The 50,651-nt window shown below is 40.1% G+C and overlaps 3 protein-coding genes across 5 annotated transcripts; 1 reads left to right on the forward strand and 2 right to left on the reverse strand.

Annotated features, from left to right (window-relative positions):
• Nucleotides 1–2,631: 2,631 nt before the first annotated feature.
• Nucleotides 2,632–6,737, reverse strand: bola3 (BolA-like protein 3). The gene is given in 4 exon segments (NM_001160638.2): nt 2,632–3,418; nt 3,697–3,785; nt 6,249–6,375; nt 6,590–6,737. Coding segments are annotated over 4 exon segments (318 nt in total). The 5' UTR covers nt 6,626–6,737; the 3' UTR covers nt 2,632–3,352.
• Nucleotides 6,738–6,815: 78 nt separating this feature from the next.
• LOC110506506 (beta,beta-carotene 15,15'-dioxygenase) lies at nt 6,816–18,684 on the reverse strand. 3 transcript variants are annotated; one of them, XM_090222303.1, is made up of 11 exons: nt 18,423–18,684; nt 14,917–15,045; nt 14,696–14,825; nt 14,406–14,553; nt 14,157–14,304; nt 13,822–14,042; nt 13,435–13,704; nt 12,993–13,098; nt 12,688–12,782; nt 12,475–12,586; nt 6,816–7,415 (listed from the first exon to the last, which is right to left on the reverse strand). In XM_090222303.1, exons 1-11 carry the CDS (start codon nt 18,487–18,489, stop codon nt 7,261–7,263), a joined length of 1,581 nt encoding a protein of 526 aa, XP_090078429.1. In that variant the 5' UTR covers nt 18,490–18,684; the 3' UTR covers nt 6,816–7,260. The 3 variants fall into 3 exon arrangements, with proteins under 3 accessions (XP_090078429.1, XP_021441837.3, XP_090078430.1); XM_021586162.3 differs by lacking the exon at nt 6,816–7,415 and adding an exon at nt 10,649–12,373; XM_090222304.1 differs by lacking the exon at nt 6,816–7,415 and adding an exon at nt 10,649–12,373 and having other exon boundaries at nt 14,483–14,553; nt 18,423–18,560.
• A 5,701-nt stretch (nt 18,685–24,385) lies between these two features.
• Nucleotides 24,386–40,706, forward strand: LOC110506096 (polycystin-1-like protein 2). Its single transcript, XM_090223399.1, is given in 36 exon segments — nt 24,386–24,671; nt 25,334–25,492; nt 26,548–26,688; nt 26,783–27,190; nt 27,328–27,449; nt 27,584–27,679; nt 29,813–29,960; nt 30,224–30,511; nt 30,669–30,817; nt 30,947–31,123; nt 31,347–31,484; nt 31,581–31,724; nt 31,800–31,924; nt 32,093–32,213; nt 32,393–32,524; nt 32,733–32,958; nt 33,067–33,284; nt 33,287–33,604; nt 33,688–33,789; nt 33,884–34,062; nt 34,156–34,302; nt 34,400–34,599; nt 34,690–34,922; nt 35,110–35,332; nt 35,436–35,962; nt 35,965–36,094; nt 36,202–36,342; nt 36,433–36,618; nt 36,733–37,063; nt 37,220–37,353; nt 37,450–37,577; nt 37,696–37,856; nt 38,058–38,268; nt 38,470–38,571; nt 38,650–38,781; nt 39,894–40,706. Coding segments are annotated over 36 exon segments (6,834 nt in total). The 3' UTR covers nt 40,065–40,706.
• The last annotated feature ends 9,945 nt before the right edge of the window (nt 40,707–50,651 follow it).

Consider the following 50,651-nt stretch of genomic DNA (forward strand, 5'->3'; position numbering starts at 1 on the left):
CACAACAGCACCTCCTGCAGTTAGGAGAGAAGTAGGTATCTAGATAGTGGCACAATATCAGGCCAGGCTGACAACTAAAGTGCATTTATTGTAGTGATTTTCACCAAACATGTGGCCTACAACTACGGCATAAGGTCAACATTTTTGTAAACATTTATAAAAAAAATACTTTAAAAAATATATGTATTGTGCACCAATGAAATATGGATTGTGCACCTATGGATTGTGCACCAATGAAACGGGATAAGGCTGTACAGTGAATATACAGTACCAGTCAAAAGTTACACCTACTCATTCAAGGGTTTTCTTTATTTGTACTATTTTCTACATTGTAGAATAATCATGAAGACATCAAAACTATGAAATAACACATATGAATCATGTAGTAACCAAAAAAGTGTTAAACAAATCAAAATACATTTGCACACTCTTGGCATTCTCTCAACCAGCTTAATAAGGAATGCTTTTCCAACAGGTTTGAAGGAGTTCCCACATATGCTGAGCACTTGTTGGCTGCTTTTCCTTCACTCTACAGTCCAACTCATCCCAAACCATCTCAATTGGGTTGAGGTCGGGTGATTGTGGAGGCCAGGTCATCTGATGCAGCACCATCACTCTCCTTCTTGGTCAATTAGCCCTTACACAGCCTGGAGCTGTGTTTTGGGTCATTGTCCTGTTGAAAAACAAATGATAGTCCCACTAAGCGCAAACCAGATGGGATGGCATATCACTGTGGAATGCTGTGGGAGCCATGCTGGTTAAGTGTGCCTTGAATTCTAAATAAATCACTGACTGTGTCACCAGCAAAGCACCGCCACACCATCACACTTCCTCCTCCATGCTTCACGGTGGGAACCACACATGCGGAGATCATCCGTTCACCTACTCTGCGTCTCACAAAGACACGGCGGTTGGAACCAAAAATCTCAAATTTGGACTCATCAGACCAAACAGATTTCACCGGTCTAATGTTCATTGCTTGTGTTTCTTGGCCCAATCAAGTCTCTTCTTATTATTGGTGTCCTTTAGTAGTTGTTTCTTTGCAGCAATTCAACCATGAAGGCCTGATTCACGCAGTCTCCTCGGAACAGATGATGTCTGTTACTGGAACTCTGTGAAGCATTTATATGGGTTGCAATCTGAGGTGCAGCTAACTCTACTGAACTTAACCTCAGCAGCAGAGGTAACTCTGGGTCTTCCTTTCCTGTGGTGGTCCTCAAGAGCCAGTTTCATCATAGCGCTTAATGGCTTTTGTAACTGCACTTGAAAAAACGTTAAAAGTTTTTGACATTTTCCCGGATTGACTACCCTTCATGTCTTAAAGTAATGGACTGTCGCTTCTCATTGCTTATTTGAGCTGTTCTTGTCATAATATGGACTTGGTCTTTTACCAAATAGGGCTATTTTATGTATACCACCCATACCTTGTCACAACACAACTGATTGGCTCAAAAACATTAAAAAGGAAAGAAATCCCACAAATGAACTTTCAACAATGCGCACCTATTAATTGAAATGCATTCCAGGTGACTACCTCATGAAGCTGGTTGAGAGAACGGCAAGAGTTTGCAAAGCTGTCATCAAGGCAAAGCGTGGCTACTTTGAAGAATCTCATATATAAAATATATTTTCATTTGTTTAACACTTTTTTGGTTGCTACAACAATGTCGAAAATAGTAAAAATAAAGAAAAATCCTTGAATGAGGTGTGTCCAAACTTTTGACTTGTACTGTATGAATGTCCCCCAATGCAATTATGCAGTCTAATACATCCACAGTGGGATCATTGTCTTATGTCAGATGGCATCACTCCTATGCAAAGCGCATCTCTCAACCGATCAGTGCAGGCGGAATTTACGCATTATCTGAAGTAACACAATGCAGTTGGATTTCAACAGATTTTTCTGTTTATTGTCAAATTAATTAATTATTGTATGTCATTTTAAATTATGTAACATCCAACTTTGTTTAGGATTATTCTGTCCAAATATGACACGATTCCACTATTTTTATCCCTTAACATCACTTTCAAACAGGGGACTTTTATTTTGAAGACAAACTGCAAATTCCACCTTTTTTTTTTTTTTTGCAAATTCCACTATTGTGGCTACAAATGAGCACGTGATCAGACAAGGTTATTCGCAAATTTCTTCTTCCAGGCACATAAATTCAAATATTTGTGAGTATCAAAACACAGACCGAACATTAATTGACTATCACAACATATAGGCTACATGACACTCTATATCAGTATTTGGGAAATATCAAAATGATGAATGCCCATTTACTGGCAATAGTTTTCATGTCTATAATCCAACAAAGTGAGCAACAAAGTTACATCTCAAGTAGACTACCATGTAGTAAAATGTATTCTCACTTTAAGAAAAGATTGGCCAGGGAAATAGCTAGTGGGTCCCACCTGATAGTGAATTTCCCGGTAGAAAAAACTGCTGTACATTTACCAAGTATGGGTCACATTGGGGCCACACAGTAGAAGTAGGTCAACACAGTGATTATTACAATCTAATGAGGTTGTTAGACACCTGCAAATTATAAGTTCTGCAGTAGTGTAGGCAAAATCCTGAAGTATCCCTTTAATAAAGACATATGGGTCCTGTGTTTTTGTCCTTTTAATCACATACTATTTATTTAAAGCCATCTACTTCATCAGCAACTTGTATTTCTACGTTAATGGTTACAAGGAGGAATACAGAACATAAATACTGGAAACGGAATGAAAACTTGTCTCATGACAAACAAACTACTACTACTACACTAAACAAAAACACAAATATAGGAAGGATTTTCAATTACAGATTAAATGTACAAGAATAGTTGAATAACTAGTTGTCTTATGAGGTTTTCCGTCTGTTCACTACAATGTATTTGCATCCTATCTTTACAATGATTAAAAACACTATAGGCCAACTCAATTGGATAGGGGCCTAATTGACTTGGCAATTTACTAATGAATCCTGACAGCGTTATTTTGTGCGCATCATAGCTTTTTAGGTCAATGTCTTCTGTAAAGGCATCATTCGAATAATATCATCAATCTCATCAATAATTTGTGTTTATGGTAAATAAATAAAAATATATGATGTTTTAGTGTTACATGTATTACACAATTGACATTGTAAAATATGTCCCTACCATAAATTCTTCAGATTATTTCTGACAATACTGTCAGGAAGTAACAGGACAAACCATTTCCTTTGTTACTGTCACAGACACATTAGCAATTAATCTGAGATTTTGGGGTATTTATCCTTAGATGAAAATGTAATCAGCATATGACATTCCGTTGGAGGGGTGTACGTTCATAGACCTACAATTTGTGAAAGGGCTTGGTCCTACTCTCGAGGAACATCTGTGAATATTCGTAGTCCATGCATTCCTTGGATCTCCTCCTTGAGAGCCTGTGGATGAGAACATAGCACTTTTCAGCTGTGCTGTTTTTACAACAATTTTGCATATGGAATAAAATGCAATACAGGATAATAACTTCACCTGAAAGGTTTGATATAAGACTTGACATACTTTACTACTTGTTGTTGCCTTCTCTCCCCCCACATCCGATCGGTACAAACAGTATCAACCAAAGCAAATATACAATTTTGACAACTATATAGCCTATACCCTTCCATACAATGGTGCAAACTAATTGATCTCTCCAGAATGTATAGCCATAGGTTACCTGGTTGACTAGTTGGTGTTGTTGAATAGTTCTTTTCCCTTTAAATTCATTGGATTCTATATGGACTTCATACATGGCACCACAGCCACCTGAGAACACAAAACATAATGATACACAATTGTTATGAGTGCACCAAAGGAATCAGAGGCGTCATGCCCATAGGGGGAACAAGGGCACGTGCCCACTAAGATTTGTCCGGTTTTTGATTTTAGCTGCTGGTGATGGCCAGAACTCGCAGGAGGTAAGATTATACATTCATTTGATTAAGCTATGTAGCCTATTGATTATTTCTTGATGAATACATAAAACAAAAATATTTTGTTGTTTCTCTGTAATACTTTTCTCAAAAGTACCTAGCCATTTTCTCTAAAATACCTTGCCATTTTATGAAGTTTGCTTTAGCTAGCCTGCTAGATAGGTTCCCAATCTTCCAACCTCATAACAAGCATAGCTTGTCCAACTATCTTAGCTGGCATGTCTGCTGGCAATTTTGCTAGACTTTAGAAATGCAAGTAATTACTAAACGTACTGAATAAAACTCACATTCCTTTCAATCTTTTACCCAGATTTTAGCAGAGATGCAGAGAAGCGTAACAAAAATAAGCACCAGGCATGATGATACAGACAGCTCAAGAGGTATGCTTAGATATGCAGAAACATACTTGGTTTAAATGTAATATGGCACCTTATGATATGATAGTTGTGAATGAATAATGATGCCATGATATGTGCCTGTATTGATATGTATTATGATCCCATGTACTGTGTTGTAATTTATATGTAATATCCTAGGCATATTAGTGCAGTATATTGATATGTGTGATTTACAATAGTCAGAATGACACCCTCATTAAAATTGAACAGGTAAAGAGGTATGCTTAGATAACCTATCCAGAAAAATCATAGAATTAGGCATAATGATTATGGCTCTAGATTGCAAGAAAACATTTTTTTAATCCAACTTCCCCCTCCGGATCATCCCCCCTCAATACTCTCGTACTTCGTAACACTTCTAAAATAATGTGTGCATGACGCCTCTGCCTAGGCCGAGCACTAGCCGAGCGTAGACTTAACTAGCCCTCGTGCAAATAAATTAAGAGATGAAGCTGAAAACCTTTTTTCCTCCAGTTAATAGTGATCATGGAGGGAGTGAGATGGAGTGAGGGAAGTGAAGAGAGTTAAGATGAGATAGGTAAAAATGGAAGAGAGCAGTCAGAAGAAAGATGACGGACTGCTGTGCCTTTAAAGAATGGAAAGGAAGCAGATATGGGGAATGGAAATAAGAGGATTGTCTATGAGGATTCTATGGTGATTGGGGTTTGGTTCTTAGAAAAAGTCAATCTAGGGTTTTGGCATACCCATTTGAGGTCTCAAGGTGGATGGAGAGTAGGATAGGGAAGTATGTATGCAGTATGCTAAGATAGAGATGAGTTTATTCGCTAGGATAGGATTCCTATCCACCTCCCAAAGGGACTGAGCAGTGTGCATGGTCTGACTGGGAGAACGAGAAATAATGTGCTTTAGTTTACAGAGCAGGGCTCCACTCAAGGGTGTGATAGCAGTGCCTCTAAGTGTAGAGGTTGAGCAGCTAAGAGGAAGGTTTCTGGTGTGTGTGAGGCCTTGCGGTGTAGCTGTAAGGAGGAGCCTGTCGGTTTTGCTATGCTTTGATTTGGAGGTACTTTTGATCTGGTAATGTTGAGATATATTGAGCTATCCAGTTAGAGCATTCGTGCCAGCTGTTCTGCAGTGTTTCCGCTGCCAGAAATGTGGCCATGTAGCATCCGTGTGTAGGATGGGGTAACCTAGATGTGCAAGGTGTGGAGGTTTCCCCTTAGTGGAGGAATATTTGGAGGATGAGCCCAGAAAGTGTAGTAATTGTGGAGGTAGTCGTGAGGCCAGGGCTACAGAGTGCCTGCTAAAGGTGAAACAGATACAGGTGGGAGGGGGTGTTACATAAGCACTGAGAAGGGTGAATCAGGAGGTAGGATCTCAAGGCTCTCTCCATTGCCTGCTCAGAGGGAGGAGGACAAATAGTGAATGTTCCCAGTGAAATGTATGGATCCAAGCAACTGTGTTTGGACAAATCCAGGTTTCTGACCTTCATCGCTATGGTTGTGAATTGTGCTGCACAAGTAGAAAGCTGGTCAGATAAAATTGGAATGGTTGTGTAGAGCAGCTGAACATTTTCTGGATAATCTAGATATTTCTGAAAAGGATCTACAGAAGTTGTTGGAAGAGGAGGTAATGCCCACTCAGGCCTGTGGTTAGGGATAATGCTTGGTATGATAGTATATGCAGTTTGGCCTGGGTTTTTGGTTGTTTTTCCATAAGTATTTTATTGAACCTATGAGTGCATCTGGTACCCCAATGCACTATTATTATTGGATGCCAACCGCCAATAATCCACAATTCTAGGAAGCCCAGGTTTCTCCTATTTCATTCCAGTAGTCGCGTAAACGAGACCTAATATGAAAGGATGACCACGCGAGAATGAGTCCACTGAACACCAGCAAGACACCAACAAAGACACTCATGTTTCCATGTCTATTTACCTGATATGTCCACGACTTTTAGAGACGTGGCCGATGGAAACTTCTCTTTGAGAAGTTGTGCAATTCGGGTCTCTCCATCTGTCTGAGAAGACAGAGTCCTCTGCAACTGTCTAGAAACCAAAACAGCCTAAAACAAATGTTTTCAAAGACAGTTAGCGAACGTTTGCTAACTCACAATAAATATTGAATTACAAGATGTAACGTTAGATAGCTCACTTAACTAGCTAACGTTAAATGGCCAGTGTCACTTGCTGTCTGATTTGAGTGAGCAGAACATCGCACTCAACCTTCAAAGTTGGCTAGTCTAAAGTTATGCATAAGCATGAATGAAATTGATTTACTTGATTTTTTTGAAGAAATCTGGAAATAGAGAGCATGGTGACCAAGTCCTTTACTGAAGATAAAACTAACAATAATGAACAGTAATCAACACAGGTTTTTAAAAAGTCATGCCCCTCGATGTCAGTTTTCGTCTCCACAATATGACGTAGGTATACAGTCGTGTCACGCAAACAGCAACGTACACTTTGTTGTAACTGGCGCCCTCTCGTGGACTGGAGACAACCATCACCCTTTTCACACATTGTTTATTTGCCTAATTAAAACAATAATAAATGGTACAATAATTTGTATTATAATGGTTTTCCTTGACAATCCTATACAGGACAAAAAATACATAACTATATAACACACCAATCACATAATTAAATAGGTAGCAAAACAATTTTTCATAAAAATATTTAATGGTATATTGATTGGTAGATGATTTTGAGGATAGTCATTATGGTTTCCCTTGAGATAAGACTACAGACTACACTGGCATTAGTCCACAGATAACTGCTCACATCATGTTTTGTGCAAAATGTAGCAATACTAGCACATTGTTTAGACAATATTTACAAGGCACTTTGGTATTTAGAGTTTCTAATACTATCCATAATGTTTCCCATAGTGTCTATTTCTTTGTAGAGGGTAGTAGACTACTCTCTGAGTAAATAATTGCTTTGTCAGACTAATTTTCCTTTGGGATGAAGTATCCATGCATGTCCATGTGAAGCTCTGCATTCACATATGCTCGAGCTACCTCCTTGAAAGACTTTGCATCCAGCACTAAGATGAAGCCAGATTCCCCTGGATTGGAGTTGATGACTGTTGTCAAGACCACACCTGGACATAAGAGACATTTTGTTAGAATATTGTAGGTGTAATATGATGGACAGACTTTCATTGAAATTATAACTTTATTCAGCATACAGTGTGAATGTCTGGCCATTCTAATCAAAACATAATAATTTTGCACGCCCAATTTTTCAGTTTTTGATTTGTTAAAAAAGTTTGAAATATCCAATAAATGTCGTTCCACTTCATGATTGTGTCCCACTTGTTGTTGATTCTTCACAAAAAAATACAGTTTTATATCTTTATGTTTGAAGCCTGAAATGTGGCAAAAGGTCGCAAAGTTCAAGGGGGCCGAATACTTTCGCAAGGCACTGTATATCCTACAGTATAGTGGAGCATTTAAATACAACCACAAACTATGATTGTAGTATCAACTGAGATAATCAACCAGTGTCATAAGTATGTCTTTCATGAAATATTGTCATGATGCATATATACAAACAAGATTATATTTTCGGGGTGTAATTGGGTACGACAGTTAAACTAGGCTCAGGAGGAATTTGTAAGTCATATTCTTCAAGATCAATAGGAATATATATTTATTTTAAAAGTACAAAAATGGACATACAAATTGAAGATTGTCCCCTCACCATGTTGCCAATTTATGTTCAGTTGAAGTAGGAAGTTGACATACACCTTAGCCAAATACATTTCAACTCAGTATTTCACAATTCCTGACATTTAATCCTAGTAAAAATTCCCTGTCTTAGGTCAGTTAGGATCACCACTTTATTTTAAGAATGTGAAATGTCAGAATAATAGTAAAGATAATTATTTATTTCAGCTTTAATTTCTTTCATCACATTCCCAGTGGGTCAGAAGTTTACATACACTCAATTAGTGTTTGGTAGCATTGCCTTTAAATTGTTTAACTTGGGTCAAACGTTTTGGGTAGCCTTCCACAACATTCCCACAATACATTGGGTGAATTTTGGCCCATTCCTCTTGACAGAGGTGGTGTAACTGAGTCAGGTTTGTAGGCCTCCTTGCTTGCACACGCTTTTTCAGTTCTGCCCACACATTTTCTATAGGATTGAGGGGCTTTGTGATGGCCAATCCAATACCTTGACTTTGTTGTCCTTAAGCCATTTTGCCACAACTTTGGAAGTTTGCTTGGGGTCATTGTCAATTTGGAAGACCCATTTGCGACCAAGCTTTAACTTCCTGACTGATGTCTTGAGATGTTGCCTCAATATAGCCACATAATTTTCACATCTTCATGATGCCATCTATTTTGTGAGGTGCACCAGTCCCTCCTGCAGCTAAGCACCCCCACAACATGATGCTGCCACCCCCGTGCTTCACGGTTGGGATGGTGTTCTTCGGCTTGCAAGCGTCCCCCTTTTTCCTCCAAACATAACGATGGTCATTATGGCCAAACAGTTCTATTTTTGTTTCATCAGACCAGAGGACAGTTCTCCAAAAAGTACGATATTTGTCCCCATGTGCAGTTGCAAACCGTAGTCTGGCTTTTCTTTTTTATGGTGGTTTTGGAGCAGTGTCTTCTTCCTTGCTGAGCGGCCTTTCAGGTTATGTTGATATAGGACTCGTTTTACTGTGGATATAGATACTTTTGTACCTGTTTCCTCCAGCATCTTCACAAGGTCCTTTGCAGTTGTTCTGGGATTGATTTGCACTTTTCGCACAAAAGTATGTTCATCTCTAGGAGACTGAGCGGTATGATGGCTGCGTGGTCCCATGGTGTTTATACTTGCGTACTATTGTTTGTACAGATGAACGTGGTACCTTCAGGCATTTAGAAATTGCTCCCAAGGATTTACCAGACTTGTGGAGGTCTACAATTTTGATTCTGAGGTCTTGGCTAATTTATTTAGATTTTCCCATGATGTCAAGCAAAGAGGGACTGAGTTTGAAGGTAGGCCTTGAAATACATCTACAGGTACACCTCCAATTGACTCAAATAATGTCAATTAGCCTATCAGAAGCTTCTAAAGCTATGACATCATTTTCTGGAATTTTCCAAGCTGTTTAAAGGCACAGTCAATTTAGTGTATGTAAACTTCTGACCCACTGGAATTGTGATACAGTGAATTAATTATAAGTGACATAATCTGTCTGTAAACAACTGTTGGAAAAATTACTTGTGTCATGCACAAAGTAGATGTCCTAACCGACTTGCCAAAACTATAGTTTGTTAACAAGAAATGTGTGGAGTGTTTATGACAACCTAAGTGTATGTAAACTTCTGACTTCAACTGTAACTGTCGTCTGATGTACTTGGCTATACACTCTGTATCAGATAGTAGGCCTCATCTTTGTTCTCACTTTGTTAGATCTCTTGAACATTCTAGGAATTACAGTTATGGTCGCATATTTATGTAATTCAACACTTTTATTACAGTTTGTTAAGACAGGCCTGTGAAATTGATTTCGGTGAACTCCGTGACACTGCCTGTAAGATTGAAAAGCCTCTCTTCTCCATTCATTCTGCTGTCTGAAAGGTAAGGATAAGACTAAGGTAAGACTTCTACTTACTGTAATTGCCATGTTGTGACAGGTTTTTGGGGGAGAAAATAGCATAAGGATAGTAGTCACAAGACTATTATTACTGTAAGTACTCATCAGTTACAATAAATAACTTGTCTGTCTTGGGTGATTTCATTATTGCTGTGTGAAGCTGTCAAAATGGCTTCTCATGCACAGTAAATGTAAATAGCAAAATGTGACATAAAACATGAAAATGTTGCAGTGATCATCTGAAAAGTCGAATTATTTTAAAAGATAACTATGTCTAAATAATGGCATCTCTGTATTGTGTCTATGCTGTGAGGTAAGGTCGGGGGTAAGAAATCATGATGGCAGTTCTTGGCACTGAGTTACCCAAATCTTATACATGTATACCATGATTAGTCTAATCCCATCCTAGAGATTGCACCAGGTCACCTAATATATTATATTTTTAAGCCATTGGTACCTATGCCAATTTCTTGTTAATTGTGCATGCCTGGCGCTGAAGAATATCCAGTGTCTGTCTCTTATTAGTGAGGGTGAAGTCCCCGAGTCAAACCACATTTCCCATGGGGGAAAGAGGGGCTACATTAACAATCATATCAACCAACTGAACAAATGGTCTTAACATTTGTCTGTTTTTTTCTGTAATATTCTTTGTAGATTTTTGTAGATTTTTTTTCTGGCAGGGAAAGATTGGTTCCTCTACAAACATCAAGAGATATGGATAAAGCAACAACAAGGTTTGAATATGTTTTTTCCCTGAAGTTTTTATTTCTTAGCAAGCAAACATGTACTTTACTGGCATAGCCATGTTGTTGTTGGACTATATTACACATAAATAAATAGCCACTTGTATTACTGTAGTTGTAAACAATATGTTCCTTTTAGAATGTATTCATTAAAACGGTGATGACATGGTCAGACTTAAAGACAAATAGTTCAATTGCACATTTACACAGACATCAGGGGGTCCGTTTTAGGCAAAGTCACAGAATCAAACTCAGACTAACACACTATTAAAACAAAACAAAACATAACATTAACAACAACAATAACTGGCATTTAATGCACAGCAAATTGTCAAACTGTTAAACTAACTTTAGAGCATTAATGTCTTGTTTCAGTCTTCCTCTAGAATGTACTAAATCAAAGTATACATGTTTTTTTTGTGTGAATTAAATAAAAGTATTTCATAAACACACTATTCTAATGGATATTCAAATATATATTTACAAACCTAATGTAAGTACATTGTAGTGACCCATGGTAATAATCATCATAATGTTGTTGAATGAGGTAATTATGTGCGCAGAAAGTGCTGTAAGTTCTCACTTTTGAGAGAAGTAATGGTGATAGCAATGCCACAGAAATAATAACAATGCCATAACTGCTTTGCCATACACTGTTGTTTTCCTTAATAACCTGGTGTACAGAAACACAATATAATGTACAATTGGGTGACCAGGATAGACTGGAATTAATACATTATTATTAATAATACATTATTATAAACCCTTTTTACATACAAAACTATATTGTATACATCCTGATTAGAAAAATAGAGGTTATGTCGTTCTCTGTCTAAAAATAGGATTTAAAAAGACACTTTGTGGTAGATGTTCTGTAAACATAAATTATACAACATTTGAGCAAATACTATTGGAGAGGTAGCCTAGTAATCGAATGGCCCGGGGCTGGTTTTCTACTAAGCTATATGGAATTGTTTCAAGATGGTCATACCAAGGATAATTTAGCTATTTGATTTTGAATTTTAAGACCCCTGTAGGTATACAATTTTGTATTAAAAAATTATTTGATAAAACATTGAATTTGGTCTTACTGATATTAGCCCATAGAAACACATTGAGTAACAGATTAATTCATGAAATAACAGATTTACATTTCGTATCAGGTTTAGAACTTACACAGCAGGTTACGATAATTAAAGTAGCAGGTTAGGAGAATTAGGTTAAGGTTAGGAAAGGGGTTAGTGTTAGCTAAAATAATCACCTTTTGAGGCCAATTTGACAATCTGTATCCCATCTAGACATGATCTTGTAGCTCTGCCACCTTCTACCACAGATGTGGAAGGCCGTCATTGTCGGATGCGGTGGACTGAGACGCAGCCCACACAAAACAGATATCTCTACTTTAAACTGAAGGATTTTGATGGGGATTTTTGTTTATTATGCTAATTATGCTAATTATGCTAATTTAATTTCCACAGGGGCACGGACATCAACTTTATATGGTTGGGAGTAATACTTTGCCCTCTACATTGTTAAGGTACAATCCTGCCCTTAGCTGGCTATGTCAGTTGGTGCTCTGTGTGGGAATGAAGTGTCCATGCAGATCCATGTGAATGCTGGCGTCAATTGAGGCACGAGCAATTTCCTCAAAGGTTTTGGCATTAAGGACAAGCATGAAGGGGGATTTCTTTGGATTGAGTGAGACGACTGAGGACAAAATGACTCCTGAAAACAGAAAATAAATAAATGTACCGTTTTATAGTGACATGGACATCAGAGCTGATTAAATGCTTTTGTAGTGCTGAAGAAGACCTACTGCCTCTTACCATCATCCTCCTCCACAGCTCCTGGTGTGGCAACAAACACAGGCTCAGAGGGGTAGCAGTCCTCTTCTGTCCACTCAATGTACTTTCTGGTCACAATGTCCCCCTTCCCAATCTGTGTAAGTATTATTAACACAAACAGAAGCATGTTTTCAGTGAGTAATGAGGAGGAACAACTTCTCTATCTTTAAGGAGAATACATTGGTAAGAGACTACCTTATTTGGGTGTGGAGTCCACTCCACTCTTGAGCCATAGAAATAACGGTACTTCTTGCCATTGAATTTGTAGTTCATCCCTGGCAACTCCAAACCTGTTTGTGTACAAATGGAGATAAATACAATTGTATTGTAACATTTATTTAGAAAATTACATTTTTTTATGGGTACGATGTTCCATAAAAAATGCTGCAACTTATAACCCTCAATATTTCATTAAAAATAACAACTGTTTTACTAATGTAGCATTTGATATATAATGGTATACCGATCACTGTGATGTTCAGTTAACATCAAAGTCTCACCTTCAAATATTGTGTCCGGCAGGCAATACAGCGAGCCATCTCTCTGCATCACTGTTTTGGCTGTTGTGTCTTTGAGCCTCACAAGATTTGTTCCTTTTGGAGTATCCTATAACATACATGTATCCAGTCTTTATTTGTTGTATAAACATGTAATGGTAACATTTAATTTGAAGCGGCTTTGCATGAAGCTTAGATCGCCTTGAAAACATAATATGAATTAATAGCTAGTTCATCATGAAAATGTCTAATTAAGCAAAATATCACAGGCCCTGATCAGTTCTAGATGTGATATATTCACAATATATCACGACCTCTCATGCTTTAATGCCTATTATGCTCTATAGCTCCCTCTTTAAGGTGCTCAATGTTTTAACTGTTCATAAGGAGCTAAATATGAATGTATTTACAGGATAGATGTGGGGTCTTATCTACCTATATATACCTTGTCAACAGTGAGAGGCAAGACGAATCTCTGGCAGACTGGTGGGGAGAAGTTGACGTTGTTGCTCTCAATGAATTCATGGGTTTCCTTTCTCAGGTTCGCTAAGTAGAACATTTCATACAGATTGCTGTCTTTGTAGGTGACCATGTCAAACACTACATGGCCGTCGTCCTCGTAGGCGTTGATGTGGTGGAAAACCACCAGGGCATCGGTGTAGAACTTGGTGGACACAGCCTTCCCAGTCTTCTTGTCAACCAGGTGGATCAGCGTCTAAAGAATGACCAAGGGGATCACCAGAGAGAATGTAAGAAGTTTGATTGTTGGCAAAGTGAGTTGAAGATAAAAATGAACATCCCATGAGGCTGTGATCAGACAAGTGTAGCTTACAATGTCCTCTTTGTCGTATCTGAGGCAGCTGGCCCAGTTGACGCTTCTAAATATAGCTGTGGCCAGTCTGACGATGTCCAGTTTGAATGGCTGCTCGACAAAGATTATGTAATTCTCTGTCATGCCGAAGCTGTGGAAGTAGCTGGGAAAGAGGGTAGAGCGAAACGGTATATTGCAGACCTGCTTCACCTTCCGCAGGGCAGGCTTCTTATGCTCCTTATCTGGAGAGGGAAAGAACATTGTCCTGTGAACACTTAAATGTGTAATCATTCATGGAGGTTTTTCCCCTAACATGTATATGGCCAAGAACCCCCAAAATTAAAATGTTCCGATACCTGATGCATTTACTGGAACCTTGAAGATGACATAGTTGGGCATGCCAAACCTCATGAGGGCAGTTCCCATGTTATAGGTGTTTCCCTCATCGTCGTAGTGAGGGTGTGAAGTCGCCATGTTCAGAGCAATGTGATTCCTGTAGTTCATCTGAGGTTGAGTTTACAGGACAGGCAAAGGGAGAATATATTAAAGCCAGTGATAATAGATTACATGGACAACAGTGATCATTTCAACAGATTTGAATTTACCTTTCCAATTACATCCAGGGTCATTGGGTCAATTTGATTAATGTAGTTGACTTCTGATGAGGCATAGTAGTCCTCACCATATCTAATGATGTTTATCAGGTTGTTATCTGTGAAGTCTGGGATGGCAGCGAGAAGGTAGGAGAAGGCTCTGAAAAAAGGACAAGACACTATGTGATATTATGTGTTTTTGGTCATGTTTGTTGAGATTTTTTGTGTGGACATCCATGAAAGGGACATGTAAAATCAGGAACAAATAAACTATAAATCATGTTTAAAAATGCATTATTTACTTTGAAAATATGTTTTTGCAGGGATCGGGATAGATCATGGTCCCAAATTCTGACACAACAATCTTGTTTGCCTGAGTGTTTTTCTTGAAGGTGTCACTCCTCAGGAATTTACTCCTGTAGTACACATCACCTGTAAAACACAAAGATTCTCAGCCCGATTCAGCCAGCTGGGAAAGTGTTCACCATTTGTGGAAATGTACAATGTGTTGTTCCTGTCTCACCATCTTTGAAGGTGAAACTATGAATTAAGGCCATGCCATCAAACCAGTGGTTGTATTCAGTGTCTCCCACTTTAAAGAGACCAGGCCCATTGCGCAGCAATGTCCCTTGTAGCCACTCAGGGACACATCCTGCAAGCACAGAAGACATAATAAATGCTTTCGTTTTTACCATATTTCCATGTGATAAACCAAACAATGTACAAATGGAGCTGATCCCTGATAAAGTTTGACCTTCAGCCTATATATATTTTTGAATGGCAAATTTGATAACTTTTGAAAGTTTACAATAGAGGTTTATTATACCTCATATACTGTATATAGGTGTTTGTGTCAGTGAAGGCTCTTCGGAGGAGGAAGGGGAGGCCCATCGTCCTCAGTGATTTTCAGAAAAATCTCAATTGTAAAACATTAAAAAAGTTATCCTTTTTAGATAAAATTATACTAAATATAATCATGTCACCAAATAATTGATTAAAACATTGTTTTGCAATGGTCTACAGTAAAGAAAATAGTCCTTCAACTTGTAAGCATTGCAATTTAGGCTATCATTTTGGGTACTGATGTCTCGCAGGATAATTGTTTAACTCTATTTGTGTTTTATAACTCTTTTTACTATAAGGCTACACTTAAAATGAGACCCTATCTCACAGGCCTCTAAATATAGCCTTAAAAAAAAAAACGAAATATTTGAAGAAGCACTTGCAGTGGCTGATAGAGGAAACAGATCTGGCAATAAGAATAGGCTATAGAGAGTCTTGACAATTTGGGACCCCTTGGCTATACCACAGTAGCCCTACACGGGCTATAAAAAGGACCTTGGCATTTCAGGTAAAATAACAACTCAATGTTTATATCCCAGGACAAGTTAGCTAGCAACAGCAAGCTAGCTAAATAGGACAAATTAGTTAGCAAGTGCAAGCTAGCTAGCTAAATAGGACAAATTAGTTAGCAAGTGCAAGCTAGCTAGCTAAATTGCCAAACATGTTTAATGCTTTTCGACGTGTTCCCAAATGAATGTCATTGGTTCAGAGTTTGTTTCGGTATTTTAACCTGCGTGTCGTGATCGCGTTTGGTGTAGGGGGACAAAATAAATGTATGCGCGATAGCGCACGCGCGCAGCCGGTTTGGGTTCCGTGTCGTCACAGAAACTGCGAACACACAGGCAGAGAAGCACAAAGGACACTTTTTCTGAAAGACGCTAACCAAATTCCCATATCGATCAATGTGATACAATCCTTTTCCAAAGCGTCTGGTCTATATCTTAACATTAAGAAATGTGAACTCATAGCTGTCAAAAGATTGTGTGACACCTTCATATTATGGTATTCCAGTAAAATAAGAACTTACATATTTAGGCATAACCATTACAAAGGATCAGAAGTCTAGAGGCTTACTAAATTTTAACCCTCTTATTAAAAAAAACCAGAAGAAACTAAATAAATGGCTACAGAGGGACTTATCTTTAAAAGGTAGAGTCCTAATAACCAAGGCTGAAGGTATCTCTAGACTAACATATGGTGCGTTATCTTTATATCTTGACCGTAAAATAAGCAAGGAGATAGACCAGATGCTTTTCAACTTTCTTTGGAGAAACCGTACCCATTACATTAGGAAAACTGTTGTAATGAACACTTATGAGAATGGAGGACTGAATTTTCTGGATTTTACTACTTTAAATAATACTTTTAAGATCAATTGGATAAAACAATTCCTAAGAAGACCCACTTCTATCTGGAATTGTATTCCTCATCATGTCTTCTCTACTTTTGGTGGCCTTAACTTCATGTTGTTTTGCAATTATAATATTGACAAAGTTCCAGTGAAACTTTCTGCTTTTCATCGGCAGGTTTTCTTGTCACGATCTTTAATTTATAAACACAATTTTTCTCCACACAGATATTATATATGGAATAATCGGGATATATTGTATAAAAATACCTCTCTGTTTTTAGAATATTGGTTCCGAAATAATATCCTATTGGTGAGCCAACTGGTAAATGCAGAGGGTCTTTTACTCAGTTATAAAGAATTCTTATCACTTTACAAGGTCCCTGTAACACCTAAAGATTTTGCAATTGTTTTAGATGCCATCCCCTCAGGTGTTGCTATGTTATTCAGGAACATGTCAAGACCCTCAGAGCCTACCCTCAGAGCCTACTGACCCTGTTGACTCATCAGTAGGAAAGATTTGTTTCTCTTATGGTCCATTCAACAACAGAGCGATACGAACCTTGTTTCAGCAGGATGTTGTGTAACAGTACAAATTTAAACCGTCCCCTCGCCTATACCCGGGCGCGAACCTTCTGCACACATCAACAGTCACCCTCGAAGCATCGTTACCCATCGCTCCACAAAAGCCGCGGCCCTTGCAGAGCAAGGGGAACTACTACTTCAAGGTCTCAGAGCAAGTGACGTCACTGATTGAAACGCTATTTAGCGCCCACGCTAACTAAGCTAGCCGTTTCACATCCGTTACATCATGCCTTATTGGAATGGATTTATTGATAATATCTGTTGGAAAAAAGTTTGGGTGTTGCCACACACATACCTACTTGTTAACAAACTTAAGGAAGTTTCCTTTAAAATTATTCATAAATATTATCCTGCCAACCACTATATGAAGAAGTTTAAGGAAAACATCAATTGCTCCTTTTGTAATGACCACCCAGAAACAGTTGTGCATCTTTTTTGGCATTGTATGCATGTAAGAAAACTGTGGTAAGACATCAGTAGGTTTATAATTGAACACATTTATGAAGATTTAACACTATTGTGGAGAGATGTACTGTTTGGATTCTTTACATACAATAGAAATAAGCGGAATCATTTTTATGTAATTTTTATGTAATTAATTTCATTATTCTTTTGGCCAAATTTCATATACACAAATGTAAATTTACAAACAGAAAACCACATTTTCGTACCCTACAAAAATAAATTGAACTGTATTTTAAGACAGTTAAATGCTCTACTAACAAAAAAGCTGTTAGAATTGTAAGTATATGCATGTCCCTTAAAGTCCTTGTATAATTGTATTGTGATATTGTACCCCCTAGCTCGATTGTCTATTGTTTGTAATCTATGTATGCTTGTGTTCCCTCATGTGCTTTATGTATTGATTTGAAATTAATAATAAAAAAATTAAAAAAAAGAGAAGCACAAAAGGATGGAGGTGCGGCGAGAGAGCAGACGAAAACGCTTCTTCGGGGACCGCAGCTGTGCCGCAGCAATACAAATTGGTGCTGTGACGTCATCGCAGCAACAGCAAAACGTAATCCACCGTTTTCTAGCGGAGCCAATAGCGGAGCTCACTGAAAAATAGTTGGAAACACTGCACAAGATATTAATCAGAACGTGCCAACGTTAAAAAAGTAAAGTTGCTCAGAAGGAAATAATAGTTTTATTATGCAAGTCACTAGCAAATAGGAAACTAACTTACTAACATAGCAATAACACTGAACTACCTTGAAAGATCGGCTAGCTAGTACATAAAGGGATACGCCTACCTGTTACTTCTGCTTTGACAGGTTCGGGTGATTCAGTCCCGTTCTTGCCGATGATGGATTGAAACATGGCATCAACTATGTTTCAATCTATAGGCTGTTATGTGGTACAGTGGTCCCTTATCAACCACAATAGGTTATATCAAGCTAGACTATGGACGGGTCCGTCTATATCTTTGTGGTATGGACAGTAGTCTAGGGGTAAAATTCCAAATGTATTACATAACTGTATCACGTATGACCACGTAGGCTACTAGGCCCCGTCTATTGGCTGGTTTAGGTAAAGCGATCACAAAAAGTGATAACTCACTAAAACAATACTATCGCCATCTACTGGCCTGTTTATGTATAATCAAACTGTAACAATGGTGGTTATATAACGTCACGAAGAAACAGAGGTCAGACTCTTTTAATGCATTTTATTACAACTTTGAATTGAAACTCCACTTCTTCTCTTTTACTCCTTCTTCTTCATCTCTTATCAAATTGACATCTTGAACTTTACTAAAAGATGGAAAAGAAAAAAAAGAAATGGATAGATTAGAAATAAAATGTGCTTTTGGGCCTTGGGTCTTCACGATATTGGGAGTTTATTGATTTTATACATGTAATGGGCTGCCCTATAGTAAGTTTATTAATGAAAACTAAAAAGCAAACACCTGGTAAACAGCTGAGGGATGGGCTGGAGAAATGTAACCACTCTCAAATTCATAGACAGAGCTATGGATGCAAGGACTGCTCATCCATGAGATAAAAATGTAAGTTTTAACCATGTTTTGGAGCTATACAGTGTTTATTTACAATTTTTGTTTACAAAGTAATGGAGTAAAACAGTTATATTTAGACAGTTGAATAAGCTCAACAGGCATTACAAATTACATTATTCAAGAATCAATTGCTATATACAGTGTCATTATTTTACAAGTGAAAACATGTACAGTGCATTTGGAGAGTATTCAGACCCCTTGACTTTTTCCACATTTTGTTACGTTACAGCCTTATTCTAAAATCGATTAAATTGTTTTTCCCCCCTCAATGTTTGCTAATTTATAAAAAAAAATAATAATAATAACAGATACCACATTTACATAAGTATTCAAACCCTTTACTTAGTACATTGTTGAAGCACCTTTGGCAACAATTACAGCCTCGAGTCTTCTTGGGTAAGACGCTACAAGCTTGTATTTGGGGAGTTTCCCCAATTCTTCTCTCCAAATCCTCTCAAGCTCTGTCAGATTGGATGGGGAGCGTCGCTGCAGAGCTATTTTCAGGTCTCTCCAGAGATGTTCGATCAGGTTTAACTCAGGGCTCTGGCTGGGCCACTCAAGGACATTCCGAGACTTGTCCTGAAGTCACTCCTGCGTTCTCTTGGCTGTGTGCTTAGGGTTGTTGTCCTGTTAGAAGGCGAACCTTTGCCCCAGCCTGAGGTCCTGAGCTCTCTGGAGCAGATTTTCATCAAGGATCTCTCTGTACTTTGCTCCATTCATCTTTCACTCAATCCTGACTAGTCTCCAAGTCCCTGCCACTGAAAAACAGCCCCACAGAATGATACTGCCACCACCATGCTTCACCGTAGGGATGTTGTCAGGTTTCCTCCAGACGTGACACTTGGCATTTAGATCAAATAGTTAAATTTGGTTTCATCAGACCAGAGATGCTTGTTTCTCATGGTCTGAGAGTCCTAACGTGCCCTCTTACTGAGGAGTGGCTTCTGTCTGGCCTCTCTACCATACAGGCCTGATTGGTGAAGTGCTGCAGAGAATGTTGTCCTTCTGGAAGATTCTCCCAACTCCACAGAGGAACTCTGGAGCTTTGTCAGAGTGACCATCGGGTTCTTGGTCACTGCCAAGTCCAAGGCCCTTCTCCCCTGATTGCTCAATTTGGCCGGGCAGCCAGCTCCAAATTTATTCCATTTAAGAATCACGACGACCACTGTGTTCTTGGGGACATTCAATGCTACAGACATTTTTTGTTACCCTTCTCCAGATCTGTGCCTCGACACAATCCTGTCTCAGAGCTCCTTCGACCTCACTGCTTGGTTTTTGTTGTATAGATAGATGTGTGCCTTTCCAAATCATGTCCAATCAATTCAATTTACCACAGGTGGACTCCAATCAAGTTCAACTTGGACTCCAACCAATCAATGCCGCACGGCAATCGCTCATCCATATATTTATATGTACTGTACATATTCTTATTCATTCCTTTACACTTGTGTGTATAAGGTAATTTTTGTGAAATTGTTAGATTACTTGTTAGATATTACTGTATGGTCGGAACTAGAAGCACAAGCATTTCGCTACACTTGCATTAACATCTGCTAACCGTGTGTATGTGACCAATAACATTTTATTTGAAATTGTAGAAACCTCTCAAGGATGATCAGTGGAAACAGGATGCACCTGAGCTCAATTTCAAGCCTCATAGAAAAGGGTAAATCATTTTTTTTTTTTTTAAATGGTTTTTTAAAATTATATATACATTTGAAAAATGTCCAAAAAATCTGTTTTTGCTTTGTCATTATGGGGTATTGTGTATAGATTGATGAGGAAAGTGTTTTATTGAATCCATTTTAGAATAAGGCTGTAACGTAACAAAATGTAGAAAAAGTGAGGGGTCTGAGTACTTTCCGAATGTACTTGTATGTACCAATCCCAGATTGACCCTTTAAGACCTTTTTACCTTTCATAATAAATTGGTCCCCTCTCAAACTTCCTCTTCGCCTCCCCAACAGAGATTTTGTCTCTGGCTGACATGGCCTGGATAGTGGCCTGGGACAGTATTAAAAAACAATAATTTACCATTGTAACTTAATGAATGGATAAAGGGAAGTTTAAAGGAGTAAACAAGCATACATATGTTAAAATCCAGGAAAGTGTCAGTAGATGGTAAGAGTTCACTGCCCATTATTTTGGCTGCCATGGCTGGATGAAGAGATGTCAGTGACTTTGAAAGAGGGGCCTCAAAGGAGCATAGGGGGTTAACGGTGTGTGTTTGTCTCAGTCACCAGATCGCAACCCAATTGCAGACTTATTGGAGATTCTGGAGTGGCGCCTGAGACAGCGTTTTCCACCAGCATCAACAAAACATTAAATTATGGAATTTCTAGAGGAAGATTGGTGTCACCTCCCTCCAATAGAGATCCAGTGTCACTGTAAATTATTTGCAATCAGTGTATCAATAAATCAATCAATTAATGTTCTTGCACTGGTAATTGCGTCCTTCTGAGCCGAGGAGTAGACATGAAAATAGAAGGAAATTACGTAGGAGTGGCCCAGTTTTACTGAGGGGCCAATTTAGCCAGAGGCTCTTTTAATGAGAGGCCAGATTCTCAGTCTCCAGCAGGACTCTACGACGGTGGCTACATTATACATTACATTAAGTCCATAAGCCAGACCCCCAAATTTGGTCTATCAGGCTCACTGGAGGCGACAATGTGTCCTAGTGAATTTAGAAAATGTGTGATAGCAGTGCAGCAATTGGAGCTTTCTCCAGTAATAACTATTTCTTTCATTCCTCAATCCCGTACAATTTTCCCATAGGGGTTTTACCCTATGACAGATAATGCTAATATACAAGTCATTGCTCACGTATAAGCTTTAATTATACTGTATATCATTGGAAAGATTCACAGCTGTCCATCAGACACATTTTTGGAATGTTCAGGTCAACAGAAGTTTAACCTTTGACCTAGAGGGTACATATCATAATTACCTGTATAAATTGCTTTTAAAAGGAAACCCTGACACATTTTTAACTTTGTTTGACAAGTGGTTCTGAAAGGTAATATATATATATTATATATAATATAACTAACTTTGAAAGCACTCGCTACAACTATTGTTTAATAATCACCCATATTATGCTATTGACATTAGAATTTTGGAAGCTTAGCCATATACTTTCATGTAGTGGGGCAACTATGTTTTTGAATTGTAACTTTGGTGATAGAGGCACCAGATTTCACACACATAGCTAGAATAGGGTTTTAAACAGATGTGTAGATACAGGGCCATCAGAGGATTCAGGCATTATCCCCACAGGGTTTTTTTCTCTCAATATGGCCGCCACATAACTCATTGGGGATAAATTTCACAAATCTACAAGATCTACAAATCTTTTCTAGCTGTGTACAGTATGTGCAATTTGGTGCCTCTATCACCAAAGTTACAATCCAAAAACATAGTTGGTCGAAGCTCTGAACATACCGAAAATGTGTCTGATGGATAACTGTAAATTCAAGCTTTCCAATGATATATGATTAAATGGTATACGTGACCAATAACTTGTTCTATACTGGCATGGTTTGTCAAAGGCTAAAATCCCTATGGGAAAATGTATGGAATGGAGGGATGAAAGAAAGCCTGATAACCGGAGAAAGCTCAAATTGCTGCATTGCTATCACACATTTTCCAACTCTAGGGACATAGACCTTTAAAGAAATCACTATGAGACATCACCCCAAGTGAGCCCGACCGATCCCCCGCCCTGGCTCATGGACTAGTATGCACACTCCACACAGAAGTGCATGCACACTCCACACAGAAGTGCATGCACGCACACACATGCCTTTTCAACTAACTGTTGTGAAACTTACTGTTATCTAAATGCCAATTCTGTGCAAAATGATTACGCAATTCTTTCAAAACACAGATCATGTCCATTATCTTTAAACACACGATAAGGCCACACACATTCAGGCATCTGGGAATAACACATTTAATATGTTCTGTTATTATCTCAGTGCAATTATTGTAGCCTATCATGTTGACATGATGTAAGGCAACTTGAGTTTAATCCCACAAACTCCTTGGAGTTTATAAAATGTATCCAAATGGAAAATGCATTATTCCACCATGGCCTGGATTCTCTTTAGTCAATTGGAAAATGTAGAGCAGGCCTATACTTTGGACCTAAGTTTATTTGCCTTTATCTGTGCACATACTTAGCTATATGTGTTTATGGTTTTACAGAGGTCAATTCTACTGTCACTGATTACCACATAGTACAGCTGGTCTAGAGCAATGCTTCCCAAACTCGGTCCTGGGGCCCCCATGGGGGCACGTTTTGGTTTTTGCCCTACCACTACACAGCTGAATCAAATAACCGACTCATCATCAAGCTTTGATTATTTGAATCAGCTGAGTATTGTTAGGGAAAAATCCAAAACTTACACCCAGGGGGGCCCCAGGACCGAGTTTGGGAAGCGCTGGTCTAGAGTCCCATAAACGCCAACATTCTATCATTAGATTACATTTTCATACACAATAGAAACAAGGGAGCTAAAACTGAATAAACACCAAATGACATGATACCGACTCACATGCAGCTCCTTAAAAGAGACATGTTCTTATTAGTCAAAACAGACAGCAGACTTGTCGAGTTCACCACATGAACAAATGCATTTTCCTTTACAACTAAGGATGTCAAAAGTCCAGAAGAGTTGGACATGACTATCAGGAGACAAGGCCACTGTCTGGGTCAGTGGTCGATTTAAAAGTCCTCTGACAGTTCACAGCAGTACCAATGTTAATCAACAAAATTCTTGGCCCTGTAAAGTTTAATATGTGGTATAAATACAAAGAGTCTCTGTATTTTTGGACTTTTATAACTCTGATGGTCTTTATCTGGGTCATTGGTTTGTTGCTGCCAAACCTGTATAAAGTTGATCTACACCTGCAAGCTGCAGTGTGTTACATCAATGGTAGCCTTCAGAGGCACCCATTATTACTGTTGACACAGGGTCCTTCCCTGAGGACCTTATTGTAGACCATTCACTATATCCATGTGGTCTGTACACAAGGATTATGTCCATTAGAACTTCACAAAGAAAGTGCAGTCAGCCATAACAGGTTATTCTGTAATGTCAGGCCCCTTTAAAAGACAGCATGTCATCAGGCTGCCTGTAATAGTGCACAGGTGAAGGGGTGAAGATGGACAGCACTAATCTCTCTGTATTGCTCTTGATGGCTCTCCTCTTAAGCCTGTCTTGTGCAGAGGATGAGATGGCACCTCTATCCTGCCCAGAGTACCAAGAGGGTTTTGACGGCTCCTGTTATGAGTTTGTGGCTCTACCGCGTTCCTTCCTCAGTGGACAGGGCTGGTGTGAGCGGGGTGGTGGACACCTAGCCTTCATTCTAAATATTGATACACAGCAGTTCCTACAGAAGCACCTGCAGCCAGAGCAGGACTGGTGGCTGGGTTTAGCACCTGCCTCCCCAAACCTAACACTGGACTCTGCTGTTGCTGAAGGTAAGAGAGCAGCCCAGGCAACTAAAGTGGGCATTATTTGATGACACTAATGCATTAGATCCTTTGATCATCCAAAGGATCTCAAAGGGTGGGAGTAGAGTGCATTGTATTCATTTGAGCAGATATTGTACAGATAACCGTTACATTTCCACTGGTCTCCCAACCTAAGACTAAGATGCTGGGCTTGTTGACTCTCACATCAGCTGGCCTCTTGCTGGGAGATTTATAATGTGTTCATCTCGCACCATTGCTAGGAGACCATGCCACATTTAGATATATCCTTTTAGCAGCTAATGAGGTACATCTGTCATTCAATAGGTTTTGCTGTCCAGTCCGTTGAATTAAAGCAGTCTTTTAAATTCCCCACACAAAGGACCAAACTGTATCACCTAATAGCGCTGTTTCCTTTCCTTCCTGCTCCTTTACATATTTTATTAATGCCTCTGACATTCCTCATGAGAACACAAGCTATCATAGTATTTATTAAATTAACTAGATAGTACACAGTAAGCATGTCAGGTCGAACAGATGGGACATCTAATATTGTGGGAAAATAATACTTTATTTCCTCTCCTTTGAAGAGCAGGTGTTCCTAATGTTTTGTACCCCCAGTGTATATAGAATATAATACTTTCATTGGTGTTTGTGCTGTAAATCCTCAGGTCCTCTCTCCTGGCTTGATGGCTCTGATGTCAGCTACTCTAACTGGGTGAACGACCCTGATCCAGGGGCTGGCTGTGGTCACATACTGAGGAGCTCAGGGTTTCAGTGGGAGGCAACAAGCAACTGTAGCCAGGAGCTGCACTTCATCTGCCAATTTGGTTTGTATTTGATGCGTGTGTGTGTTTGTGAGGCAGAGAGCGAGGAGTGCAGCTGGATAGAACTGTTAATATTGTAAAACAAACACAGCTGCAGCAAAGGAGGGAAATGCACGAGAACAAAATTCCACTTGAGGAAGGAGCTATTGTATAATCAACATAAAAGATGTCTTTATCGCACGGGAAACCACAGTAGCCGAATAAAAGCAAAGCCACTGAATATAGCCTGAATATAGTGAAATCACATGCTTTGGTTGTAAAAACAATACAAATAAATAGAAATACAAGGTAGTAAATATTGACCTTTGCATTTAACGTATTGCACTGTTTGTCCTCCTGAGCTAGTGTTTCATGCATGAATGGCAGACATTCAGAGTAGGCATTGTAATAATGATCCTCTATCTAAACCATGTGTACTGATACCCCTCCCATAAATGTAATGGCTTTTGTACAACTCAATTCTAAAAAGGAAGACAGCCTAATGAGGAAAACGATAATGACAATTTCATATAATTTACGTTGTTAGTAGCACTTTCTGTTGTGACAAAAACAGGCCTACAGTATATGCCCCTTATTATCTACACAGCTTATCCCACTCTGTTACAGTATGTACTATGTAAAGTGATTTTCCTCTCCCTCAGTATATAGGAAGCAGTGGTTGCTGTGTGGCCTTCAGACAGTACCTGTACTACATGCTTCTCTGCTTGATTCCAATCTCTCTCCCTCTTATCAGTTGGATTACACAACAACCAATCTTTAGTCGACCACTATGTGAAAAATGGCACAGCATCATCAGCCAATCAACTTTAGTTGTCCCTCAGGCATATTCTAATAATACAGCAACACACATGAGAATACAGTATATTCAATTCAAATGCAGAATGCAATGTGATGCATTTCAAATTAAACTAAACAAAAATACCCAAGTAGGCCATTAACTTTGTTCTAGTTTGGTACATTTCAGTTCTTATATTTGAACACATTGGCAAGCTAGAGCAGAGACTAGCACCCAGCACACACAGTCATATTCATCACCCAGCTGTGTCTCTGGTCCACAGTCCAGAAAAACGTCATCCTTCAGGAGCCCATCGGGGAGTTTGGCGTCATTAAGTGCTATAGCATGAACCAATCAATAGATGGTGCAAACTGCAAGGCCCTGTACGGAAGCCCCCTTCAAATCCAGGTAGAAGTAGAAGCTGGTAAGTAAAACCAACATGAGCCGAAATAAAAGTATCTGGTCTTACATTTCCGAGTACAAATCTTGGTAGAGTGAGACAACTTTGCTATCTACAGGTACGAATGTGATCTACAAACTCCACAGTGGTGAGATGTTGGTGGCCAATTCATCAGCAGTCAGAGGAATTGTCCCCCACAACATCACAGTGGGACCAGAGGTGGAGCAACAGCTGGGTTCTGGCTGCCACCAGCTGACCCTGCATGCCTCTAACGGGGTCTCGTTCTTGGGCGTGTCCACTGAGCTGCAGGTGTGTCTGCTGGAGCCTGTGGAGGGCCTGCTGGGATCAGTGATGGCTGAGGAGGGGGAGTGTCCAGACTCAGACCTCTATGTTAGTGTCTCCCTAGACCGGGGAGCCCCGGTGCAGCTTCTCTTCCAGGTGTCTGGAGCCAACGACAGCATCTCTGAGACCAGAGACATGCAAAACAGAAGCATGCAGGTTTATAATATCTCAACCACTATCCAAGGTACCTAACCTATCTACTCAAACTGTCATCCAACAAACCTTACTCAGAGATTAAAACAGAGACTGATGAAGAGACCTTTTTTAAAATTCTTTATAATACTCTTGTTTATATTATTCATATCAGCTGTTTTGTTACAGGATTTTTGCAAGTGAAAGTCAGGGCCTGGAATGTATTCTCACACATGGATGTGGATGTGGGGAACACAACAGTTGTTTGTCACAACAGTTCAGACCTCAGGCAGAATGGCTATGCAAACACAGTATGTCAAATAGCTAAGAATTACAAAAAATGTATATATTTCTCTTTAACCTTAAACAGGTAGCACCTTTTTCACTAATGTGAAGGTAATTATTTTCCTGCAGTTTTTCTTCACATATTTGTTTTCATCCCCAGACAGAAAAGCGTATGAGAGTTCGCCGAGCCTATACCTTGAGAATCACTGCCATTCCAGAAACTGCCAGTCAAGACACTGAAAGCGTCAAACTTGAGGTAACTGGCTTAGGAGGACTATCTAATGGAAAGCAGAGCAAATTTGAATGGGAATGCAGTAAGTACCAGTTAAGGCCTTGAAGCCACAGGGCTGTTGAAGAGAACCCTCTCACCTCACCCTATTACAGTATATGAATGAAATGAAAAACAATGACTGTAAACTTTGTTTTATAACTTCCATTTTCCGTAACAATCTCAATCGTTTTTTCCCCTCTGTTTACTCAGTGTTGTGTCTGTCATCTTTTTACAGCATGGCCTTATGGTGATGTTTTCTAACCTTTTTCCCTTTCCAATTCCAATAGAAGAAGACTGTAAAGGGAAATGCAAGGATAAAACAACAGACACGACTCGTTTGGTTGAAAAAGACTGTCTTCCAAACCCATTTGAGTTTTTTGAATACACTTTTTCTGTGAAAAAATGGAGTGCCGATGGGAAATGGGTCGACTTGATTTCAACATCCCAATGCATCACGGTTACTCCAACAAACTTCGCCAACTTTAGAATTTGGTAATATGGGGATACACTTCAAATAGTGAAGTTAATATAATTAACAAAGTCTTGCTATTTTATTTCATGACATGATAACTCCCATCAGTGTCATTATAAAAACAGTCAATGACAATATTATAAAAATTGCTATTTAAATATCCTAGAAGCCTATTAATAATTCTAGTATCATCGTCATAATCATCCTCAGAGAAGTACAGGTAACTGCCAAAATAAAGGAAACACCAACATAAAGTGTCTTAATAGGGTGTTGGGCCACCAGAACGGTTTCAGTGCACCTTGCATAGATTCTACAAGTGCCTGGATCTCTGTTGGAGGGAGGTGACACTAAGCTTCCTCTAGAAATTCCATAAGTTAGTGTTTTGTTGATGCTGGTGAAAAACTCTGTCTCATGCACCACTCCAGAATCTCCAATAAGTCTGCAATTGTGTTGCAATCTGGTGACTGAGACAAACACACACACACACACACACACACCTTAAACCCCCTATGCTCCTTTGAGAGCCCTCACTGACATTTCTTCATCCAGCCATGGTAGCCAAAATAATAATAATAATAATAATAATAATAATAACTGGGCATTTTTATACATGACCCTAAGTATGAGGGAATAATAATAATAATAATTGCATAATTAACTCAGGAACAACACCTGTGTGGAAGGACTGGCTTTCAATATACTTTGTACCCCTCATTTAATCAAGTGTTTCCTTTCTTTTGGCAGTTACATGTATGTTGGACATCATAAGGCTTTTGGACTGGCCTAGGTGGCCATACAGAATGATACTAAATATCTGGAATGAATTGGGTTAGAAATGATTTAGCTTAAACTATTGACATATTTGTAATCCTTAAGTGTACAACAGGGTTATGACATTAGCATGTTAATTGACTGATTTAATTCAAATTCAGAAGTAAATTGGTCACATTTAACATGAGTTGCTCTCATGCCTATGGAGCATGCTGTAATTACACTAATACTAATGTTGCATTAGTTGCCCAATAATGACATAATAATGTATGTATTGCTTTGTTATTACAAAGGTAAACTGTTTCTGGTACAACACTGTTCCTATTTCCATTTGTATGATAACAATAACTGCTGAACTCCATTGCTATGTATTTACGAAGCAATAATCAAGTTACTATGTTACAAAATGTGAATTCAATGTTTTTAAGGTCTATTTTATGCTAAAAACGTTCCCATATTCTTTCAGTTGCCAGGATAATTGTAATATAGTGGATGTAAAAAAAGATGTCAAATTAAATTTGGACTGTAACTCCAGTTGCCCAAAAGTAATTTGGCAAATTGAGGACCCAAGACCTTCAACAGTAAGTGTGTTTTATTGGTTTCAAATCAAATTTTATTTGTCACATACACGTGTTTAGAAGATTTTATTGTGGATGTAGAGAAATGTTTGTTTTCATGTGTGAATGAGTTTTATTGGAGTGCATGAATCAATTTATTGACTAACCCATGCTGTCTAATTTGGAGTTGACATATTCTAGATAAATAAAACAAGTTGATGCATAAACACATTATTTGTGGACTTCATGTGATGGACTATACAATAGCCAGAGTTCAGCGTACATGAGGACAACATTTTGAATTCTGTGGTCTTCTAGGGTGCCCTGCAAAACTGTTACAACAACGCAGGGAAAAAGCCACTTACGGAAAGAAAAGATCAAGATGGTCAGAAAGAGTACAAAGTGAACAAAAACTACCTGAAAGAAGCTTCAGATAGGCTTCAGAATCTCCATGTGGTAGTTTATGGTGAGTATCTATTCCTTCTATTCAATTCCAAAAACACTATAAGTACAGGCTAAAAGTTTGGTTAACTCAGTTGATAACAGGATGTCCTTCAGATATGTTGAACTTGCATCAAACTGTTCTTTAGCATATCGACAGAAAAAAAGTCAACAAATTGTCATATTTAGACATTTCCCGACTGATCAATTAGACATCCCCATTTTTGTTGGAGATATTTATAGGAGCATAGTTGGGATTGATTCATCCTCAGAAAGTATGGACCTAATGTAACATGTTCACGAGTGGAAATAAGATAAATATCCTTTTATATCACCGTTCTTTAGATAAGGAAACTTTTGAATATGCCAGGTACACCATTCAGATACCAGGTGTTACGACTCCTGCACCTGCTGATACTACGCCACCTGTAACCTCTGCTCCGACTATCACCTTAAGTCCCCCTTCATGTAGTATTTACCCTCCGAATGGCACCGTTCTGGATCCTTTCAATATCACCTGTACAACACCTACATCCTGCACAAACGGCTGCCAATATTGTTTTAAAACTGACCAAGGTGAGTATCCCTCTTTGCCAGTGTTGTATATTTCAGGAAACCTTCTCCCATCAAAGAAGTTTAGCACCAGAGCCAGATTAAGATAAAAATGCCATATTGATTTAGTAAAAAAAAAAATATATATATAATCAGATAGTTTTTCTTCTTTATCTTTCAGGTAAACATCTGCGCTGCAGTTCTGTAAATAAAGTAACGTTAATCTTTCTACCTGTTGGGGAGATAAGCAGCAACTACATGCTGTCGGTAGAGGTGACTGTTACAGAATTGAACACAAAGACACGTGGAAGTACCACAATCAACACTGAGGTTTGTTATTACCAAACAAAATAAATAATAAATGATATAATTTCATGTATGGGCTCTGACTTGCCTTTCATCTCCATAGTTCACATCCATTTAGTAATTGGAGCACTCATTTAGTTGTTATCCCCCAAGGTGCGGCCAGCCAAGTCCGGAACTTCAGTGCAGGAGCTCCAATCTGCAGTGGCGTGCACAGTGGCTAATCTAGGGCAGCAGGGGATGCTCTCTGGAGAGACCCTTGGACAGATGTTCAAGTCTGTGTCGGACATACTGAATAAAGGCTCCAGTGAGGAAAAGAATGACAGGATGAAGGTATAAGGAGTGTGTGTGTGTGTGGGGGGGGGGGGGGGATACTAAATGAATATGAACTTTAAGACAAAGATAGTGGTATGTTTTCGTTGAGTTTACAAGACAGATGTTTGTGAGGTATCCTGATTGAATAATCCAGATGGAGATTGTGCAATTGGCGTACATGTAAAAGGTCCAGGTTAAGGGCTTTAAACATCATTCTTCAATGTTGGTGTGTCTCCTTAAGCTGCGAGAACAGATGCTGATGAATATAACTGAAGCACTGGAGAACAGCTCCAGCAGCACTCCTCATAAAGTGCAGCTGACGGCCAGAGCTGTGGCAGGACTCACCAAGAGGGGTGATGAGCTTAGTCCTGATGCTCAGGTACACTTGGATAGACCTAGCCCCCCAACACATAGGCCTATTGGTCAAAATGTGCCCAGAATAAAGACTTCATTTCAGATGGTCTATTTTTTCCAGCTTGAAGCTAGCTTCCTGGTGGCAAACCTCAGCTCTTCCCTCCTCTTCATGAACGTCAGTGAGCATGGTGGAGAAGAGGAGATGGTGCAGGCAGCTACACCAATTGTAGAGGCAGCCAGCAATATCCTGGATGTTTCCTCAAACGTGAGCACATATTTACCTTCACTTAGTCTAATGACAGTAATGAAGCATCCTTACTGAACAGTTTGTCTTTCACAGAAGGAAGTCTCTGATTTACTTCTCAAGGGCATGGACAATGTGCAGAGTACACTGTTGAATTGGAAGAAGGTTGATGAAGCTCCTGTGATTGTCAACAGCTCTCAGATAACTGTGTTTGTGAACAGGTAAGAAGAATGTGGGCAGAGGACATAAGAAAAGGAACTGTAGTTTTAAAAAGCAACGATTGTACCACATCAGACATATTTTCATTGCTGTTACAATGCAATGTCTGCAAGACATTGCAACTGTTATATAGCCTCAATATTGAGTGACAGCATATCATGCCCTCTCAGAGTGTCAACAGAAACTATTCAGATGCAGTCTATAAACATCCCAGATAGCTCCTCTGCAAGCTTTTCCTTCCCTCCCCTGGGTGCTGATGTCCTTTCTCCAGATGAACCAGTGGATGTGAGAGTAAGTGTGCATGTGGGACTATATACTGTATGTATGTATTATCATGATTCAGTATGCATGAAAGGTATTTTCATTGTGAAGAGAGATATGTCTTTTTGTACCTGTTAGTTTTGTTGATGAATAATTAGGTATGGTTTTTAAACCCTCTCTCTTGATTCACGATTTCCTATTTGTTACAGATGCTAAGTTTCAAGAAGAACCCATTTTCATGGAGCGAGGAGAACAACATTACCGGCACTGTGGGATCTGTCTCCCTGACAAGAGGAAATGGTTCTGTCATCCCCATAGAGAACCTATCTGAGGAGATTGAGGTCAGAGTGCTGCAAACCCCTTCATATTCTATGTCATTTGAGAGTGGAACAACTCTACTGTTGCCTTAATAATACCATATTAAATTAAAGATATAAGATTGCAGATCCTGGATCAGATATCAGTGGCGAATGACATCCTGCTGTATATAATAAATTATATACCCATTATCTCTTCTTTGAAAAACATAATCTCTTCTTTGATGCTCAGATCTTCTTGCCAAGGCCTGAAGGAGTGCAAGCAAACAGCACAATACTGTACTTGGGAAACTACAGCACACTGATGGTCGATGTCCCTTCACCTGATGTAACACTGGTGCTGAAGATAAAGCCATCGAAGAACATAACCTTTCAACTGTTCCTGGGGTATAAAGACTACCCAAACGATAAACAATACATAGCCAAGACTCAGATGCCTCACCAGAGCAACACGCAAGGTGATGTACCTCCTGAACGTACATGAGTCACGTAGACATAAGAATTGTGAAGCATGGTGAACGGAAAGCATTTCACGTTTAGAAACTGTGTGTGTGTTTTGGGTACAGAGGAGAAATACACCTGGGTCCTGGGTCCCAAAGATTTGACAGGAAAAGTTGGAGTGCACTATCTTGTTGTGAGGCCCATTGTGGAAGCAGGGGTTAAATCCGTCAATGCCACTGTGACTGTCACCTCCATTGCTGCTCAGTGCAAATATTGGAATGAAACCTTATCCACCTGGAGTGAAGATGGCTGCAGGGTGAGTTAAACAAGTACTACACAACACCTTATGATAAAACAAAGGCACATTGCAGCATCCCTGCAATCCTAGACCAGGCCATAATGAAATACATAAACCAACTGTGATCTCCTTAGGTTGGTCCTTTAACCACGCTATTGGCCACCCAGTGCTTATGTACGCACTTGACCTTCTTCGGGAACTCTTTCTTCGTCATGCCCAACCTCGTAGACGTGTCACGTACGGCTGAGCTCTTTGGCACCTTCGCCCAAAATCCTGTGGTGGTGTGCTTTATTGGTTCCATCTTTGTTGCTTACGTATTGGTGGTCATATGGGCACGCAGGAAGGACATCCAGGACACAGCCAAGGTCTGACTTGAAAAACCACTGCTACCATTTTATCATCTTTGCTGTTGATGCAGAGTTTTACCTTCAAGTGTTACTTCTTATAGGTGAAGGTGACATTGTTGGAAGATAATGACCCCTTGGCTGAATACCGTTACATGCTGAATATTAGCACTGGGCATCGGCGTGGTGCTTCCACCTCCTCTCAGGTCAGTACCAACAGTTCCCACTGCTGCAGGACATCATATTCTGTTCTCTGATAAAACCACACTCAGTCACCCTGACCCTGTGTTGATGCTGCAGGTTACTGTGACTCTGCTGGGCATGCAAGGAGAGAGTGAGCCACACCACCTCACTGACCCTGACAAGCCTGTGTTTGAGAGGGGTGCAGTGGATATGTTCCTGTTGACCACACCCTTCTCTCTGGGGGAGCTGCAGAGCATCAGGCTGTGGCACGACAACTCAGGGGGGCACCCAGCCTGGTAGGAAAGGGGGAGGAGGGGAAAAATCTATGACCAAAGTTGAACTTTGAAGTGAAGATGTAGGTCTAGTTGACAATAAGAGTTTTCTTGCAGGTACATAAACAAAGTTATGGTGCAAGATGTAGAGACAGGACAGAAGTGGCACTTCCTGTGTAACTCATGGCTGACCATAGATATGAGTGAGTGCACTCTGGATAAAGTTTTCCCTGTAGCCACGGAGATGGATTTGAAGAAATTCAGGTGAGAAGGAACTTGAATGCACCTTGGAATGGTAAAATATTAATACAAATCTAATTGTCCATTATGGTACAAGCTTCCTATACCGTATATTCTGCAGCAATATGTTCTTCATGAGGACGGCAAAGGATTTCCGTGATGGCCACATCTGGTTTTCTGTGATCAGCCGGCCTCCAACGAGCACCTTCACATGTGTCCAGCGAGTCTCCTGCTGTTTCTCTCTGCTGCTGTGCACCATGCTGACCAGCATCATGTTCTGGGGCATCCCCACCGACCCCTCTGAGCAGACCATGGACCTGGGTATGGACACCTGCACAGTATTGGTGGCATTTGGAAATGGTAGGTTTTCAGAACAATAACTGGTTCTTCTTTCTTTTTCTACTCCTGTAGGTCATATCGAGTTCACCTGGCAGCAGCTGATGATTGGAGTTCAGAGTTCAATCATAATGTTTCCAATTAATCTCCTCATTGTGAGTATCTTCAGAAACACCCGCCCCCGAGAGACGAAGCCTGGAAAGCCCAAGGCAGAGGTGTCCAAGCAGGGGAAGACTGGCAGAGTGACTCACTCACAGCCCCCCTCCCCACAGAGGGACAGAGAACTCACACCAGACACAGTCATCAAGGTAAACTATGTCAATATATTAATATTCCAATTGAAGCCAACAGTCCCTACCATAAAATCTCATTTTAGATACTGTATGTCAGCTATGATTTGTAAGTAGACAGTTGTAAGTTTGATCTCTTCCTGACTGTCTTTATTCTGTATTCTCTCCACATTAGCAAGGCTGTTAATGTACTGTATTCTCGCAGGACATAAAGAAGATTGCTCAGTCACTCTCCAAGGCTATGAAGAGCCCCATTCCACGCCTGGAGTTAGAGATGAAGTCTGGACCACAGACTGATATCAACAATCTGCTCTCTCTGGTGGAGGACATCATCCGGCAGCAGAACCGAGCCAGTGGAGAGTTCTACACTGATGCCTCCAAGAAAGAGGGATCGCTCATTCTCTCACTAGGGGTAACCAATCTGCAAGGTACAGCCCGAGCCTCCAGATCCTACAATGATGATCATCAGTATTGGTTGAAGATGTTAAACTCTGTCTGACCCATATATTTCCTATGTCCCTCTGCTTTCAGAGACCAGCATGTGTGGGAGCCCTGAGAAGACTGGGGATGGGAGACAGAAAAGGAGCACCAACAGCCAGTATCTGTACAGGCAGCTACGCCATGTAGAGAAGGAGCTGAGCCTACTGGGACCTTCTCGCTTCCCCAACCCAGACAGCTACTGCCGGGCAGTGCAGCAGGTCCAGGGCATGAAGGGATTGCTAGAGTCTTCCAGCCTGGCAGGGGATGACCTGGCTCAAAGCCCGGGCCAAGCTGAGAGTAGTGATGGGGACAGTGGCAGTAAAAAGTGCTGTCAAGACGGGCTGCCCTGGTGGTTTGTGTTTATTGGCTGGATACTGGTGGTAGCCACCAGCGGAGTATCAGGATACTTCACCATGATGTATGGGCTGACCTATGGGAAGGACCGCTCTATAAGCTGGCTCATCTCCATGGTCGTTTCTTTCTTTCAGAGCCTCTTAATCATTCAGCCGCTGAAAGTGAGAAACATTAGATTAGAACTTTCTCATTTCAATTTAAAATGCCCTGCAGCATGTATCTGTAATCTGGGTATAACTTTGTGGATTTCCTATCACAGGTGCTAGGTTTTGCAGCCTTCTTTGCTCTCGTTCTGAAGAAAGTTGATCAGGAGGAGTATGGGGATCCAAAAATTGAGGGGGCACTCAGAAACCCAGGTTCTTTGTTTTCCTTATTTACAGTTTTGGGGAAATTCTGTTTACTTGTACATTAGCTAGACTTTTACAACATTAAGCCGTGTAAGATGACACAATCTGGTCCACAGATGACCCTGATGTAGTCTGGGCTGTCAGGAGGGATAGCACATGTAGCTTCTACCAGCCCCCGCCACCCACAGACGTCGAGAGGATGAGGAACAACATGATCAAGGAGCAGAAGGTTTTCGCCCTCATCAAAGAGATTCTCAGTAAGAGGAACCACTTTTTCGTTCACTGCACTGTCATTCACTGCACCTATTGGTTAACATACATGTTTAAGCCCTATGATTCTGTTGCAGCCTACATGGGGTTCATGTGGATGTTGCTCCTTGTGGCGTATGGTCAGCGGGACCCTAACGCTTACTTCCTGATTCAGCACATTCGGCAGAGCTTCAGCCAAGGGATCTCAGACAGTATGAGCCACGGAAATGTGTTCACCTGGGCAAATACCTCTCTTCTCAGCAACCTCTTCGGAGAGTACCCAGGTAGGATTCTCTAAAGAGGATGTTTATTTCTTTGAGAAACACGACGCTCCAAAATGTTCTAAATAAAGGTATAGATTGAATCCTATGTCAACAAAAGCAAATGGTGTGTTGAAGGTTTCATCACAGATGGGAACTCCAAACTGGTTGGTAATGCCCGTCTTCGCCAGGTGAGGGTGCAGAAGAATTCCTGCCGAATCGCCCGCTCCATGCGCCAGGCTGTACCTGACTGCCATGCTCCATACTCATGGGAGGTGGAGGACATGGGCTCCTATGGGCCAGGCTGGAACCGCTCTGCGAGTGAAAACACCTCAAAGACCCTCCGCAGCCCCTGGCGGTATCAAACCCAGGCCCGACTCAGAGCCCAACCCATCTGGGGGAGTGTGGTTCTCTACAGGGGAGGGGGGTTTGTGGTGGACCTGGGCCCTGACTCACAGAATGCTAGCAGGTAAGCTCACAATTACCAATGCTTCAAATTGATCACAATTATCATGCCATAGCAAATGTATATAATGTTATATAATGGAGGTTGGTGCCCCGGTCCCCAAAGGCTGTAGTGTATCGAATGGTGTATTTTATTCATCCATGTATTCTGTCCCTGCAGTACCCTTCAGTATCTGTTTGACAACACCTGGCTTGATATGTTCACCCGAGCAGTCTTTGTAGAGTTCACAGTGTACAATGCCAATGTCAACCTCTTCTGCATTGTCACACTCATGCTGGAGACCACAGCTGTAGGTGAGACAGTTGTTATATCACTCCATGATACAGCACAAAGTAAGTATTTAAAGGCATCCAAAACTCAGATTGTCAGCACCTGTCTTATTCTCTCAGGAGCGTTCCAGTTTCGCAGTGAGCTGCAGAGTGTCCGACTATACCAGTCCACCGGTGGACTCCACATCTTTGTCATGGCCTCTGAGGTCATCTATTTCCTCTTTATCTTCTACTACATGTATGTTCAGGTAAGCCTTCATTTAAATACCTTTCTTATATGTAAAGCGTATAAAATCTGTGACACAATGGTCTAGTGCCATTGTTCTGGAATTCCTCCTGAGTCTAACTCTTCTCCTCTCCTCACAGGGAAAGCTGATGAAGCAGCAGAAGTGGGCTTACTTCAAGACAAAGTGGAACCTGCTGGAGCTCGCCATCATCCTCCTGAGCTGGAGCGCACTGTCTGTCTTCATTAAGAGGAGCCTGCTAGGGAACCGGGACATGGAGTACTACCACAACCATAAAGACCAGTGAGTTCACACTGGGTATCATGAGTTTCTGTTCTTCTTCAGTTTTAGGCTGGGTTTCTGTACAGCACTTTGAGATATCAGCTGATGTACTTAGGGCTATATAAATAAATTTGATTTGATTTGATTCTTTCGCTAGTCTGTTATCCCTATTGTTGGTCCGTTGCTCCTGTGTGATGTTCAACTTCTCCCCTCTCTATCCAGGTTTGCCAGTTTCCATGAGACAGCCACAGCAGATGCAGTGCTGGGGTATCTGATTGCATTCCTGGTGCTACTGGCTACAGTCAAACTGTGGCACCTGATGAGGTTCAACTCCAAGCTACACATGATCACAGCCACACTGCAACGTGCCTGGACTGACATATCAGGCTTCATACTGGTCATCACCATTATGTTCCTGGCCTATTCTATGATTGTAAGGGTCTTCCTGGAAAACTTTTCATTCTCCAACTTTCCTATTTGGCATTCTCTTGTAGCAATGCATCTGTATTCCTAATAAATTGCGATGTGCTTGCTTTTGTGATAAATGTCTCTTCAATTTAACTGAATCTTTCACAGCTGAGTTATGATTCATTACGCTTTGACACTAAATCTAGCATGTGATCATTGTCTGCAGTCTAATCTGATGTATGGCTGGAAGCTGTACTCATATAGGACTCTCCTGGATTCTGCTCTGACCATGGTCAGCTTGCAACTAGGCATCTTCAACTATGACGAGGTTAGTAAAGGAAAGCTCTCTAAATTACAGCTATGGCCATGATGGCAGGTCTTTGATTGGTATCTCCTTCCAATCCAGGTTCTTGATTACAACCCGGTGCTTGGAGCGTTCCTCATTGGCTCTTGCATTATATTCATGACCTTTGTGGTTCTGAACCTGTTCATCTCAGTCATCCTGGTGGCGTTCACTCAAGAGCAAATGCATCACAAGGTACTGTGCATCATAATCATATAATATTCTGTGTTTATATAACAGATGGGTCTAATCCTGAATGCTGATTGGTTAAAACCGCATTCCAGCTGATTCCACAAGTTACCACTGACTAAATCTATGACGTATTTACTCTGTTCCATCTGACTGCGCAATCCACTGTCTCATCAGCCCAGCCAAGCAATTTACAAACTTGATCTCCACTATAAAAAGCATCTAGACATTATCTCACATTTCTTTTAGACTGACATTTCGTTTTCAACAGCAGAGATTTGTATAAACCTTGCTGTCTGCATCTCCAACATTTTAAACATTGTTTCAATATTCAAATTCTATCTCCAGCTGTTCCATGGTAATGAAGGAGTCGGGACGAGACAGACAGGCAGGCTGCGTTTCTCATCCAGTCGAAATCATGAATCAGCTGCCGTCATTTTTATGGATAAACGCAAAGAAATGTCAGTTGAAAATAGCTTAAACAAAACTAAGTGCAGCTAGTTTGCAGTCTTTCCAGCTTCAGTTTGAAGTGATTAGCTGAGTTGTTGGCTAGCTCCTCTGAACAACAGTGTCCTGACAAGTGAACACATTTTCTATGCCAAGCGAAATCGTGCCTCATTAGCTCATTATGGGGATTAATCACAATAAATATCACTAGAAAACAGTTTAAACAAATGCAAATGCAGTTACTTTGCTGTTATTCTGGCTGCACATTTTGTTGTGAATGTAAGTTACCCATTGTTGGCTAGCTAGCAAGCAAGGGATCAGAACGTTGCCAGCCAGTATGGCAATGGAACATTTACAATGTATGACTGGGTCGCGTCCATAAATACAGAACAAAAAGACTGAACGACTAGCCGGCAAGGGTAGGATGAAATAGTATGAATAAATTAATCCAAATAACGTTTTTAATTCAAATATGTCAATCATTATTTGAATATGTTGCTAACCCGAAGTCGGTGTTTGGAGGACTGCCAATATATCCTCCAAACACCGGCTTCGAGGGCATTATCACTTAAATAATACAGTATCAACACCACCATTTAACAGTGGCCATTGGCTACTGTAGGTGTATCATTGTCAGACCAATCAGATTTGACTGATCTTTTTTTTTACAGCCCTCAGAGGAGGAGGAGATAGTGGATCTGATGCTGATGAAGTTCTGCAGCTTGTTCGGGATCAAATATAAGAAAGAAGAAAGTAACAGTCCCAAGGTGATTGCCAACCATGCCTCTGTTACTAAGCAAGAACCCTCCACTATATCCTCAGAGATGCTTAGTTCTCAGTAAAGATCTGCCACTCTGTATGAATTGATATTGGAACTGCTTTCATTTATGTTGCTCAATAGGAGTATTAAAACATGTTATTTCAAGACTTTTGCACCACTTGTATGGTTGCTTGTAGCTGTTTAATAAAATCTAGCAATGTTCTAACCATATGTACATGAAATAATATTTCCTCTATCTAACAGTTCTGCTTTTTCAATATATTTAGTTCCAAAATAAATAAACAATATAAAGGGTGTTGAACCAGAGCAAACTGTATTCTTTCATCATTATAATGGGTTGCATTAAGATCAGATAAAAGGCCTGAGATGACTGTTGTGGGCTGCGCAATTCATTCCGATCACTTTCCCTAGGATAAAGAACTACTACAGAAATGGTTTAGTGCAGTTTCTGTTTTTACTTGTAAGAGTAGGTTGCAGACCTAAGTTCAAATGCATGTGTATTTGAGTATTTGTTATGTAAATACTTGTTTTCTTTGTATTTGAGTAGTTTCAAATACACATCCTGTATTTTAGTATTTTCAAATACACATCCTGTATTTGAGTATTTTCAAATACACAGCCCAAAACAAGTACCTTTATTTGAGTATTTGAATGGTTACAAATAAATTATATTTTAAAGTATTTTTCAAATACTTGGGTTAAATGCATGAGAGTGTATTTTTATTTCAAGTAAAGTTTATCTGGATACTTATTTCGAAATGTATTGTAAAATAATTTTAACCCCAGTCTGGTTGGGTGACAGAGTTATACATGCTTGGTTGACAGGCCATGTCGAAGTTAGGTGAAGTTGCCATCCTATATGCTAAAAATATAAATAAGCCACACAATGAAACAATGAAAACGAACACAGTTGGTTATAGGCTAAGCTAGCCGTACCATGCATAGATTAAGCAGAAATCTAGCTTTGCTTGACTGGCCCATAGTTGCATGGACAAACTGCAAGATTGGCTAGCTACTGTAGATAGCTACAACACAGGTGCTTTTCGCAATGCGGGTATATTTACATACACTAGTGTTGCTCCCTATTGTATTGGGTTGCACAAAAACAGTTTGTGGGAAGCCAGAAGTAAACAAAAATTCAATTTCCACTTACTGTTCTGGTGTGCAGGATGGTTGGTCATTAAAGGGATACTGGCAGGATTCTGGCAATGAGGCCCTTTATCTACTTCCCCAGAGTCAGATGAACTCGTGGATACTTTTTTTATTACTTACCTCAATTAGCCACCATTTTCCCTACATTTTCCCCCACGTCCCCTAGCATTTCGAGTTTCAGCCAACGAGCTTTAGCCTTTCTCCATTTGAGTGACAGCTAGCAAGATGCACACAAAGCAGAGCGAGAAAGAGCACTGATGTGGTGCACATATCTGCAAATATGCGATGTAGTATGCAATTTTCGGGAAACACTTTTGGCTCATGCATGCTACTTTCAGAACTACTGGCTACAAAAGTACTGAAGAATCTCTTTTAGATGGGAGGAATTTAAAACCAAATATCTAAACGAACATGTTATTAAAAATACTTCCCAAAGGTGGGTCTATTTTAGGCCCACTTGCTCTCTACTTACCTCATGTCAAAATTAAATTCCCCTCTATTTTTAATTGTATATATATATATATATATATATATATATATATATATATATATATATATAACATTTTCTAAAATTGAAAACAATGTCTACACAATTCGAAATGTTTCGTGGCCACCAATGATTTAACATTTATATCAAAATTAACAAACCAAGAAAATGAATTGTACTCATTATTAGTTTCTTCTGTCTTTAAATCAGTCATGATTTTCTGGAATTTCAATTAAAAAACAAATTATTTTCTTGTACAATGACAATAACCAAGCGCCTCCCCATTACATTTTGAGTCAAATTTCCCGAAATTTTGCCAAACCTTGAGAAAAAGTAATTAATTTACTTGTGTCTTATGATGATGTTACCTGCCACATGCAATTATTAACAATTATTTATTTTTTATTTTTTTCTTCACATTTTGTCCAAGACAACACCATTTTTCCCCTATCATTTATCAGCATCACCCATAGGACATTATGTCACACCGTTGGACAATACACAACAGGCAGTCAAATTTTACTATTAAAACATATTAATGACAATTTCCAAAGTTTCTAACCACTGTACAATTCAACTTCTAAATATTTGCAATGGATCCTCGTTAAATAATTTCTAGTGTGTTCACTCCAATTACAGGGCCTTGTTATTTTTTGTGTACTTCCCCAAGTCGGCAGCGGGTAATTTTGCTCTTGCTGCCTTAATCCTTGGGTATGATAGCCGTTGCTCAGGCTCACTCTCCGCAGTCAAACCCTGATTCCTCATTACCCGTGGTCACCATAGTGTGCACAGAAGAACCAATGGAAAGTTAATAGATCAGATATTATCATGAAATGTCACTGCAACGACGGGCACTCTATCAGCTCAAGGTTATCTAGAGTCACAAAAAGTGCCCTGGGTGCCCGAGAGGACCCCACATGCGTTTGGGGTTTGATAAATGCACAAATCCTCAAAAGTCAACGTTCGTTGGAATGTACAGATGTAGGATCTTAATTTGATCAACCTGTTGCAGAACTTTCCTGCAATGCAGGACATTCAAAACATGTAGTGTAGGTTTGATAAGGCTTCTTAAGTTTGTAGTTTCCACATGATTCTCACTTTCACGAGAAATGTATCAACGTCTATCAAGAACGTCTATTAATTATAATCCACAAAGTAATTCACATTTCCTGTTCCAGTAGGATTATTTTCCTGCTGAAGCAAACTGGCTCAAATGAAGATCCTACATCTGTATTAGCTCTAGAATTGTCACAATTATCCAAGTAACTTTGGAGTGATCAAGAATCCATAACTGATGAACTATTAGCAGTTTCATTGTACCTGACCTCCCTGGGGCCCGAAGCAAAATTCTGCTAAGGGGCCCTCCTACCTGACCCGTGAGCCATGTAAACCTTTTACCATTGCCACACAGTCACACCTGACATCCCAGTGCTCCCACTACAATCCTTCCTCCTTTAAAACAGTTTGCTCCATCGGCCTAAGAATAACAAGTCCTATACAGAACAGAATGAGGTATAAACAAACCATTTTTATTGAATATAGTATTTTCTATAGAATCTTAAGATAAGTGAATATTAACATTAACATAAATAAGAAATTGTAGAAAATATAAAATGTAGAAAATAATAAAATATAACACTGCAGCTATGGCTATAGCTATATGTATTAAAATAGTCAAATAAAACCTAAACAGCTGTGTGATTAACTTTGGTTCCCTCTACAGTCTGGGCATTGTCAGCATCAGCATGGGCACCAGTCTATCTGGACTGTCTGAAGGAAATTGAGAAACTATGTCACATAGTTAGTTAAGCAGTCATTTACACAAATGCACTTCTGTCACACAACCTCAGAAGCCTGATACCTGATTACATGAACAGTTTGGAGCCTACTCTCCCATCTTGTGTCACTCCATGACTTCACAGTTATTTTCATGTGTTTCTTCAAAACACTCCATCTTTGTGTGCCAGCTGAAAAGAAGGTGAAGAGCTTTTGCACATGCCTGAAAAACCCAACTGCATCTTTTGAAGATTTGGCAGCATCTGCAATGACAAGGTTTGGAGTAGGTGCTCCACATGGGATGAACACGGCTCTGGGATTTGTTTTTTAGCAGTGTGGCTTGTACTCCTTGGTGCTTGCGCTTCATGGCCCCATTTTCATAAGCTTGTCCTCTTCAATCTTCAAATGGAATCTTCAGCTCGTTCAGGTTATCTAAGATGACAGTTGACAGATTCAAGCCAGTTGTAACCTCAACATTCACAAAGCCGAGGAAGTGCTTCTTGATATCTGGCTTTCCCTTTAAAGCCATGCTTCTCAGATTAATGGACATTTACTCCTGGTGACTAATGTCAGGTGTACAGTCCAAGATAATGGAGAAGTACTTTGAGTCTCTTACTTGAGTCACTATTGCTTCCAGAATCTTGTCACTCACAATCTGTATCAGCTTATTCTGTGTGCGCTTCCCAAAGTAATGAGCATGTGTCTCTCCCTCTTTAATTTTGCTAAGATGATTTTCCATAACGGGGTCAAATTTTTGCCAGTAATTCAACCTCTTTTAGGAAGTTTCCATTATCTGGTTTGAAGAGTTTGTCTGATGAACCCCTGAATGCTAGGTTTCTTTCAGCCGGAGACTGGGTGATGATACTTATTAAACATGTAAGAACATCCCACCATCTCTTTCTTTCAGCCTCCAAAATTGTCATTTGTATCTGGTCAAGAGTCAGACTTAGGAGCAGATCAAGTTCTATCCACTTAATCATATTGTCTGTGTGTTCAGGAGTACCATCATGGTGTTTCAGAATGGTGTTGTTGACACCTTCCTTTATTGTTTTGTAGTTTTTTGTAGAAAAGAGCTCATCTTTTCCCCATTTGCCAGCTCCTGGTAATCTTTTCCCCCATTTAGCCAGCTCCTGGTAATCTTTTCCCCCATTTAGCCAGCTCCTGGTAATCTTTTCCCCCATTTAGCCAGCTCTTGGTAATCTTTTCCCCCATTCAGCCAGCTCCTGGTAATCTTTCCCCCATTTAGCCAGCTCCTGGTAATCTTTCCCCCATTTAGCCAGCTCCTGGTAATATTTTCCCCACTTGACAGCTGTCTCTGTAATAAGCCTGAATGGAAACCTCTTCTAGACTTGTCTTTAGGGTAAGAAAAATTCAGTCCTGGTTTGAATTGACCTCTGCGCAATAACTCAGTCCTCATAAAATCTGTTAAGACTGGGGGCCAATCTGCTGGGTCATTTGGTGTTCTATTAGGGTCTGAGCTGCTTAAATAATGCTGGCTATACACCTCTGGTTGTGCTAGTACTGGCTGAGGCTTCCTGTACAGTACTTCACCTGTGTCTGTGTTAGTACTCGCTGAAGACGGCTGTACTGGGTCTGTGTTAGTACTGGCTGAGACTGGATGTGGATCAACTGAGTCTGTGCTTGTACTGGTTGATGATCTAGCATCTCCTCTACTGACAAACTTAAGCATAGCACCTGTAAATTATAGATAACAATTGTAACGGCTGTCTTTCTCTGATGAGGAGGAGTAGTAAGGATCGGAGGACCAATGCGCATTCTGGTACGTGTTCATGCTCTTTATTAAAACAATCGAACACTGAAACAAAACAATAAACGTGAAATAACCAACCGAAACAGTTCCGTGTGGAACACACAGACACAGAAAATAAACACCCACGAAACACAAGTGGGAAAAGGCTACCTAAGTATGATTCTCAATCAGAGACAACTAACGACACCTGCCTCTGATTGAGAACCATACCAGGCCAAACGCAAAACACAACATAGAAAACACAACATAGACAACCCACCCAACTCACGCCCTGACCACTCTAAAACAAAGACGCAACAAAGGAACTAAGGTCAGAACGTGACAACAATACTATTATTATTTTTATCAACTGCATCAGGTCCATTCAAATTGGCTCCCCCAGATATCCTTTTATACATTTTCAAATATAAAATACTATTTATACTGTGGCTTGGCTGAATACTTGATGGTTATTATTTACCGAGAGATGCAACCATATTAGATGCATCCATTGCATCCATATTGCCCAGTACGCCTAGCTAATCAACATTTTAAATTCAATGTATAAATTGATAGTCAATGTCAATCCATTGTTTTCCATCTTGCATTAGTCCAGAGTTGTAACTAAACCTTGACTGAGAGACTAGATAATCATTGTCTTGTTTTAAAATTATGTGCGCATATGAGGAGTGTCACCACACCCATATATTGTCTGGACTGGTCCCCACAGAGGTTGCTGCATGGAAAGTTTCATTTTGTGCACGTGCATATGAACGCATGTTCCCTGCGCGAAGCGGTTATCTTTTCCGAGCTGCAATTTATAAACACCGTTGCCCGTTGCTGTTTATCAAACATAATAAATAGTTATATTTCACTCTCACTTTTGTCAGGCACAAAGTCACAGAACACAGCCCTGGAAGTGGCTGGCAAGCCAGCAAGACACAGACAGACCAAGAGATGCACTGCCCACTAGGTTAGCAAGACAGACTAGAGAGAGATGCACTGTAAGCTACAGCCCATCAACTTCACATTACTGTTATTTGCTGACATCAAACTTGGACAGGAGAGAACACAAGTTTACCTGATTTCTGTTCCTGCAATTCACTCTCACGGTGCTGTGTTTTTAAAATCTTTTTGTGACCAGAAGGATAGTTCCGCTTCATCCTCACATTGAAGTTGTAAACACTGACACCCGCTTTGACACAAGGGGGAGGCGGGGCCCTTGCATAATTTGCAGGGCCCAAGCAACTTGCATAGTGAGCGTATAGGGCCTACCCCGTGTACTTAGACTTGCATGGCTTAATCTTTGAGTCAAAAATATGCTACTGGCAGGAAAAACCAGGTAACCCCTAGAAACATTAAGGTTAACCTTGGTACACAGTGAGGAGGAGACCCGCTCGCACCCAGTGGGAGGCCTCGACCTACCCAGAGCAGCCAGCAGCAGGCCATGCGACACAGTCCCCCTCAAAAACGAACCACATTTGGTTAGTAGAGAGCCTACTGAATATTTTCTACCCCACTTTAGCTGAGACCGAAGAGGTGCTGGTATCAAATTCTAGATGCCATTGCCCGCCGCTGTGCCCTTGCGCAAGTCGCTTAACCCCCCACAAAACAGCTCCTGGGCGACCTGTGTGGCATCCCCCCGCACCTTTCCCAAACCTGTATATGTACTTTACATACAGTGCCTTTGGAAAGTATTCGGACCCCTTGACCTTTTCCACATTTTGTTACGTTACAGCCTTATTCTAAAATGTATTAAATGAATAAAAATACTAAAATAAAAATACCTACATAAGTATTCAGACCCTTTGCTATGAGACTCGAAATTGAGCTCAGGTGCATCCTGTTTCCATTGATCAGCCTTAAGATGTTTCTACAACTTCATTGGAGTCCTCCTGTGGTAAGTTCAATTGATTGGACATGATTTGGAAAGGCACACACCTGTCTATATGAGTTCGAACAGTTGACAGTGCATGTCAGAGCAAAAACAAAGCCATGAGGTTGAAGGAATTGTCCGTAGAGATCAGGGGAAGGGTAGCAAAAAATGTCTGCAGGATTGAAGGTCCCCAAGAACACAGAGGCCTCCTTCATTCTGAAATGGAAGACGTTTGGAACCACCAAGACTTTTCCCTAGAGCTGGCCGCTCGGCCAAACTGAGCAGAGCTTGAGAGGATCTGGAGAGAAGAATGGGAGAAACTCCCCAAATACAGGTGTGCCAAGCTTGTAGCGTCATACCCAAGAAGACTCGAGGCTGTAATTGCTGCCAAAGGTACTTTAACAAAGTACTGAGTAAAGGGTCTGAATTCTTATCAAAAAGTAATATTTCAGTTTTTTATTTTAATAAATGAGCACAAAAAAAACAGTTTTTCCTATGTCATTATGGGGTATTGTGTGTAGATTAATGAGGGAAAAAACTATTTAATCAGGCTGTAACGTAACAAAATGTGGAAAAAGTCAAGGGGTTTGAATACTTTCCGAAGACACTGTATACAGGTTTTGGAGAGGTGCGTTGGGCTGCCACACTGTATATGTATGTGTATGTATGTGTGTCTTTAAGAGGGGTTGGGTTAAAAGGCGGAAGTAAAATTTCAGTTGGACCTTGTGTGCAATTGACTAATAAACTGATCTTAATAATAATCTATTGTTTTGGGGGCTATGGAGGGGGTGGAGAACGAAGTGCTCCTGATATGTACGCCACAGTCCCCCTCCAAAACTACACATATTTGGTTAGTAAAGACCCTACTGAGTGTTTTCCACCACACTTTAGCTGAGACAGGTAGTACAAGTGTCAGCACTTTATTATTTCGTTATTGAAAAAAACTTTTTTAAACCATGTTTTTTTTTATTTGATTTCAGAAAATACTTATTGCCTTTTCTTATTGCCACAATACAAGTGGTCATTGACTACATTGCAATATATTTTTTAGCGGCTTTTAAAAGTCTAATAATATAATCTGTTGATATGCAGGCTTTTATTTGATTAAGTTTTCCTCGTTCCCCTACGAAAGGGATGTCAAAGTGACTGGCAGTATAGTACTGGGTTGAGAGCGGGAACTCTAGAGAGACTCCCGAGTGGCGCAGCGGTCCAAGGCACAGCATCTCAGGGCTAGAGGCATCACTACAGACACCCTGGTTTGAATCCAGGCTGTATCACAACCGGCAATGATTGGGAGTCCCATAGCATGGTGCACAATTGGCCAGCATCGTCCAGGTTTGGCCAGTATAGGCCATCATTGTAAATAAGAATTTGTTCTTAACTGACTTGCATAATAATATAGTTAATTGTGGCTCTAAAAATTACAACTATCTTGATATATGATTTTAAGTCCTTGATATACTTCGAAGAGGAAATTCTGACTGTAAAAATGTATTGATTTCTTATCATTTGAATAAGACAGGTTAGGGATTCTGCTAGGGTTGGAATAGTAGTTGGATATACAGTATAAAGGTCTCTCTCTAACCAGAGTAGCCTACTGGAGTCTATAGCACTGCCTACTGGACACAATCATCATATACTGCGTGCAAGCTGCAATGGCTGCTCCATCATCGGCAGCCTTAAAGGAACAATAATACTCAGAGGCTGTTGACAGAGGGGCCAGAGGACCTTATTACAGCCCATTCACCGTAGGCCTTTGCTCTGTTTGTTTGTGAATCTGTTTGTTTGTGAACAAGGATACATCGTCCAATGGAAACTCACAAAGCCAGACTGCAAGGCGGACCGACCTTTGTTGGATCCAGAACAGATCATTCTGTGATGTTTAAGTTGTGGCAGGGAATTGTTGATGTCAGTCCCCTTTAAAGACAGCATGTCACCAGGCTGCCTGTAACAGTGCACATGTGAAGGGGTGAAGATGGACAACACTAATCTCTCTGTATTGCTCTTGATGACTCTCCTCTTAATCCTGTCTTGTGCTGAGGATGAGATGGCACCTCTATCCTGCCCAGAGTACCAAGAGGGCATTGAAGGCTCCTGTTATGAGTTTCTGAGTCTACCACGTTCAAGTTCCTTCCTCAGTGCACAGGGCTTGTGTGAGCGGGGTGGTGGACACCTGGCCTTCATTTTAAACGACGGAACCCAGCAGTTCCTACAGATGCACCTGCAGCCGGAGCAGGACTGGTGGCTGGGTCTGGCACCCGCCTCCCCAAACCTAACACTGGACTTTGCTGCTGCTGAGGGTAAGAGGACAACTTAAGAAAACACTAATTGCCATCAATATATTGTATAATAATAGATATGATTATGGAAATCAAAGGTTGAGAGCAGACTGTCTTGTGCAAGGATGTATTTGCAAGGAGTTATTTTATTACGTGTTAGAGTGTATGATTTAAATTCTTATGAAATTGCCATGAATAAAATGTTGTCTTGTTTTGGGAGGAGCTCGTTAAAATAATAGCCAGTGTGTAGAATAATACCCAAATATGCAAAGGTGGATATAACATATTTCTACCTGTGTGTACCTATTAAAGGTGACATCACCAGGAAGAGAATGACATTTATATCCATAATGATATATTTCTGTGTAGTACAGATCAGGGACCCATGATGATGTTATCATGTGTGTAAATCCACTTCATCACTGTAGTTCAAGAATCAAAAAGAGGTTCAAGGTCAAGGTTTCATGTCATAGCTGACACCAGATTGTTTCTGCAGACATCTTTTGAATCTTAATTCAGAGCAAATATTTAACTGAGTTTTTGGAAAACGTGGTCACATAAAAAAGCTGAGGGTGATTTTACTGAACTTCTGTCACCAAATATAAAGTACTTAGACCCATTCAATTTTTCTAAATTGTATTACATTGCAGACTTATTCTAAATTAATTAAATAAAAATAAATAAAATGCTTTCGCTTTGTCATTATGAGGTATTGTGTGTAGATTGATGAGGATAAGAAAACAATTTAATCAATTTTAGAATAAGGCTGTAAGGTAACAAAAGGTGGATAAAGTGAAAGGGTCTGAATACTTTCCGAATGTACTGTACATTACCATGGAATTGCCCATGATGACTTTGTGTAAGAGTAGGCCTAAATATTAAATTGATATTTGAAAGAGGTAATAGTGTTTTGGGGTTGTTGTTTTTTTCATAGAATAATCCTACTCCTTCGCTGAGCTGTTCTGTTTTTTCACGATTATTTTAATCAGAAATCAGCTCAATTCCCAGTCTCCTAAACTAACATGATCCGCCCAACTGCCTACCACTTCTCTTGAGACAAAGATGGTACTCTTGGTCTTGTTTTATCAGTGGACCTTCTTTGATCTGCCAGTAAAACTGGAAGTAGACACAGGATGGGTTTGGTGGCTACCTCTCAAGTCAGCTGGCCTGTCTGTCTATCGCTGGGAGATTTATAATGTATTTATCTCACACGCTAGGAGACAGTCACAATTGTATATCTCCTTTAAGCAGCACCTGGCTGATGAGGAACACGTCTCATTCAATAGGGTCTTCAACAGGGTATGCTGTCCAGTCCCTTGATTTTGACA

Source organism: Oncorhynchus mykiss, chromosome 26 (assembly GCF_057628025.1).
Source record: "Oncorhynchus mykiss isolate SJ-2025 chromosome 26, ASM5762802v1, whole genome shotgun sequence".
NCBI lineage: Eukaryota > Metazoa > Chordata > Actinopteri > Salmoniformes > Salmonidae > Oncorhynchus > Oncorhynchus mykiss.

What these genes read in the sequence shown, in the direction of transcription:
- LOC110506506 (XM_021586162.3), bottom strand. Translation starts at nt 18,489, where the DNA reads ATGTTTCAATCCATCATCGGCAAGAACGGGACTGAATCACCCGAACCT. An exon ending in TAGTTTCACCTTCAAAGATG is followed by an intron (nt 14,826 to 14,916) that starts GTGAGACAGGAA and finishes TGTGTTTTACAG; the next exon opens with GTGATGTGTACTACAGGAGT. An exon ending in CCCTGGATGTAATTGGAAAG is followed by an intron (nt 14,305 to 14,405) that starts GTAAATTCAAAT and finishes ACTCAACCTCAG; the next exon opens with ATGAACTACAGGAATCACAT.